Raw genomic sequence first — 65,824 nt, forward strand, 5'->3', positions numbered from 1 at the left:
TTTACATATTTTTTACACCATTTTGGTGCTGTTTTACACTGGTTATGCACTGGTTTACACCTGCTTTTCCCAATACCATTTTACACTGTTTTACATGTTTTTTACACCATTTTTGTGCTGTTTTACACTGCTTGTTTGCAGTGCTTTACACTGTTTTACAGCTGTTTTCCCCATTATAATTTTGCACACTTTTACATGTTTTTTACACCATTTTGGTGCTGTTTTGCACTGCTTTTGCATTCTTACACTGGTTTTGCATGAGTTTAAAACCACTTTTGCACTGTTTTACACACTTGTATGCCAGTTTTGCACTCTTGCATGTTTTTTACACCATTTTGCTGTTTTACACTGGTTATTTACAGTGTTTTGCACCTGTTTTTCCCATTATAGTTTTCACTGCTTTAGGTATTTTTACACCGTTTTTGTGCTGTTTTACACTGGTTATTTACACTGGTTATTTACAGTGTTTTACACTGTTTTACACCTGTTTTTCACATTATAGTTTTGCACTGTTTTACATGTTTCTTACACCATTTTGGTGCTGTTTTACACTGGTTATGCACTGTTTTACACCTGCTTTTCACCTTAGTTTTACACTGTTTTACATGTTTCTTACACCGTTTTTGTGCTGTTTTACACTAGTTATTTACAGTGTTTTACACCTATTTTCCCAGTGCAGTTTTGCACTGCTCTACACATTATTTGCACCATTTTTTGTCGTATTTCACCCTCCTTTTGCATGTCTTTGCCCCCTTTTCCCTCTGTTTTCCATCCATTCTGCCCGCTCCAACACCCAACTCCCCCCTGTTCCACACCGAGCTGTCCCTCCCCGTCCCCTGGTGACACACGGCGCTTAGTACCGCCCGCAGCGGGCACATTTTGGGGTGTTTTGAGGTATTTTTGGGGTGTTTTGAGGTATTTTTGGGGTGCCGGGAGCGCGCACGGCGCTGAGGGCGGGCGGTGCGTGAGCGCGCCCAGGCAGCGCTGCGAGCTCCGAGCGCATCCACCGGCAGCGGGAGGAGGAGGAGGAGAAGGAGGAGGAGGAGGAGGAGGAAGGGGAAGGGTGGCCGGGGGGGTGGGGGGGGTGGCCGAGGGAGGGAGCAATTGAATTTCAAACACAAACAACCGCATGGGGCTCGGGCCCTCCGCCGCTGCGCCGCGCCGCCGCTGACCCCGGCCCGGGGGGGCAGAGCAGCCGCTGCCTCTCCCCCTTCGCATTTGGGAGGGTTTTTTTGCTGTTGTTGATTTTTTTAATTTTTTTTTTTATATTTATTTGGCTAATCCCCTGCCTGGCCGGGTTTTGCCTCCCAAAGTTCATCCGTAACCCCCCCTCCTCCCCTCCCCCACCCCCCCTTCCCCCCGCCCGCTCCCCCAGTCCCGGGAGGAGCCGCCAGCCCAGCCAAGATGTCCCGGTCCAACCGGCAGAAGGAATACAAATGCGGGGACCTGGTTTTCGCCAAGATGAAGGGTTACCCGCACTGGCCTGCCCGGGTAAGGAGCTGGGCTAAGGGGTGGGAGGGCGGTGGGACCCCTCGGTGCTCTCCCGGTTCTCTCCCGGTGTTCCCCGTTGCATAACGCGGGGGGATGGGGCGCACCGGGGTCAGGCTGCCCCGGTGGAGCGGAGCGGCGGGGGGGGGTGTGTCCGTACCGGGGGTCAGGCTTTGATCCCCCCTCCCCGGATCTTCCACCGGGGCCGGGGTCCAACTTTGCCGGCTCCTTATGTAAGGCCGGGCCCGGCGGACTCGGGGGTTATTCGGTACCGAGGCTTGCGGAGGCGCTTTGGGACATTTCTTTGGCTTTAAGGGGGGGCTTCATGTGTTGGAAACAACATCCCGGGCTCCCCCAGGGCCCTTTTTGTGCTGTTTATTCATTTCTCTCCCGGTGGAACGGACGGGAGGGGGGGATCACGGGTGGAGACCGCGTGGCTTCTGGCACCGCGTGGGAGCGGGGACCCCCCGGTACCGGCAGCGGAGCACGAGGCTGGGCCAGCCCGGGGTGACCCCTCCATCCCCCGGTGCCGGTACCGGGGGGTCCTTGCTCCACGTGGGGCCGCTCCATGAGCCCTTCCCGCTCATGGGAAGGGCCAGCTCGCCCCCTTTGCGCTTCACTGATGATTTTGGGGGGGTTTCAACCAAACCGGCAGAGCCCCGAGCGTGTCCCCCCGGCTCTCGGTGGCCTCAGGGGTGCCACAGAGGTGGCAGCGCTTACGCCGGGAGTTTGGCTTTAGAAAATCGATAGAATTATTGAGGACTTAGGACGGGGGGAAGGGACCGGGGGTGTACAGGCCCCACCATGTGCCAGCCCCGCCGGTGTCCCCTGAGGGTCCTGGGTGTCTCTAAAGGGGGCCATGAGCCCGGGACCCCCGCGATAAACCCCGAACCATGGGGCCCGTGGGCAGCTCTGGCTGCACAACACGGCGCTGGTTATTTTTAAGCGGTTGATGATGCAGTTTAAAATTTCCTTGGAGTGTTTTTCACCCCCCCCCCACACACACTCTCTCTCCCCTCACGGCCTTGCTGCAAAGGGCACCGGGGGCTGCCTGCAAACCCCAAACTGAGCGGAGAAAAGGACGGAATGGGGGCGATAGGGCTTTAAAGGCCGAGGATCCCTCCCCAGTGCCCCCCTTCCCCTGGCGGATTTGAATAACTTTTGTTTGGTTTGTCGGGTTCTGGCGGGGAGGCCGGGAGGGGGTTGGGAGCCGCTCGGATTTGGCACCGGCCCTCCCAACGCGCATTTGAAAGCGGCTTTGGGCGAGGAGGAGCCACAGAGAGGATCCCTGGGAGCTTCCACACCGCCTGCTCTTCCTTCCCTCCCTCGGGGGGAAAAGCGATGCTGCCCCCCGGCTGATCCATCCTCCTGCAGCCCCCATCCTCCTGCAGCCCTCATCCATCCCAATGGGGTCCGGGGTGGTGCCAGGTCGGGGCTCCAAAGCCTCGTGGGCTCAGCTCACACTCGTCTCATTTCACACCCCACTCATCTTCATCATTTGACCCCCACCATCATTTTTAGGGCAGGCAGGGAATGGTTTTTTGGTTTTTTCCCTCTCTGTCTCTCTGGTTGGGCTCCCCAAAGCCGAGGGGGTTTAGGAGCTCAGCCCTCCCCACCGTGACTAATCAGGCAGGGCTTGCCCGTGACTAATCAGGTGCTGTGATGAAACCTTAGCCGGCCACGCGTGGCGTTCCATGGGGTGTTTGTTTCCAACCAGGTGTGGCTGGAGCTCAGAGATAGGGCAAGAAATGGACGGGGGAGGGGTTGTTCCCTCCCTTTCTTCCCCTGGGGATGGCACCTGGTGCCGTTCTCCAGCACCAGCAACTTGGTGGAAACCTCTCCCTGAGAGGGGCAGTGTTAAACAGAGGGGAAACTGAGGCACCAGAGTGGGAGATGAGTTGCTGGCACTGGAGGATGATGCTTGCCTTGCTCTTCCCCTCACCCTTTCTCTGCAGGGTCCCTTATGCCAGACTCATTTTTGGTGCTTCCCTGCCAGATCTGCAGCCCCTTTTCGTACAGAGCTCTGGGACAGCAGGGGAGCAGGGCAGGGGATGAGGCAGGAGCAGCACACGGGATCCTGGCACCTCTGGTATCCGCCCTGACACCCCCCCTGGCACCCCTGACATCTCCCCTGGCCCCTCTGCCATCTCCCCTGGCACCCTTGACACCGCCCTGGCACCCCTTACATCCCCCTGGCACCCCTGACATCTCTCCTGGCCCCTCTGACATCCCCCTGGCACCTCTGGCACCCCCCTGGTACCCCTGATATCCTCCCTGGTACCTCTGACATCCCCCCTGGCCCCTCTGCCACCCCCCCTGGCACCCCTGACATCACCTCTGACAACCCCCTGGCACCCCTGACACCTCCCCTGGCCCCTCCTGGCACCCCCTGACACCTCTGAGACCCCCCTGGCACCCCTGGCATCCCTTTCCTGAGCATCTCCCGTTCCCCTGGCTGTGCCATGGGGTCAGGATCCTTCTGGGCCATTCCCTCTGGAATTCAGTGCCCGTTGCCAGCCTGGTGCTGCTGGGATGGGGCCCAGTGGTGCCCCCAGGGCTGAGGAGAGCACCTGGGTGGCACCCATGGGACTCAGGGGTGCCACCCAGTACATGTGCCCCTCCATCCCCCATGTGCTTCATGGACCGTGTGTGACCCGCATGAGTTAATTCCATTAATGAATTAATTAATTCCTGTGCCAGCCTTGTCCTGCAGGGGGGAAACTGAGGCAGGGAGGGCAGGGCAGGCTGATCCAGTGGAGCAGTGGCAAAGGTGAAGAAGAGCAGAGGTTGGGGGCAGAGTCCAGCTCAGGGGTTTGTGCCCGTCCCTCCTCTGCCACGCTCCAGAGCTTGGGGACATTCCCAGCCCCTTTCGGACCCCTGGGTGCTGCCCCTGGGCTGTGACACCGGTGCCATTGGCAGGGGGACAGCAATGGGCACCTGGACTTTACCCTGGCACTGCAGCCGTGTGTCTGTCTGCTGCCACTGTCCGGACAGACAGACACAGGCTGTGACAAAGCCTATCATGGAGCAGTTTGGGCAGGGAGGGTTTTTTGGGTGGCTTTGCACTGTCTGCATTATCAGTGTCCCCAAAGGGGTGCCACCCTCCTGCCCTGTGTCTCCGCACCCCAAAATCCCCGCCTGGCCCTGCAGATAGAGCCAGCACATGCCCTGAGGGTGCAGGAGGGGCTGATAAAGGGATGGGAGGGGTGGGCAGGGCTGGAATCCCACTGCCAGGGGGGTCTCAGGTGTCCCATGGGGGGCTGGCAGGGATGGGCTGGGCAGGGATCCCCACTGCCAGGGGGTCCCACTGCCAGGGGGGTCCCGTCTGTCCCTTTGGGGGGCTGTGCAGGGATGGGCTGGGCAGGGATCCCCACTGCCAGGGGGTCCCATTTGTCTCTTGGGGGGCTGGGAGGGCTGGGTTGTGCAGGAAATCCCACTGCCAGGGGGTCCCAGCTGTCCCTTGGGGGGCTGTGCAGGAAATCCCACTGCCAGGGGGTCCCAGTTGTCCCATGGGGGGCTGGGCTGGGAATCCCAGTGCCAGGGGGGTCCCAGGTGTCCCATTGGGAGCTGGCAGGGAATCCCACTGGGGAGGGAATCCCAGTGCCAGGGGGTCCCAGCAGTCCCATGGGGGGCTGGCAGGGATGGGCTGGGCAGGGGATCCCATTACCAGGGGGTCCCATTTGTCCCTTGGGGGGCTGGCAGGGCAGGGTTGTGCAGGAAATCCCACTGCCAGGGGGTCCCAGCTGTCCCTTGGGGGGCTGTGCAGGAAATCCCACTGCCAGGGGGTCCCAGTTGTCCCTTGGGCTGGGCAGGGGATCCCACTGGGCAGGGATTCCCATTGCCAGGGTGTCCCAGCTCCATGGAGCCCCTCAGTTCCTGAGCTGGGGACACGGTGACACAGCCCAGCCATCCTGGAGTTTCCATGGGGAAGGAGATTTGGGAACTTGCTGGGGGATCTCCAGCAGGGTGCTGGCACTGCCAGGGGCTGTGGGGTCCCTGTGGGTTCCTGTCCAGGCCTGGCATGGGGAGGGTCTGTGTGCCAAGGCTGATGGGGCCTTTGGCACACTGTGACCTGCAGGAACGTGGCCTGGGGGAAGCTCCCCTGGCAGCTGGGCTGGGCTGGGCTGGGCTGGGCTGGGCTGGTGCCGCCCCTCTGAGTCACAGCATCCCCTCCTCCACCTTCGGTGCCACGCAGGGATGGAGCTGCTGCTCCCAGCTGCCGCCATGGGCCAGGGACCCTCTGGGGACTGTCCCTGCTCCTAAGTGTCCCCTGGTGGCACTGGGGCATGGCAGTGCCAGGAGCCCCAGGGCTGTGGGTGGGAGCACTTCAGTAATCCTCAAACACCCCCTGGGTCCTGGTGCAGGACCTGTGTGCCCCAAACCATGCTTGGGCAGTGGGGATGGCACAGAGGCACATGCCACCCAGGAGTGGGCATCACACCGACCCATCTGGTGCCTCTCCCAGTGCCCCCTGCCCTCCATGTGCCCCAGGGCTGTGCCAGCATTGCCCCTCAGCACAAGGACCAGCGTCAGTGCCATTCCCAGCTCTGTGTAGGAAATCAGGACAAACCCTTGGCCATTTCCACCCTGGCCAGGAGTGGGACATCACAGTGACCCTCCACCACATCCTGGTGCCCCTCCCAGTGCCCCATGCCCTCCATGTGCCCCAGGGCTGTGCCAGCTGTGCCCCTCAGCACAGCGTTAGTGCCATTCCCAGCTCTGTGGAGGAAACCAGGACACACTCTTGGCCATGTCCACCCTGTCACAGCTCCCTGGCCAGGAATGGGACATCACACTGACCCTCCACCACATCCCCAGTGCCCCGTGCCCTCCATGTGCCCTGGGGCTGTGCCAGCACTGCCCCTCAGCACAGGGACCAGCGTTGGTGCCATTCTGCTCTGTGAAGGAAACCAGGACAAACTCTTGGCCAGGTCCACCCTGTCACAGCACCCAGGCCCTGCTGGCTGGGGAAACTGAGGCAGGGCGAGCTGTGGGGGTCACGGGGACAGAGGGAAGGTTGTGCCATGAGTCAGCAGAGCACTGGGACAGGAGCTGGCACCCCGGCTGCCCGGTGACAGTGACGTGCTGGCGCCTGCCCCGAGACCCCCACCCGCATCCTCCTTCAGCTCCTTGCACCTCCCTTTGAGGTTTTCTCGGGGAATTTATGGCTGCTGGCTGCAGGGGGGGTTATTTTTAGCTGCTATAAAAAGCAGCCGGAGTTGCTTTCGCTCCCTTCCCGCTCGGCGCCTCGGGATTATTCACGCTCGGTGGAGCAGCACCTGCCTGGGGCTGGCACCGCCTGCTGCCTGACCCCAGAGCCCTGCCAGGCTGTCCCCTTGTCTGCTGACCCCCTTCTGGCCAGGGTGTCCCCCCTGGCACCCCAATCCCCATTGCTGGCCCAGGCTGGGGGCGATGCCCGTGGCACTGCCTGAATTTGCTGAGTGTGTCTGAGCTGGTCTAGATAAGAGATTAGGGGGGAAAAAAGGGCGGGAAATGGGGAGCCCTGCTGTCCCCCACACCTGTGGGCCCCCCCTTGTTCTGCTGAGCACCTCCTGCCAGCTCTGTCTCCGGATTGTGGGGGAATTCCCAAGGAATTTTCCTTTCCTGAGCCGTGCCCATCAACAGGACACTGGAGGGGATGTCCTGGGGACATCTGAGGAGCCCCAGGGGATGTCCTGGGGACAGCTGAGGAGCTGTGGCGCCACTGGCAGCACCTGAATTTGCTGAGTGTGTCTGAGCTGGTCTAGAGTAGAGTTTGTTTGCCGTGGGCACCCCCTTGTTCTGCTGAGCACTTCCTGCCAACACTGTCTCCGGACTATGGGGAATTCCCAATTAACTTTCCTTTCCTGAGCTGTGCCCATCCATAGGACACTGGAGGAGATGTCCTGGGGTCTGAGCCTGAATTTGCTGAGTGTGTCTGAGCTGGTCTAGATAAGAGATTAGGGGGAGAAAGGGTGAGAGAAGGGGAGCCCTGCTGGCCCCACCCCTGTGGGCACCCCCTTGTTCTGCTGAGCACCTCTTGCCAGCTCTGTCTGCAAACTGTGGGGGGATTCCCAAGGAATTTTCTTTTCCTGAGCTGTGCCCATCAACAGGACACTGGAGGGGATGTCCTGGGGACATCTGAGGAGCTGTGGTGCCACTGGCAGCACCTGAATTTGCTGTGTGTGTCTGAACTGGTCTAGATAAGAGATTAGGGGGGGAAAAGGGTGGGAGAAGGGGAGCCCTGCTGGCCCTACACCTGTGGGCACCCCCTTGTTCTGTTGAGCACCTCCTGCCAGCTCTGTGTCCAGACAGAGCCACTACATCCCCTGGGAGTGCAGGAGGGGCTGATGAAGGGCTGGGGCTGGGAAGGGAATCCCACTACCAGGGGGAGATTCCCAAGGAATTTTCCTTTCCTGAGCTGTGCCCATCCACAGGACACTGGAGGGGATGTCCTGGGGACATCTGAGGAGCCCCAGGGGATGTCCTGGGGACATCTGAGGAACCCCAGGGGTCTCTGCCCTCTCCTCTCACCCCGTCCTTGGTGTCCCACAGATTGATGAGATGCCAGAAGCTGCAGTCAAATCCTCCTCCAATAAGTACCAAGTCTTCTTCTTCGGGACCCACGAAACGTGAGTGGGAGCTGGGGCTCACAGTGAGTTTGGGAGGGGTGAGACCCCCTCTGCTCCCACCCCTCACTGGTTTCCCCTGGCACAGGGCATTCCTGGGGCCCAAAGACCTCTTCCCCTACGAGGAGTGCAAGGAGAAGTTTGGCAAACCCAACAAGCGGAAAGGCTTCAGCGAAGGTTTGTGGGAGATCGAGAACAACCCCACGGTCAAAGCCTCCGGTTACCAGGTGGGTCACGAGTTTGGGGGGCTCCATCCCAGCTCCCCCCACCTTTCCTCCCTCCTGGGAGCCCCCTGTGAAGCCCTCCATGCCCACAGCCCACCCAGAAGAAGAGCTGCCCCGAGGCGGCCGAGCGGGAGCCCGAGGGGGACGGGGACAAGAAGGGCAACGCCGAGGGCAGCAGCGACGAGGAGGGGAAGCTGGTGATCGACGAGCAGAGCAAGGAGAAGAACGAGAAAGGAGGCAGCAAGAGGAAAGCTGAGGATGCTTTGGAGGTACTGGGGGCGCTGGGCAGGGCTGGGGATGTTTGGGGACAAGGGTGGGGATGTTTGGGACAGGGGATGGGGATGGGGATGTTGGGGACAGGGGACAGGGGATGGGAATGTTTGGGATTGGGGCTGGGGGTGTTTGGGACAGGGGATGTTTGGGACAGGGGATAGGGATGTTGGGGACCAAGGCTGGAGATGTTGGGGACAGGGGCTGGGGATGCTGGGGACTGGGGCTAGAGATGTTGGGGATTGGGATGTTTGGGACCGGGGATGTTGGGGACAAGGACTGGGGATGTTTGGAATAAGGGCAGGGCATGTTGGGGACGGGGCTGGGGATGTTGGGGATGGGGGATGGGAATGTTGGGGACAGATATGTTTGGAACAGGGGATGGGGATATTGGGATAGGGGATGTTTGGGAGAGGGTGGGATGTTTTTGACAGGGGATGGGGATGTTGGGGACAGGGGCTGGGGATGTTTGGGACAGGGGATGTTTGGGACAGGGGATGGGGATCTTAGGGATGGGAATGTTTGGGACAGGGCTGGGGATGTTGGGGAAAGGGGATGGGGAGGTTGGGGACAGGGATGGAGATTTTTGGGACAGGGGACAGGGGATGGAGATGTTGGGGACAGGGGACAGGAGATGGGGATGTTTGGGACGGGGGATGTTGGAGACGGGGCTGGGGAGGTTGGGGAGAGGGGATGGGGATGTTGGGAATGGGGGATGGAAATTTTTGGGATAGGGGACAGGGGTTGGGGATTTTTGGGGCAGGGCACGGGGATGTTGGGCACAGGGGATGCTGGGGACAGAATGTTTGGGACAGGGCATGGGGATTTTGGGGACGGGTATGTTTGGGACAGGGGATGGGATGGGGATGTTGCGGACAAGGGCTGGGGATGTTGGGGACAGGGATATTTGGGATGGGATGGGGATGTTTGGGACAGAGGCTGGGGATTTTTAGGACAGGAGATGTTGGGGACAGAGGCTTGGGGATATTTGGGAAAAGGGTCTGGGGATGCTGGGGACAGGAGATGTTTGGAACAGGGGATGGGGATGTTGGGGACAGGAGATGGGGATGTTTGGGATGGGGGATGTTTGGGACAGGGGCTGGTGATGATGGGGATGTTTGGGATGGGGCTGGGGATGTTGGGGAGAGGGAATGGGGATGTTGAGGATAGGAGGGGGGATGTTGGGGACAGGGGATGTTTGGGGACAGGGATTGGGATGGGATGGCTGGGAGAGGGGATGTTTGGGATGGGGGATGTTGGGCACGGAGGATGAGGATGTTTGGGACAGGGGACAGGAGATGGGATGGGGGATGTTGGGGACAGGGCTGGGGGTGTTGGGGACAGGGCTGGGGATGTTTGGGATGGGGTATGTTTGGGACAGGGATTGGGATGGGATGTTTGGGAGAGGGGATGGGGGTGTTGGGGACTTGGAATGTTTGGGACAGGGGATGGAGAATTTTTGGGACGGGGGATGGGGATGTTTGGGACAGAGGATGGAGATTTTTTGGGACAGTGGCTGGGGATGTTTGGGACAGCGGCTGGGCTGACCCAAGTTCCCCCCCACAGGACTCCCCCAAACGCCCCAAGGATGCAGAGGGGCAGGAAGGGGACAAGAAGGTGGCCAACGAAGAGGCTCCCAAGGAGGAGCCCAAAGCCAACCCAGGAGAGGGGGACAAGAACAGCGACGCTGCTGACACACCGGCCACCAACGAGGCCAAGCAGGAGGGCAAGGAGGAGGTCAGAGACCACAAGGAGAGGTGAGGGGGGTGCTCTGAGCCCTGTCCCCACAGCCTCCAGGTTTTGGGGGCTTCTGACAAGAGCCTGGCTCTGTTCTTGGCCCCTCACAGCCTGTAGTGGCTTCCCTGGCGAGCTGATCCTTCCCCCTGGCTCCTGGTGCTGCCCCACGCCGGCTCGTCGTGTCCGGAGCTCCAGACAAGGAAATTTCCAAAAGAAAACAAAAAAAAAAATACAAAAAAAAAAAGAAAAGAGAGGAATGCAGAGCAGCTGGGTCCTGCCCCCGAGCGCTCTGTGCCTGCCCTGCTGTGGGCACACGCTTTGTGTTGGCGATTCCTCGGGGCTGAGCTGTTGATTTGAAATAAAAGCGAATCTTGCCTTTTTAAAAGTGCTTGTGGGACCTGGGTGAGCCCCTGGAACCCCTGAATTGAGGGGGTTTGGGACCCTTTGGGGCTGCCAGAGCCTCTCTGGCAACACACGGATCACGGGGAGAGATGGGGAAGGGTTTGGAGGGAGCTGAAATAGGAACTGCAGGATCACAGAATGTCCTGAGCTGGGTGAGATACAAAAGGATCAACTCTTACTGCTGTCCTCAAAATCCCAGCATTGTCTAAACACTCCTTGACCTTCAGGATCATGGAATATCCTGAGCTGGGAGGGACCCAGAGGGCTCAATGAGCTCTGGCCTTGCACAGGACACCCCAAAATGTTCCCAATCCCAACCTCCTAGAATGTTGTCTAAGCACTCATATTTTATGCTGGAATAGTAAAATACCTTGAGCAGGAAGGCATCTGTCAGGATAATTAGGTCTTGCTGTGGGCCCTGCACAGGATACCCCAAAATGCTCCCAATCCCAACCTGCTAGAGACTTGTCCAAGCACTCAGTTTCTGCTGGAATAGTGGAATATCCTGAGCAGGAATAATCAGGATAATTGAGTCCTTTGTGCTCTGGGCCCTGCACAGGACACCCCAAAATGTTCCCAATCCCATGTCCTAGAGCCTTGTCCAAGCACTCAGATTTTATGCTGGGATAGTGGAATAGACACTGAGCAGGAAGGGACTCATCAGGATAATCAAGTCCTGCTCTGGCCCTGCACAGGACACCCCAAAATTCTCCCAATCCCAGTGTCTTAGAGCATTGTCCAAGCACTCAGCTTTTATGCTGGAATAGTGGAATATCCTGAGCAGGAATAATCAGGATAATTGAGTCCTTCGTGCTCTGGGCCCTGCACAGGACACCCCAAAATGCTCCCAATACGAACCTCCACGAATGTTGTCCGAGCACTCAGCTTCTCTGCTGGAATAGTGGAATATCCTGAGTGGGAAGGGACCCGCAGGGTTCATTGAGCTCTGGCCCTGCTCAGGACACCCCAAAATGCTCCCAATCCCAATGTCCTAGAGCCTTGTCCAAACACTCATATTTTATGCTGGAATAGTGGAATATCCTGAGCAGGCATAATCAGGATAATCGAGTCTGGCTCTGGACACCCCAGAATCCCATCCTGTGCCTGAGGGCCTTGCCAAACGCTCCGTGAGCTGTGTCAGGCTCGGGGCCGTGACCGTCCTTGGCCGCTCTGTCCCACACGCACAGCCCGGCCTGGAGAGGCCGAACCGGGCCAACTAGGCCATGCCTGGCTCCCTGCACAAAGGACAGCACTGACCGTCCCCTGCCCCTGAACCAGCCCCGAGGGCAGCGGCAGAAGATGGAGCCGTGACCGGACTACAGCTCCCGGCAGCCGCTCACCGTGGGCCGGGGCTGAGGGCCGGAGGGGCGGCGGGACTACCGCTCCCGGCGTGCCCCGCGCTGGGACCACAACTCCCGGCGTGCCCCGCGCTAGGACTACAACTCCCGGCCTGCCCCTCGCCTCCGCCGCTGTGCGTCTTGGCCACGCCCCCGGAGCGCGGGAGCGGCGCGGCCCCTCAGGTGAGGGGGGTCGGGACCGGGACCCCAGAGGGGGCTCTGCGGATCTGTGCTGGGGTGCTGGGGGGGTTTGATGGGGTTCGGGGCCCTGCGGGGGTGGTCGAGGATCTGCGGGTGTCGTTCCCGGCGGGGGGGGAGGTGTGTGCTCTACGGGTCCCCTTTGGGTGGTGGGGGGTCATTGGGAGTCAGAGGGGTTATTGGGAGTCAGGGGGGGCTCTGGGAGTCAGGGGGGGCTTTGGAATATCCATGGGGGTCTTTGGGGTATCCATGGGGCCCTTCGGGTGTGGGGGAGACTCTGCCCGTGTCCCCCTCTGGGGAATGAGCTCTGTGGGACCCCCTTGGAGAGGTCTCTCCCCGTGTGTGGGGTGCCCTGCGCCCCCCTGTGGAAGGGGAAGGTGTTTGTGTGACGCCTCGGTTCTCTATGGGGAGTGGGGGGCTCTGCAGGTCCCCTTTGGGAGGAGAGGGTGCTTTGTAGGACACCGGAGTCCCCTTCGGGTGTGGGGGTGCCCTGTGGGATCCCTGGGTCCCTCCATAGTTAAGGGATGGCTGTCCAGTACCTGGATCCCCTTTAGGGGAGTGAGGAGGGTGACAGTCTGTGGGATCCCTGGGTCCCCCCATGGTTAAGGGATGGCTCTGCCAGTACCTGGATCCCGTTTGGGCTGTGGGGAGTGAGAGTCTGTGGAATCCCTGGGTCCCCCCATGGTTAAGGGATGGCTCTGCCAGTACCTTGATCCCCTTTGGGGTGTGGGGATCTGTTGGGGACCGGGTCCCCTTTAGGGGAGTGGGGAGGGTGACAGTCTGTGGGATCCCTGGGTCCCTCCATGGGTGAGGGATGGCTCTGCCAGTACCTGTGTCCCCTTTAGGGTGTGGGAATCTGTTGGGGGGGGTGACAGTCTGTGGGATCCCATTTGTGGGGGGCTGCTCTGCCAGACGCTTCCCTCCCTTCAGAGGGGGCTCTGGGTGGGTTGGGGTGACTCTGCCGGACACACAGTGACCCTGGTGAGGATGAGGGGTGTCCCCAGAGCTCCCTGCCCTCCCAGCCCGCAGCACCATGCGTCTGTCGGTCCTGCTGAGCGCGGCACGGCCGCGGCTGCCCCCGGGCTACCGGCACGGCACATGGCCCCCGGACTCCACCACCGCCCGGCTCCGCAACCCCCCGGGGCAGCGCCGCCGCAAGGTCTTCGTGGAACCCATCGCCAAGGACGACTGGAAGGTGTTCAAGGGTGACACGGTGAGGCCCCCCCTGTGAAAAATGCATGTGTTTTTGATTGGCTTTTCGCAAATATTCAAATGGATATTAGATGTGTTGTGTTAGAAAGTAATGCTGTATTCATTCTTTTAAGTACTGTGTTAAATATAGTTTTAGGTTATAAAAAATGTTAAAATAGAAACGATGCTATGTAGGATACTTTTTTTAAAGAAGGAACTTGCAGTGAGATAGCAGCCACAGGACACCTGAATCTTTCAGAGAAAGAGAATTTATTGCTCCATTATCAGAAGAAATGAACTTCTTCCCGCCTCAAAGGCGCTGTTAGGATTCAGAGGAAGAAGTTGATGATGACCAGACAGAATCCTGTGTTTGAATGGAATTTATGCATCATGCATGAAGTGTATGAATATGCAACAGGCTGTTGCTTTTAAGGGTTAATCCTTTGTTAACGTGGGTCTTTTTTCGGGCTGGTGCTGCCCAGAAAAAGGTACCTGGTCATCCATAACTCTTTGTATTTATTGTCTCATATTGCCCTAATTCACTTTGTCCAAATTATTATTACTCTAATTGCATTACTATTTTTTTATAACCGTTTTATTACTATTAAACTTTTCAAATTTTAAAAACAAGCGATTGGCGTTTTTCACACACCTGTGCCCCTCTCCCCACCCGCAGGTGCAGGTGCTGGCCGGGAAGGACGCGGGGAAGCAGGGCTTGGTCAGCCAGGTGGTGCAAGCCCGCAACTGGGTGGTGGTGGAAGGACTGAACACGGTGAGGCCGCAACAGGGAGGGCTGCAGGAGGCCCTAGGGAGGCTGAGGTGGCCGCAGGGCCATCGGTGACCCCACGGTGTCCCCTCACAGCACTATCGCTACGTCAACCGCACCGCCAAATACTCGAGCACCTACATTGCCAGCGAGGCACCGCTGCTGCTCAGCCAGATCAGCCTGGTGGACCCTGAGGACCGGTAAAACCTGGGTGGGGGGCGCTGAGGGGTCCCCCACTTTGCTCCTGCCTGTCACCAACGCCGTGTGCCCGCAGGAAGCCCACGGAGGTGGAGTGGAGGTTCACGGAGGAGGGCGAGCGCGTCCGCGTGTCGCTGCGCAGCGGCCGCATCCTGCCCGTGCCCCCGCAGCCACGCAAGGATGGCGTCGTGCCTGAGCAGTGGATCGGTGAGAGGGGTGCCACAGGGGGCTGGAGGCACGGGGAAGGGCACACAGAGGGGACAGGGGGGGTCAGTGTTGTCCCCCTGCCCGCACAGATGGCCCCAAGGACACGTCAAAGGAGGACGCGCTGGCCAAGACGTACCGGCCGTCGTTGAAGACCTTTGAGGAGGAGATCATGGATGCCATGGGCATTGTGGAGACACGAAGGGCCAAGAAATCCTACTGGTATTAACTGGGGGAGCTAGGAGCCTAGAAATCCTCCTGGTATTAACTGGGGGAGCTGGGATTCTAGAAATCCTCCTGGTATTAACTGGGAGAGCTGGGAGCCTGGAAATTCTTCTGGTATTAACTGGGAGAGCCCCCTGAGGAAGGCCTAGAAATCCTCCTGGTACTAACTGGAGGAGCTGGGAACCTAGAAATCCTTCAGGTATAAACTGGGGGAGCCGGGAGCCTCCCAAGGTGGGCTCTGCAATAAACACCCCCTCCATTTGTTGTGTTTGCAGTGTGCAGTGCTTTCAGTGTGGCACCAACTCACAGCCAGGCCTGGAGTGTACAAATCCTGGGTTTATTGGTGGTTCTGCCCCTCCCTGGGGGTCTCTGCTTCCTCCACATCCTCATCCTCGCTGCTGTGCCCATCCTCAGTGTCCCTGCCCAGCGCTGTAGCCAGCGGGGTCCGTGCGGCCACCAGCACCAGGTTCCGTGGGGAGAACCTGGGGTTGAACAGGGGCACGAGGGCACAGTGGAAACCTGGGAAAAAAGGAAAAAGGAGAGTTGGGAGAACACAGAGAGAGAGGAAACAGCAGGGGGAGGATCTGTGCCCATGCCCACCTTGCTCCCGCAGGTAGAGCAGCCGGTCCAGGAGGATCAGGGTCTCCACAAGGGGTGCCAGGAGCTGCCCCAGGGTGCAGAATGCCACCACCTTGTGCTGCTGCTCCAGCATGGCCCCCACAGCCACCGAGTCCAGTGGGACTCCCTCTGGGTCCAGTCCTGCCAGGGGCAGCCCCAGCTGGGCGTATCTGTCATGGAAAGGGGGCAGGGGAGTGCCAGGCAGGGCTCCCCCAGCCCCAAACTCATGAGGAGGGGCCCAAAAGGGGGTTCCCCCCCTCCCCAAACTCACTGCAGGGCCAGGAGGGGACACAGGAGGCTGATTCCACTCATGAAGAGGGTCCTTAAAGGGGGTTCCCCCTCCCCAGTCTCACTGCAGGGCCATGCTCAAACTCACTGGTGCCCACCAGGGGATGGATGCACAAGGGGATCTCCGTGCCCAAATTCAGTGGTGCCCACCAGGGGATGCACAAGGAGCATTCCTCATGCCCAGACTCACTGGTGCCCACCAGGAGATGCACAAGGAGCATTCCTCATGCCCAGACTCACTGGTGCCCACCAGGGGATGCAGAAGGAGCATTCCCCATGCCCAGACTCACTGGTGCCCACCAGGGGATGGATGCAGAAGGGGGTCCCCATGCCCAGACTCACTGGTGCCCACCAGGGGATGCAGAAGGAGATCCCCATGCCCAGACTCACTGTGTGAAGCTCAGCCTGTGTGCCTTCCTGCCAGGCTGCAGCCCCAGGTGCCTCTTGCCGGGCTCAGCAGCGCGGATCAGGCTCTCCAGCACGGCGCGGTAGCAGTGGGCACGCAGGTGGGCACTGCCCCCTCTCAGCCGTGCCTGGTACTCCTCCAGAGCGTGGCACGCCGCCTCCCGTGCCCGGTAGGACAGCTGGTGGCCCGGCAGTGCCGCCACCGAGGCGCTCAGCGGGTACCCAGGGTGCTGCTGCTGCTGCTCTGGGGCGCTGGACAGCTTCATGTAGCAGCAGCCCACCAATGCCACGGCAGCCACGGCAGGGCTGCGGGCAAAGTGGCACAGCAGGGCAGGCCCGAGGTCCCCGCAGGCGTGCAGCCCTGTCACCAGCACCCTGTGCCCGTCCTCGGAGCCCCCCGGGCCCCCCAAAGGGTTGCGGGCAGCGGGGCCGGCTCCCGGCGGGTCGGGGGGTAGCAGGAGCTCCCCCCAGGGGGCTGAGGGGTCCAGGCGGCCGGGGATGTGCTGGGGGGCACGGGGGGGGCACGGGGGGGCTCCCCTGTGTGCCAGGGCTCTGGGTTTGGCCAGCTCCTGCAGCAGCTCCTGGTCAAAGCGCTCGGCCAGGGCCGACAGGCGGGCGTCGCTCTCCACAGCGGTGACCCTGAGCCCCAGGGCGAAGGACAGGAACCGGGACAGGTGGCCCTGGGGGGACAGGGGTCAGATGGGCTGGGGGGATCCCCTGAGGGGGGACAGGGGCTCAGATGGGCTGGGGGGGGACATGGGGGGCACAGGGACTCAGATGGGCTGGAGGAAGGACACGGGGGGACACAGGTCAGCTGGGCTGGGGGGGATCCCCTGGGGGATAACATGGCCTCAGCTGGAGTGGGCTGGGGGGGACACGGGCTCAGATGGGCTGGGAGGGACATGGGGGGGGACACAGGCTCAGTTGGGTTGGAGACATCACCTAGGGGGCAAAGGAGCTCAGCTGGGCTGGGGGATCCCCAGGAACCCCCTCCCTGTCCCCCTGCTCTCACCTGCCCCGCTCCAACATCCACCACATGCTCGCAGCCGGTGGCGCGGCTCAGCCTCCGCAGCAGCTGTGAGGAGAGCGACTCTTAGGGGGCTCGTGGGGGGCTCTTGGGGAGCTGGGGGCTCAGGGCGGCTCGGGGCACCCACCTTGCCCAGGCGCTGGATCTCGTGCTGCTTTTTGGGTTTGACGTGGCGGCGCAGCAGCGGGGGCAGGCGGCAGCTCTGGCACGGCGGCCGCGGGGCCGGTCCCGGGCAGCCCCGGGGGAAGGCCAGGGCACGGGCAGCGGCCCCGAATGCCAGCAGGGACAGCGGCCAGGGGGCCCCCGGCCCCCCCCGGCCCCCCAGGAACCCGGCCAGCTGCTCCGGGGTGGCACCGGCCAGGGCGGGCTGCCAGGATGGGGGCAGCTGGGACCACAGATCCTCGGTGAAGAAATCCTGCGGGGACAGGGGGCAGCGTGGGGGGGACAGATTGGGGGTCACAGGCTGCGGGGACACAGCTTGGAGAGGGCGCAGCCTAAGGGGACAGTTCAGGGGTCAGAGCTCAGGGGTCACAGCCTGAGGGACACAGCCCAGGGGGTCAGAATGGGGGTCACAGCTCACTGGGCACAGCTCAGCAGGCACAGCTCAGTGGGCACAGCTCAGGGGCTCACAGCTCAGTGGGCACAGCCTGGGGGACAGAATGGGGGTCACAGCTCAGTGGGCACACCTCAGGGGTCACAGCCCAGCGGGCACAGCCCGGGCACAGCTCCGGGACACTCACAATGACAAAGGCGTCGAGCAGGGGCCGGTAGAGGCTCAGCAGGCGGATGATGTCGGCGGCTCTGCGCTGCTCCGGGCTCTGCCATGGCGGCTCTGGGGGCGCGGCTGCCATGGCGGCTCCTGAGGGACATCAGCAATGGCATCCTGAGGGCACCCTGGCACTCTCACCCTCAGCCCTGACACTATGAGCCCACTCTGGCACTCTCACCCCTCCCCGGCTCTGCCCATGCCATTCAGCACCCATATGAAGTCACCATGCAATGACGTCACGCACGAGTGCGCCCCGCCGTGACGTCACGCAGCATCGACACCACCCCCCCCCACACACACACCGAGTCGCCATGACATCACTCACCCCCGGGCACCCGTGACGTCACCGGCCCGGCCGCCACACCGGGCATGTCGTCGCCGATGCTCTGTGACGTCGATCTGACGTCATCACATACGTCACGCGGACGCCGCGCGGCCGCGCGCGTGTCCCTCAGCGCCCGGCGCCGCCGAGTTCCCGCCGCGGCGCGCGCGGATGACGTCACTGCCGGGACCGGGCCGGCCGCGTGTTTCCCTGGAATTTCCGGTTCCGGGGGGCGGAGGTGAGCGGGGGTACGGGTGAAACCGGGAGGCTCCGGTACCGGGGGTCGGAGTTTCCCGGTACCGGCAGTCCCGGGGGTCGGGGTTTCCCGGTACCGGCGGTCCGGGAGTTCCCAGTGCCAGGAGTCCCGGGGGTGGGGAGTTCCCTGTCCCGGGGTTTCCCGGTGCCCAGGGCCCCGCCGCTGACCCCCCTCTCCGCCCCACAGCGTCCCCGCCATGGACGATCTGATCCTCAACGTTGACTTCTCCGCCCCGGAGCGCCGCTCCAAGAAAGAACCGGGGAACCGAAAGCACCAGAGCTTCGTGCGGCGGCGCCGGGAGCTCGAGCGCCGCGGGGTCCTGCGGCAGAAACAGCTCCCGGCAGCGGCACCGGGAGCGCCCCGGCCGGGCCGGGCACGGCGTGGGGGGGCCAAACGCTGCCCCAAGGAGAACGGTGCTGCCACCACCTCCCGGTGCCCTCCGGTATCACAGAACGGCCCCAAGGACAAGGCTCGGGGGGCGGCGCAGAACGGCGGCACCGGAGCCAAGGGGAAAGATCGGGGGGTGGCACAGAACGGTGTCACCGGTACCGGAGCCAAGGGGAAAGATCGGGAGGAGGCCCAGAACGGCCCCACCGGTACCGGAGCCCCCACTCAGAGCAAAGCCAAGGCTCGGGGGGCGGCCCAGAACGGCCCCACCGGTACTGGGGCCAAGGCCAAGGCTCGGGGCGCTGGCAGTGCCCCCCCGGCGCCCTCCAAGCTGGTGGCCCTGGACTGTGAGATGGTGGGCACGGGCCCCGGTGGGCGCACCAGCGCCCTGGCGCGCTGCAGCATCGTCACCTACGAGGGGGACGTGGTGTACGACCGGTACGTGCGGCCCGAGGCGGCCATCGTGGATTACCGGACCCGCTGGAGCGGCATCCGCCCGCGGCACATGGCACAGGCCGTGCCCTTCCGCCGGGCACAGCAGCAGGTCAGCCTGCATGGCGCACAGAGAGGGATGGGCACGGGGATGGGGGGACGTGTGGGGCTGGGCTTGGGGGACACGGGGATGTGGAGTATGGGATGTGGGGGACAATCCCTGTGCCCCTGGGGACAATCCCTGTGCCCCACAGGGCAGGGAGGCACATTCCCTGTGCCCCAGGGACAATCCCTGTGCCCCACAGGGCAGAAGGGGACAATCCCTGTGCCCTGGAGACGATCCCCACAGAGCAGGGGGGACAGTCCCTGTGCCCCTGGGACAATCCCTGTGCCCCACATGGAAGCTGGGGACAGTGCCTGTGCCCTACAGGGCAGGTCAGGGACAATGCCTGTGCCCAGGGGATAATCTCATGGCAGGGCAGGAGACAATCCCTGTGCCCCACAGTTCAGGAGGGGACAATCTTTGTGCCCCACAGGGCAGGGACAAATCCCCAGAGGGCAGATGGGGACAATCCCTGTGCCCCACAGGACAATCCCTGTGCCCCACAGGGCAGGAGGGGACAATCCCCAGAGGGCAGGACAGGGACAATCCCTGTACCCCTGGGGACAATCCCTGTGCCCTATAGGGCAGGGGGACAATCCCTGTGCCCCAGGGACAATGGGGAGAACTCATGGGCTGGGGCAGGGAGTGAGAGGTTGCAGTGCCACGGGTGGAGGGCACAGGGTTGAGATCTGCAGCCCAGGGGGCACAGGGATTGTCCCCATCTTGCCCTATGGGGCACAGGGATTGTCTCAGGGGTACAGGGATTGTCCCTCCATTGCCCTATGGGGCACAGGGATTGTCCCAGGGGTACAGGGATTGTCCCCATCTTGCCCTATGGGGCACAGGGATTGTCTCAGGGGTACAGGGATTGTCCCTCCATTGCCCTATGGGGCACAGGGATTGTCCTAGGGGTACAGGGATTGTCCCCACACTGCCCTATGGGGCACAGGGATTGTCCCAGGGGTACAGGGATTGTCCCTCCATTGCCCTATGGGGCACAGGGATTGTCCTAGGGGCACAGGGATTGTCCCTCCATTGCCCTATGGGGCACAGGGATTGTCCCAGGGGTACAGGGATTGTCCCCACACTGCCCTATGGGGCACAGGGATTGTCCCAGGGGTACAGGGATTGTCCCCACACTGCCCTGTGGGGCACAGGGATTGTCCCCACACTGCCCTATGGGGCATGGGGACTGTCCCCACACTGCACCACCCCCACTCAGCCCCACACTCTGCCCCGTGGGGCTGCCCCTGGCCCTGAGAGGGGACAGGGACGTCCCCCAGAGCGGGGCTGGCCCTGCTGGGGTCTCACCCCCCTCTCTCCTGCAGGTGCTGCAGATCCTTGCTGGCAAGGTGGTGGTGGGCCACGCCATCCACAACGACTTCAAGGCACTTCACTACTGCCACCCCAAAGCCCTGACCAGGGACACGTCGCAGATCCCGCTGCTGAACCGCAGGGCTGGCTTCCCTGAGAACGTCAACATCTCCCTGAAACGCCTCACCAAGGCCCTGCTCAACCAGGACATCCAGGTACCCGGGGCAGCCCCTCACCACCCCAGGGGACGGTGGGGAGGGAGGGAGGGAGATCTGAGGCACCCTGAGTTCAGCCATGGCTGCCAGTCCTGGAGTGAGGCTGCCCCGTGCCTCAGTTTCCCTTTCCCTGTCAGCTCAACCCCTGCAGCCTTGGGAGGTTTTTTTCCCTTTATGCACATCCCACAGCTTTGTCTGCACCTCCCCAATTTTCTCTGTATCCCCAAATCTGCCTGCATCCTCCCTCAATCTCCCTGCACCCCCCTAAACTCCCTGCATCCCCCTAAATCTCTCTATACCCCCCTAAGCTCCCTGCATCCCCCAGAGCTTCCTGTACCCCCAAATCTGCCTGCATCCCTTTAAGTTTCTCTATACTTCCCTAAGCTCCCTGCATCCCCCCCAAATCTCTCTATATCCCCCTAAGCTCTCTGCATCCCCCTAAATCTCCTTGCATCCCCCCAGAGCTTCCTGTACCCCCAAATCTTCCTGCATCCCCCCCACCTCACAGCTGCCTGCACTCCCTAATCTCTGTACATCCCCCCCAGTCTCTCCCAGTTGTGGCTGCCCCCCCAAACTGGGAGCTGGGGTCACTTTGTGTCTGTGCCCACAGGTGGGGAAAAGCGGCCACTCCTCGGTGGAAGATGCCCGAGCCACCATGGAGCTCTACAAGGTGGTGGAGGAAGAGTGGGAGCAGCACCTGCAGCAGAACCCCGAGCAGAAGTGACACCCTGGGGGTATCAGAGTGACACCCTGGGGGGCTCAGAGTGACACCCCTAGTCTGGTCTTGCCTCTGGGGGGGCTCAGTGACACCCTGGGGGATCAGAATGACAACTGGGGGGCTCAGAGTGACACCCTGGGGGATCAGAGTGACACCCTGGGGGGATCAGTGACACCCTGGGGGATCAGAGTGACACCCCCGGCCTCTGGCGGGGCTCAGAGTGACACCCTGGGGGATCAGAGTGACACCCCCAACCTGGTCTTGCCTCTGGGGGGGCTCGGAGTGACACCCTGGGGGGCTCAGAGTGACACCCTGGGGGGCTCAGTGACACCCTGGGGGATCAGAGTGACACCCCCAACCTGGTCCTGCCTCTGGAGGGGATCAGAGTGACACCCTGGGGGATAGAGTGATACCCTGGGGGGCTCAGAGTGACACCCCCGGCCTCTGAGGGGGACCCACAGCGACACCCCCAGCCTGGTGCAGCTTTTGGGGGGGCTTAGAGTGACACCCCCAGTCTGGTCCTGCCTCTGGAGGAGGCTCAAAGTGATATCCCAGCCCAGTCCTGCCTGTGGGGGGGATCAGAGTCAGAGACACCCCCAGCCCGGTGCTGCCTTTTTGGGGGGGCCCACAGTGATGGTCTAGGCCTGATCCTGCCTCTGGGGGGGCTCAGAGTGACACCCCCGGCCCAGTCCTGCCTGTGGGGGGGCTCAGAATGACACCCTCAGCCCGGTCCTGCCTTTTGGGGGGGCCCACAGTGATGGTCTAGGCCTGGTCCTGCCTCTGGGGGGGCTCAGAGTGACACCCCCAGCCCGGTGCTGCCTTTTTGGGGGGACCCACAGTGATGCCAACAGGGCTGGCCCTGCCTCTGAGGGGTCCCACAGTGACACCCCCAGCCCGGTCCTGCCTCTGAGGGGTCCCACAGTGACACCCCCAGCCTGGTGCAGCCTTTGGGGCGTCCCACAGTGACACCCCCAGCCCGGTCCTGCCTCTGGGGGGTCCCACAGTGACACCTCCAGCCTAGTCCTTCCTTTAGGAGGTCCCTGGGTGATGCCAACAGGGCTGGTCCTGCCCCTGGGGGGACTCAGAGTGACACCCCCGGCCCAGTCCTGCCTCTGGGGGGGGCTCAGAGTGGCGCCCCCAGCCTGGTGCAGCCTTTGGGGCGCCCCACAGTGACACCCCCGGCCCGGTCCTGCTTTTGGGAGGACCCACAGTGATGGCCTAGGCCTGGTCCTGCCTCTGGGGTGGGGGCTCAGAGTGACACCCTGGGGGTCCCACAGTGACACCCCCAGCCCGGCCCTGCCCCTCGAGGCTCCCGTGAGGCGCTGCCGTGTCCGTGGCTGAGGAGGAGCCCGGTGCGATGTCCCTGTCCCCAGGCCTGCCGTGCCTTGTGCCACTGTCCCCATGGCGAGGGCAGGGCCTGGGCCGGTGCCTTCCCCCCAAGGGGGGTCTCTGGGATTCTGCACCCCCAAAACGCTTCAGGGGCTGCTGGAGAGACTTTGGGGCACCCTGAGCACACCGCCCCCATCCTTGGGGCGTGGGGAGTGGAGCAGGCTCCTTCCTCCTCCCCAAACTACCTCTGTGAGCGCCGGGAACTGCCTGGGGGCTGCGGCTGGGATCGCATCCCTCTGCAAAATCCCTGCTGCGGGAGCTGGGATCGCATCCCTGTGCAAATATCCCGTTCTGTTCCGGGAGCTGGGATCGCATCCCTCTGCAAAATCCCTGCTCTGGGAGCTGGGATCGCATCCCTCTGCAAAGTCCTGGCTCCACTCCAGGAGCTGGGATCGCATCCCTCTGCAAAGTCCCTGCTCTGCTCCGGGAGTTGGGATCACATCCCTCTGCAAAAAGTCCCGCTCCGGAGTTGGGGTCACATCTCTCTGCAAAGTCTCTGCTCCTGGAGCCGCTTTAATTGGTGAAATTCCACTTTCCTCATCATCATGCAAGGCGCGGGATGAAGCCGGGCAGGGCGAGCAGCGTCGCCCCATCCTGCCCGAGCCCCCCGCGCTGCCCCGGGGGTGACCTTGGGGGGGTCCCGGGGTGAATTCCCCCAGCGCTGCCCTGGGAACACCCCCGGAGGGCAGCCCGATCCTTGTCGGGAACCGCTTTGAACTGAAAGCTTTATGTGCAAAATCCTAATTAAAAAGAAATGATTGAAGAGCTCTTCCCTTGGCTGGCGGCGGGAGGAGCCCCCGGCCCCGGTGGGCGGGAGCGGGGGGGGTCCCTTACCGGGCCATCACCCGGCACCCTCCGCCATCTGCTCTTCCTCCACCTCCTCTTCCTGCCGGAGCCGAGCTGGCCCCTTCCCGACCCCCCTGCACCCCGTTTTCTCCCCGGTGCCGCCGTTACCGGGAGCGGTGCCGGTGCCGAGACCGCAGCCGCCCCCGCCGGGCTGGCCGCGGCCCCGAGCCCCCGCCGTGCGTCATTTTTTCCAGCTTTTCCTCCTGTTTACGTGCCTGAGCTTGGCTCGGGGCGCTGGAACCCGAGGGAGGCTTTTGGGGTACAGCAGGAGAGGCCATTCCTCATTTTTATTTTGGGATTTTGGTCCTCCCGCAATGCTGGGGGCCGAGCATCCCACGGAGCTTGCGGGGTTTTGGGGGTTCATCTCAGCCGGGTGGGGGTGGGAAAAGCTGTGCGAGCCCCAAAACGCGGCGGAAGGTGGGAGGGCGGAGGAGCAGGCGGGAGCCTTTGTGTCTGCGCTGGCTCTGGCGGTGATTAGGGGCTTTACTGCGGTTATAAATGGCCGGTCGTCAAAGGCCTTCATGGCCCTGGAAATGAGAAGCAGCCGGGCGGGCCCCAGCCCCCGGAGGGTGCGGGATGCGGGGCAGGGTCCGGGGGATGGCTGTGATCTCACCCTGGGGTCCCTCCGGATGGGGCTGGAACGGGGTGGGGGCTGCCGGGGCTGAGGAAGGGTCCCGGGGCTGAGGAAGGGTCCCGGGGATGGGCTGGGTCAGGGTCTGGGGCCAGGGCAGGGTCCTGGAGCTGAGTGAGGGTCCCAGGGTTGGGCTGGATCAGGGTCTGGGCCTGGGCAGGGTCCTGGAGCTGAGGAAGGGTCCAGAACCAGGGCAGGGTCCTGGAACTGAGGGTCCCAGACCAGGGCAGTCCTGGAGCTGAATAAGGGTCCTGGAGTTAAGGTTTTGGAACTGGGGCAGGGTCCTGGAGCTGAGGAAGGGTCCTGGAGCTGAATAAAGGTCCTGGAGTTAAGGGTTTAGAACCAGGGCAGGGTTCTGTAGCTGAGTAGGGGTCCTGGAGCTGAATAAGGGTCCACAACCAGGGCAGGGTTCTGTAGCTGAGAAAGGGTCTGGGGCCAGAGAAGTCCTGGAGCTGAGTAAAGGTCCTGGAGCTGAGTGAGGGTCCTGGAGTTAAGGGTTTGGAACCAAGGCAGGGTCTTGGAGCTGGGTAGGGGTCCCAGGGCAGGGCAGGATCTTGGAGCTGAGTGAGGGTCCTGGAGCTGAACAAGGGTTCTGGAGTTAAGGTTTTGGAACCAGGGCAGGGTCCTGGAGCTGAGTAGGGGTCCTGGAGTTAAGGGTCTGGAAACAGAGCAGGGTCCTGGATCTGAGGAGGGGTCCTGGAGCTGAGCACGGCTCCCAGCCCAGGGCAGGGTTCTGGCCCAGGGCGGTGTCCTGTAGCTGAGTGAGGGTCCCAGCCCAGGGCAGGGTCTGGAACCAGGAACCAGCCGTGCTCTGGAGCTGAGCACGGCTCCCAGCCCAGGGCAGGGTTCTGGCCCAGGGCGGTGTCCTGTAGCTGAGTGAGGGTCCCAGCCCAGGGCAGGGTCTGGAACCAGGAACCAGCCGTGCTCTGGAGCTGAGCACGGCTTCCAGCCCAGGTCAGGGTCCTGGAGCTGAGCACGGCTCCCAGCCCAGGTCAGGGTTTGGAACCAGGGCAGGGTTCTGGAGCTGAGTGAGGGTCCAGAGGCAGGGCAGGGTCCTGGATCTGAGGAGGGGTCCTGGAGCTGAGCACAGCTCCCAGCCCAGGGCAGAGTTTGGAACCAGGGCAGGGTCCTGGAGCTGAGGAGGGGTCCTGGAGCTGAGATAGGGTTCAGGGTTGGGCTGGATGAGGGTCTTGGGCCCGGGTGGGGTCCTGCAGCTAAGTAAGGGTCCAGAACCAGGGCAGGGTCCTGGAACTGAGTGAGGGTCCCGGGCTGGGGCAGGGTCCTGGAGCTGAGTAAGGGTTTGGGGCCAGGGAAGTCCTGGAGCTGAGTAAGGGTCCAGAAGCAGGGCAGGGTCCTGGAGCTGAATAAGGGTCCTGGAGTTAAGGGTCTGGAAGCAGAGCAGGGTCCTGGAGGTGAGGAGGGGTCCTGGAGCTGAGCACGGCTCCCAGCCCGGGTCAGGGTCCTGGAGCTGAGCACGGCTCCCGGCCCGGGTCAGCTCCCAGCCCGGATCAGGCTCCCGGCCCGGGTCAGCCCCCGCTGGGGCCTCCCCCCAGAGCTCCGGGGCACGCGTGCTCCGTCCCGCCGCACAGCCGGGGGTCGCAGCGGCCGCGGGGCCGGGCCGGGCTCGCTCTCGCCGTCCAGCTGTGTTTCCAGCTGTGTCTCATTTCCGCAGCGGCCGTGGCCGTGGCCAGAGGCGGGGGGTGGGGGCCGCGTCCCGCCAGCTGCGGAACATTTGTGGGGACGTGGGGAGGGGGACAGCGGTGACCTGCCCTTGCTCAGGCTTCACCCCGCACACAGAGGAGCCCCCCGTGTTCTCTCCCAAACTGGGGTGGCCCCAAACACATTCAGCTCCTGTGTGGGGTGGGGGTACCCAACAGCCCCTCCCAGCACTGAGGAGGGGGGAACATCCCCAAGCACCCCCCAATCCTTCCAGGAGGGGCTGTGGGGCACCGACAGCATGTTGGGGGGTCCCGGAGCAGCGATGTGGGGGGGTTGCACTCGGGATTTCTGCGGTTTGCGAGGATTTCTGCCGGGAAAAGGGGGGGTGGATGGTGCCGGATGTTTCCGCATCCAGCAGGCTGAGCCAGCCGCGGCTGCTGCTGCTGCCCTGGCACCGGCACAGGGAATCCGTGCCCTTCCCGGGGGGGTTGTTTGGGGCCAGGCCTTCACCGGCATGGGAGGGAGGGAGAGGAGGGTGCGGTGCGAAGGCTTCATCCGCCCTTCCCGGCGCAATCCCTTCCAGATGTGGGGCTGGCGCTCCCACCCCACTGGGTGATGGTGCCCAGCACGGGGGGCCCTGGGGGTTTGCAGGCAGATCCCACCCCAAACCCGCCACCCACTTGCCCCGGAATGGAGATGATTTTATTTTCCCTCCTAGAATAGAGATGATTTTTTTCCCCCCGCTGGAATGGAGATGATTTTTTTCCTCCCCCTAGAATGGACATGATTTTTCTCCCCTAGAATGCAGATGGTTTTTCCCCCCTCCAGAATAGAGATGATTTTTTTTTTTCCCCCTAGAATGGAGATGATTTTCCCCCCTCCCCCGGAATGGAGATGATTTTTCCTCCTGGACCAAAGATGATTTTTTTCCCCCCTTGGAATGGAGATTATTTCCCCTGTCCAGAATGGAGATGATATTTCCCCCCCTGGAATAGAGATTATTTTTTTCCCCCTGGAATGGAGATGATTTTTTCCCCCCTGGAATGGAGATTATTTCCCCCACCCCTGGAATGGAGATGATTTTTTCCCCCCTAGAATGGAAATTATTTTTTTCCCCCCTGAAATGGAGATGATTTCCCCCCACCCCTAGAATGGAGATTAATTTTCCCCCCCTGAATGGAAATTATTTTTTCCCCCTCCCTGAATGGAGATGATTTTTTTCCCCTAGAATGGAGATTATTTTTTTTCCCCCCCGGAATAGAGATTATTTCCCCCACCAAGAATGGAAATTATTTTTTTTCCCCTGGAATGGAGATGATTTTTGTTTCCCCCATGGAATGGAGATTATATATTTTTTCCCCCCTAAAATGGAGATGATTTTCCCCCCTCCCTCGGAGTGGAAATTATTTTTCCTCCTGGAATAAAGACGATTTTTTCCCCCCTTGGAATGGAGATGATTTTTGCCCCCTTGGAATGGAAATTATTTCCTCCCCCCCCTAGAATGGAGATGATTTTTTTCCCCCTAGAATGGAGATTCTTTTTTCCCCTTCTAGAATGGAGATGCTTTTTCCCTCCCCCCTTGAATGGAGATTATTTTTTCCCCCTTGAAATGGAGATGATTTTTTCCCCCTCCCTGAATGGAGATGATTTTTCCCCCCTTGAAATGGAGATGATTTTTCCCCCCTTGGAATAAAGATGATTTCCCCCCCACCCCTAGAATGGCGCTTATTTTCCCCCCCTCCCGAATGGAAATTATTTTTTCCCCCTGAAATGGAGATGATTTTTGTTCCCCCCCTAGAATAGAGATTATTTCCCCCTCCTTGAAATGGAGATTATTATTATTATTCACCCCCCATTTCCCCCAGATTTTGAGCAAACCCCAGCCACTCCACACGGGGGGAGGCCTCTCCTGCACCTCCGGAGGGACAGATTTGGGGTGACCCCTGCCCAGCCCGTCCCTCTGTCTGTCCGTGCCCCGCTGTAGGTGAGGCTGTGTCAGAGCAATCCTGTTCTTCAGGGGATTAGGGATGAGCAAGCCGGGACTTGGCCCCAACCGGAGCTTCTGGGGGGATGCGACCACGAGCAGGGAGGGCTCTGTGAAACCTTTTCACCCTAAATCAGAGAACATTCCTCTCTCCTTCCACCCCGGAGCTCCTGCTCAACCAGAAACGCCATTTCTGGCTTTTCTTGCCCAGAACCGGCCCCGAGGCACAGCCTGCCCTTCCCAGGGCTGAGAAAGTTCGGGAAATCCCTCGGAGCTGCTTTTACCCGGCTGGGAGAGGGGGATCCACCTGCCCCTGGCAGCTCCAGTGAGCACAGACCCGGCTGGGACTTTGGAGTGAGTTTTGGTGTGAGTTTTGAATTTTTGTGCGAGTTTTTGTGTGAGTTTTTAATTTTTTGTGTGAGTTTTTGTGTGAGTTTGTGAGTTTATATGTGAATTTTTGTGTGAGTCTTTGAGTTCTTGTGAGAATTTTTGTGTGAGTTTCTGTGTCAGCTTTTGATTTTATGTGTGAATTTTTGTGTGAGTTTATATGTGAATTTTTGTGTGAGTTTGGGAGTTTTTGTGTGAGTTTTTTGTGAGTTGGTGTGTGAATTTTTGTATGAGTTTGGTGTGAGTTTGTGACTTTATATGTGAATTTTTGTGTGTGTTTTTGTGTGAGTTTATGTGTGATTTTTTCCGTGAGTTTGGGAGTTTTTGTGTAAATTTTTGTGTGAGTTTTTGTGTGAGTTTTTTGAGTTTATGTCTGAATTTTTCTGTGAGTTTGGGAGTTTGTGTGTGAATTTTTGTGTGAGTTTTGTGTGGTGGTGAGTTGTGACTTCATATGTGAATTTTGTGTGAGTTTGTGTGTGAGTTCTGAGTTTCTGTGAATTTTTGTGGTGAGTGTTGTGTGAGTTTTTGTGTGAGTTTTTGGTGTGAGTTTGTGTCTGAATTTTCTGTGAGAGTTTGGGAGTGTTTGTGTGAGTTTGTGTTGTGAATTTTGTGTGAGTTTTGTGAGTTTATATGTGAATTTTTGTGCAAGTTGTTATGTGAGGTTTATGTGTGAATTTTCTGTGCGTTTGGGAGTGTTTGTGTGAGTTTATATTGTGAATTTTTGTGTGAGTTTTTGTGTGAGTTTGTGAGTTTGTGTGTGCGTTTGTGTGTGAGTTTTTGTGTGAGAGTTTTGTGTGAGTTTGGTGTGTGAGTTTGTGTGTGAGTTTTTGTGTGAGTTTTGTGTGTCAGTTTTTGTGGTGAGTTGTGACTTTATATGTGAATTTTGGTGTGAGTTTTTGAGTTTGTGTGTGTGAATTTTGTGTGAATTTTTTGTGAGTTTTTGAGTTTGTGTCTGAGTTTTTCTGTGAGTTTGTGTGTGAATTTTTGTGTGAGTTTTGTGTGAGTTTATATGTGAATTTTCTGTGAGTTTGAGAGTTTTTGTGTGAGTTTGTGCGTGATGGTGACGCTGGCAAGTCGAGGATCAAACCCACGTGTGCACAAGTGTGCACAGGCACCCACACGTGCCCGTGCCAGCGTCACACAGCTGTGCAAACACGCGTGCCCTGGGCACACTCGGGGGGTGTGGCGAGATTTGGGGGGGCAGACAGATTTGGGGGGGTACAGACAGATTGGGGGGGTACAGACAGATTTGGGGGGGCAGACAGATTTGGGGGGTACAGACAGATTTGGGGTGGATACAAGCAGATTTGGGGGGGTACAGACAGATTTGGGGGGGTACAGACAGATTTTGGGGGGGTAGAGGCAGATTTGGGGGGGTACAGACAGATTTGGGGGGGGTACAGACAGATTTGGGGTGGATACAAGCAGATTTAGAGGGGTACAGACAGATTTGAGGGGTAGAGGTAGATTTGGGGGAGGTGCAGTCAGATTTGGGGGCACTGACAGGTTTGGAGGGTGAAGGCAGCTTGGGAGGGGTTCCAAACAGATTTGGGGGGGTGCAGACAGATTTGGGGGGGTAGAGGCAGATTTGGGGGGGATACAGCAGATTTGGGGGGGTGGAGGCAAATTTGGGGGGTAGAGGCAGATTTGGGGGGGTGCAGGACGTTGGGGGGTCCAGACAGATTTGAGGGGTACAGACAGATTTTGGGGGGTACAGGCAGATTTGCAGGGGTAGAGGCAGCTTGGGGGGTACAGACAGATTTGAGGGCTGCAGGCAGATTTAGGGGGGATACAAGCAGATTTGGGGGGGTCCAGGCAGATTTGGGGGGTGCAGCGCATGTGGGGTACAGACAGATTTGGGGGGCGATGCTGACGATCAGGGGGACCCAGGGAGATGCCCCAGCCTGATCAGGATCATGGGGGGATTTGGGGGGCACGGGCAGAGCTCCAACCGGCACCTACACCCCCAACCGGGCGGGGGCTCGGCCTGGGCTCTCGGCCCGGGGCGGGGGCTCGGCCGGTGAGCGCGGAGCCCCCAAACCGGGGCCGGGGCCGAGGGGGGTGGACCAGCCCGGCCATAAAACGGCGCGGGCGGGACGGCACGGACGGACAGACAGACGGAGCGAGCGAGCGAGCGGCGGCGCCGCCGGTACCGAGGGAGCCCTCGGAGCGCTCATTCCCCACCCTGTGCCCACCCTGTGCCCACCCTGTGCCCACCAGCTTGGCAGCCGCGATGCCCAACTTCTCCGGCAACTGGAAGATGAAGAGCTCGGAGAACTTCGAGGAGCTGCTGAAGGCTCTGGGTGAGTGGATCCCCCAATTCTCGGGGCTCATTGGGGCTGGGGGCCAGGGGGTTCCCCCCATTTTCCCCCATTTTCCCCCCATTTTCCCCCATTTTCCCCCCAATTTCCCCCCATTTCCCCCCATTTTCCCCATCTCCAAACCCTTTTCCAGCCCGGCGGTGCCCGGAGCCGCCGGTGTGCCGCGGGGATCCCTTTTGCTCCCCCTTTTCCCCAAGCTCTGACGCTCGGTGCCCGCTGAGGAGTCACAGGCACCACCCCGAGGGATCCCCCCACCCCTTTCCTGCCTCAGTTTCCCCACCCTGGTGCTCCCCTCCTCCCCCCACCCCAAAATCTCCCGCGGGTTCACCTGTGCCCCCCGACTTTGGGGACAACCGGTGCCCCCAAACCAGCCCAAGCAGACCGATTTTGTGAGGATTTTGTGGGGATTTTTGTGGGGATTTTGTGGGGATTTTGGGGTCCCACTCTCCCCTTTCTCATCTCAGCCCCATGGCAGAGCCGAGTGCGGGTGGGGAGAGCCAAAAGTCTGGAATTTTGGGGGGGTCCCCGGGGTTTTGCGCACGATCAAATCCATCTCCCCCCTCCCTCCTCCTCCTCCTGACCCTCTCCTCGCCAGCCCCGGAGCAGAAATATTTCCAGGTTAGGGGATACGGACCGAATATTTCAGGATAATTATCGCTTTCCTTGGGTTTCACTCCCGATCCCCGGCTCTGCCCTGGCCCCGCTCATGGAACCGGCTCGGGGAAACCTCGGCAGGAAAATAAATCTGCCAAAAACAACAAAAAACAACCCCCCCGGAGCCCTCCTGCTTTCCCACGGCGCAAAGGGGGCTCCCCTCGGGGTGCAGGCAGATTTAGGGGGATACAGGCAGATTTAGGAGGGGGTTCAGGCAGATTTGGGGAGGTACAGACAGATTTGGGTGGATTTGGGGGAGGTAGAGGCAGATTTGGGGGGGTAGAGAGCTTTTGGGGGGATGCAGGCAGATTTTGGGGGGGATACAGACAGATTTGGGGGGGTAAAGGCAGATTTGAGGGGGTACAGGCAGATTTAGGGGGGATAAAGGCAGATTTGGAGGAGTAGAGGCAGATTTTGGGGGGGTACAAACAGATTGGGGAGGTAGAGACAGATTTAGGGGGGTAGAGGCAGATTTGGAGAGGTAGAGACAGATTTTGGGGGGGGTGCAGGCAGATTTGGGGGGGTACAGGCAGATTTGGGGGGGGTACAGGGAGATTTTGGGGGCATACAGGCAGATTTGGGGGGGACGGACAGATTTTGGGGGATAGAGGCAGATTTGGGGGGATACAGAGAGATTTGGGGGGGGTACAGGCAGATTTGGGGGGGTAATGGCGAATTTGGTGGGGATACAGACAGACTTGGTGGCTACAGACAGATTTAGGGAGGATAAAGGCAGATTTGGGGTGAATAAAGGCAGATTTGGGGGGTACAGACCCCACCCGCCCCCCCAGCCGTGGCTTTGCTCCCTTTGGGGGCTGCTTGTGCCCCCCCACCCCCATTCCCATCATTTGGGGGGCCCTGTTTGGGGTCTCCGGTGTGAACCCGCCCTGGGGGTGTTGTGGGGGGCTTGCAGGGGATTTGTCCCGTCCCATTGGGGGGGGCCCGGCTCCCGCAGCCCCTCCTTTGTGCGGGGACCCTCTCAGGGAGGTGACACGGGAACAATGTCCCCAAAGAGCCCCCCGGTGACAGCCGGGCCGTGATGGATGAGCGGGGACAAAGCCGCAGCTGCCGAGGGGGGAGCGCGGGACCCCCGGGGGGGTCACACGGGTCACACCGAGCACAGGGGCCCTTGTCCCCGCTGTCACCCCCGCGCCTTCCCCGGGGCGCATCCGGCGGCGGCGCCGCCCCCTCCGCAGGTAACGAGAGCCAGATGTGGCCAGATGTGGCCAGATGTGGGCCGGGGGGGGCTCGGGCTGTCCCTCCCCTCCCTCCTTGGGCTGCCTGGAGCCACCTGCGGCCCTCGCTGTGCCCTGGGAGGTGGCACCGCAGAGAGCGGGGCCGACCCGAGGGCACCGGGTGCCACCGTGCCCACCCGGGTCACTGGGCACGATCGGTGCCACCCCCCAGGTAACTGGGCACTCTCGGTGCCACCGTGCCCCTCCCCAGGTCACCGGGCACTCTCGATGCCACCGTGTCCCACCCCGGGTCACTGGGCACCACCGGGCTCCCCCTGGGTCACCAGGCACTCTCGGTGCCACCGTGTCCCACCCCGGGTCACTGGGCACGATCAGTGCCACCCCCCAGGTAACTGGGCACTCTCAGTGCCCCCGTGCCCCTCCCCCTGGGTCACCGGGTACCACCGTGTCCCCCTGGTCACCGGGCACACTCGGTGCCAACACGTCCTCCCCCTGGGTCACTGGGCACTCTCGGTGCCACCGTGCCCACCCAGGTCACCAGGCACGATCAGTGCCACCCCCCGGGTAACTGGGCACTCTCGGTGCCACCGTGTCCCCCCTCCTGGTCACCGTGCCCGCTCGGTGGCACCATGTCCCCAACCCTGGGTCACGGGGCACCACCTCTCACCTCCCAGGTCACTGGGCACCACTGTGCTCCTCAGGTCACCGGGCACTCTCAGTGCCACCGTGTTCCCCCAGTCACCGGGCACCACTGCTCCCTTTGGGCCACTGGGCAGTGCTCGGTGCCACCGCTCTCCCCGGGTCACCGGGCACCCTCAGTGCCACCTCACTCTTGGTCACCGGGCACCACCTTGCCCTCCAGGTCACTGTGCCCACTCGATGCCACCCCCCATGCTGCCCCCGGGTGACTGTGCCCTCTTGGTGTCACCATGCCCCCTTGGTCACAATGCCCTCTCGGTGGCACCGTGCCCCCTCAGTCACTGTGCCCTCTCAGTGGCACCGTGCCCCCGTGTCACCGTGCCCCCTGGTCACTGTGCCCCCTCAGTGTCACCGTGCCCTGGGTGACTGTGCCCCCTCAGTGTCACCGTGCCCTGGGTGACCGTGCCCTCTCGGTGGCACCGTGCCCTGGTCACCGTGCCCTCTTGGTGCCACTGTTCCCCCTTGGTCACCGTTCCCTCTCATTGTCACCGTGCCCCTGTCACCGTTCCCTCTTGGTGTCACCGTGCCCCCAGGTGTGAACGTGATGCTGAGGAAGATCGCGGTGGCGGCGGCGGCCAAGCCGGCGGTGGAGATCCGGCAGGACGGGGACGGCGACGGCTTCTACATCCGCACGTCCACCCCCGTGCGCACCACCGAGATCCGCTTCAGGCTCGGGGAGGAGTTCGAGGAGCAGACGGTGGATGGGCGGCCCTGCAAGGTGGGGCTGGCACGGGGGCACCGCGGGGAGAGGGGGAGCAGGTGTGAGAGTGAGTGTGAGCATGGGTGTGAGAGTGTGAGTGAGAGTGTGAGAGTGGGTGTGGGTGTGAGAGTGAGTGTGAGCATGGGTGTGAGAGTGTGAGTGTGAGTGAGAGTGGGTGTGAGAGTGAGAGTGTGAAAGTGTGTGCGAGAGTGTGAGAGTGAGTGTGAGCATGGGTGTGAGTGTGTGAGAGTGTGAGTGAGAGAGTGTGTGTGAGTGTGAGAGTGAGCATGGGTGTGAGTGTGTGAGAGTGAGTGTGAGAGAGTGTGTGGGTGTGAGTGTGAGAGTGAGTGTGAGCATGGGTGTGAGTGTGTGAAAGTGTGAGTGAGAGAGTGTGAAAGTGTGTGTGAGTGTGAGAGTGTGTGTGAGTGTGTGTGAGTGGGTGTGAGTGGGTGTGTGAGTGTGTGAGAGTGTGAGAGTGAGTGCAGGTGTGTGAGAATGTGTGAGAGTGAGAGTGGGAGACAGTGTGTGAGTGTGAGATTGTGTGATGTGTCACTGTATGAGTGAGAGTGAGTGTGAGACTGTGAGTGTGTGCATGAGAGTGTGAGAGTGAGTGAGCGTGAGACTGTGTGAGTAAGGGTGTGAGTGGGTTAAAGTGTGGGAGTGAGAGTGGGTGTGAGATTGTGAGAGTGAGTGCAGGTGTGTGAGAGTGTGTGAGTGAGAGTGGGAGACAGTGTGTGAGTGTGAGATTGTGTCACTGTGTGAGTGAAAGTGAGTGTGAGACTGTGAGTGAGGGTGTGTGAGTGTGAGTAAGGGTGTGAGTGGGTGAAAGTCTGTGGGAGTGAGAGTGGGGGTGTGAGTGTGAGAGTGAGTCTGAGTGTGAGAGTGTGTGTGCGAGAGTGTGATGTGTCAGTGTAAGAGTGTGTGTGTGAAAGAGAGTGTGAGAGTTTGAGAGTGTGTGTGTCTGTGTGAGCATGGAAGTGTGGGTATGTGTCACTGTGTGTTGGTGTGTAAGTGTGAATAAGGGTGTAAGTGTATGAGTGTGAGACAGTGTGAGTGTGTCTGTGTGTAAGTATGACTGTGTGTGTGAGAGTGTGAGTGTGACTGTGTGTGCATGTGTGAGTGTGGGTGTGACTGTGTGTGACTGTGAGTGTGTGTGTGTCTTCATGTGTGAGTGTGGGTGCGTCTGTGTGAGTGTGTGTGACTGTGTGTGTGAATGTGAGTGTGTGTGACTGTGTGTATCTGTGTGTGTGAATGTGAGTGTGAGAGAGAGTTTGTGGGTGTGACTGTGTGTGTGAATGTGACTGTGTGTGACTGTGTGCATGTGTGACACTGAGTGTGTGAGTGTGACAGTGAGTGTGTGTCAGTGTGGGTGTGTCTGTGAGTGTGAGAGTGTCACTGTGTCTGTGTGCAAGTGTGTGTAAGTATGACTGTGTGTGAGTGTGAGACTGTGAGTGTGACTGTGTGTGCATGTGTGAGTGTGGGTGTAACTGTGTGTGACTGTGATTGTGATTGTGTGTTTGCATGTGTGAGTGTGGGTGCGTCTGTGTGAGTGTGACTGTGTGAGTGTGTATGACTGGGTGTGTCAGTGTGTGTGTGACTGTGAATGTAGGTGTGACTGTGTGTATCTGTGTGTGTGTGACTGTGAGTGTGTGTGTGACTGTGTATCTCTGTGTGTGTGTGTGTGAATGAGTGTGAGAGAGAGTTTGTGGGTGTGACTGTGTGTGTTTGTGTGCATGTGAGTGTGTCAGTCTGAGTGTCAGTGTGACTCTGTGTGTGTGTGTGTGTGTGTGTCTGTCTGTGCACACACTCCCTTCTCCCTGCAGCTGCTTCCCCTCCTCCTGCACCCCAACCTCTCCTTGTGCCCCCCAGGCCTTTCCTGGGTCCCCCAATCCCCTCCTGCACCCCCATCCCTGCCCTGGGTCCCCCAACCCCTCATTGTACCCCCCAACCCCTCATTGTACCCCCCAACCCCTTCCCCGTGCCCCCAACCCCTTCCCTGTGCCATCCATCTGTTCCCTGTGCCACCATCTCCTTGTTGTGCCCCTCAACCCTTCTCTGTGCCCCCAACCCCTCATTGTACCCCTCAACCTCTCCGTGTGCCCCCAGTCCCTTCCCTGTGCCCCTCAACCTCTCCCCATGCCCCTCAACCCCCTCCCTGTGCCATCATCCCCTCGTTGTGCCCCTCAACCCCTTCCCCGTGCCCCCTAACCCCTGTTGTGCCCCATCCCCTTTCCTGTTCCCCCAAACTTTCCCCGTACCCCAAACCCCTCATTGTGCCCCTCATCCCCTTGTTGTGCCCCCATCCCCTTCCCTGTGCCCCCAATCCCCTCATTGTGCCCCCAACCCCCCGTTGTGCCCCTCATCCCCTTCCCTGTTCCCCCCTCCATGCCATCAACCCCTTTCCTGTGCCATCATCCTCTCGTTGTGCCCCCCATCCCCTCTCTGTGCCCCCAAACCCCTTCCCTGTGCCATCAACCTCTCCCTGTGCCCCCAATCCCTCATTGTGCCCCTCAATCTCGCCCTGTGCCCCTCATCCCCTCCCCGTGCCCCTTAACCTCTCCCCATGCCCCTCAACCCCTTACCTGTGCCCCCCATCCTCTTCTCTGTACCATCAACCCCTCATGGTGCCCCTCATCCCCTCACTGTGCCACTCAACCCTTCCCTGTGCCCCCAACCCCTGTTTTGCCCCCATCTCCTTCCCTGTGCCCCCCAACCCCTTCCCTGCCAACCTCTCACTGTGCCCACCAACCCCTGTTGTGCCCCCCATCCCCTTCCTGGTAGCCCAATCCCCTCCCTGTGCCCCCAGTCCCTCATTGTGCCCCCAACCCCCCATTGTGCCCCTCATCCCCTTCCCTGTTCCCCCCTCCATGCCCTCAACCCCTTTCCTGTGCCATCATCCTCTCGTTGTGCCCCTCTCTGTGCCCCTCAACCCCTTACCTGTGCCCCCGACCCCTGTTGTGCCCCCATCCCCTCCCTGTGCCCGCAACCCCTCATTGTGCCCCCCTCAACCTCTCCCTGTGCCCCCAACCCCCTTTCCTGTGCCATCATCTCCTCCCTGTGCCCCCAACCTCCTCGTGCCCTCCAGCCCCGGTTGTGCCCCCATCCCCTCCTCGTGCCCCCATCCCCTCTTTGTGCCCCCAGCCCCTTCCCTGCCAACCTCTTCCCTGTGCCATCAACCTCTCCCTGTGCCCCTCAGCCCCCCGTTGTGCCCCTCATTCTCTCCCTGTGGCCCCAACCCCTCATTGTACCTCCCAACCCCTTCCTGTGCCCCCCAACCCCTTCCTGTGCCATCATCCCCTCACTGTACCCCCCATTGTGCCCCCATCCCCTCCCTGTACCCCCGTGATGCCCAGTGCCCCCGCACCCCCCTGGCACAGGGACAAATGCCCCATTCTGCCCCCGGGGTGGGCAGGAGGTGCCCGGGGGAGGGCAGGAGGTGCCCGGGGGTGCCCACACAGCCCCCAATCTCTGCCCCCCGTGCCCGCAGAGCCTGGCCCGGTGGGAGGATGAGAACAAGAACAAGATGGTGTGCGAGCAGCGCCTGCTCAAGGGAGACGGGCCCAGGACGGGCTGGTCCCGGGAGATGAGCAACGACGGGGAGCTCATCCTGGTGAGGGGAACAACGGGGAACCGGGGCCAAACGGGGCCAAACGGGGCCAACCAGGGCTTGGGGTCAGCGCTGCCCGCTGGGAATTCCCTCGGAGCTGGGATGGGGACAGGAGGGGACAGGAAGGGCAGGGGATGGGGACAGGAGGGGTGAATGGGGACAGGAAAGAGCAGATGGGGATGGGAGGAATGGAGCAGGAGCAGGGGCAAGGGGACAGGAGGGGCTGGGATGGGGACAGGAGAGGGGGAAAGGGGACAGGAGGGGGGAAGGGGACAGCAGCGCACTGGGATGGTACAGGAGGGGGCTGGAATGGGACAGGACGGGGGGAAAGGGGACAGGAGGGGCAGATGGGGACAAGAGAGGGTGGATGGGACAGGAGGAGCTGGGATGGGGACGGGAGGGGGCAAATGGGGCAGGAGGGCGTGGATGGGGACAGGAGGGGACAGATAGGGACTGGAGAGGGGGAATGGGGACAGGAGGGGGTGGATGGGGATAAGAGGTGGGGAAGGGGACAGGAGCACACTGGGATTGGGCAGTAGGGGCTGGGATGGGACAGGAAGGGGTGGAAAGGGGACAGGAGGAGGGGAATGGGGACAGGAGAGGGTGGATGGGGGCAGGAGGGGGGGGAATGGGGCAGGAGAGCACTGGGATGGGGGCAGGAGGGGACAGGAGGGGTGGATGGGACAGGAGGAGCTGGGATGGGGACAGAGGGGGGCAGATGGGAACAGGAGTAGGTGGATAGGGACAGGAGTGGGGAAAAGGGGACAGGAGGGGATGGATGGGACAGGAGGGGATAGATGGGGACAGGAATGTGTTGGGATGGGGACAAGAGGGGGCTGGAATGGGACAGGACGGGGGGGGAAAGGGAACAGGAGGGGCAGATGGGGACAAGAGGGGGTGGATGGGACAGGAGGAGCTGGGATGGGGACAGGAGGGGGCAAATGGGATAGGAGGAAGGGAATGGGGACAGGAGGGGCTGGGATGGGGACAGGAGAGGGGAAAAGGGGACAGGAGTGCACTGGGATGGGACAGGAGGTGGCGGATGGGGACAAGAGCGGGGGGAAAGGGGACAGGACGGGGGGAAAGGGGACAGGAGGAGCTGGGATGGGGACAGGAGGGGTGGAATGGGGACAGGAGGGCTGGATGGGGACAGGAGGGGACAGGAGAGGGTGGATGGGGACAGGAGGGGACAAGAGGGGGCAGATGGGACAGGAGGAGCTGGGATGGGGACAGGAGGGGGGGAAAGGGGACAGGAAGAGGAGAATGGGGGCAGGAGGGGGTGGATGGGGACAGGATGGGGACACGGGGGGCCACATCCACACCTGTGACCGCCCCCTTCTCCCCGCAGACCATGACGGCCGATGACGTTGTGTGCACCCGGGTGTACATTCGGGAGTGACCCCCCCGCTCAGCGACCCCTCCCCAATATCCCCCCCTCCCCTCCCCGTGTCCCCACAGCCCCCTGCACTGCTCCCCTGTCACAGGGGGGTGTTGCATCCCCCAACCCCCTTTTTTGGGGGGTCACACACACCCGGATTCCCCTCCCCGTGCAGGGCGGGGCTCTCGGGGCCAGCAGAAGCTCCGGGCCCGTCCTGGCCCCGCTCTGCTCTCGGGGCTGGCTCGGTGCCGGCTGCGGCGGGGGGTAACGCGGCCCCTCCCCGCCTTTGGGGCTGCTTCCAGCTGCTTTGGCTTCTGCTGGGCTGCTCTTGGTTCCGCAGCCCCCAGCCCTGCCCCGCCACCCCTCCCCAGTATTTATTTGTGAATATGGTACAGATGGGGACAGCAAACCCCCCAGCCTGGGGCAGCGCCGGGGCCCAGCCCCCTCCCCTTCCCTCTGTTGTCTCCTTCATTTTTCAATAAATGTCCTGTGACCCCCCCCCCCAGGGGTATCCCTGACTCTCCTCCTGCCCCATTGGCACACAGATCCCACGCCCTGGGGGCTCTGGATCCCACATCCCAAATTCTGCACCCCAGATCCCACAGTCTGGATCTGACACCTTGGATTCTGCACTCCAAATCCCACACCCCAAATCTCACACTCCAAATCCCACATTCCAGATCCCACACCCTGGATTCTGCACCCCAAATCCCACAGTCTGAATCCCACACCTCGGATTTTGCACCCCAAATCCTGCAGTCTGAATCCCACAGCCTGCATCGTGCACCCCAAATCCCACATTCCAGATTCCACCCCCTGCATCCTGCACCCCAAGTCCTGCAGTCTGAATCCCACACCTCGGATTTTGCACCCCAAATCCCACAGTCTGAATCTGACACCCTGCATCCTGCACCCCAGATCCTGCAGTCTGAGTCCCACACCCTGCAGCCTGCACCCCAAATCACCCTCCAGATTCCACACCCTGCATTCTGCACCCCAAATCCTGCAGTCTGAGTCTCACACCCCAGATTTCCACACCCCAGATTTCCACACCCCAGATACCACACCCCAGATCTTTCACCTCGGATTCTGCACCCCAAATCCCACATCCCACATTCTGTGCTCTAGATCTGCACCCCGCATCCAACATCCTAGATTCTGCACCCCAAATCCTGCAGTCTGAGTCCCACACCCCAGATTCTGCACCCCAGATTCCACAGTCTGAATCTCACACCATGGATTCTGCATCCCAAATCCTACACCCCAAATCTCACACTCCAAATCCCACATTCCAGATCCCACACCCTGCATCCTGCACCCCAAATCCCACATTCCAGATTCCACATCCCGGACTGTGCACCCCAAATCCCACAGTCTGAATCTGACACCCCAGATTCTGCACCCCAGATCCCACAGTCTGGATCCCACACCCTGCATCCTGCACCCCAAATCCCACAGTCTGAATCCGACACCTCAGATTTTGCACCCCAAATCCCACACCCCAAATCTCACACTCCAAATCCCACATTCCAGATCCCACACCCTGGATTCTGCACCCCAAATCCCACAGTCTGAATCCCACACCTCGGATTTTGCACCCCAAATCCTGCAGTCTGAATCCCACAGCCTGCATCCTGCACCCCAAATCCCACATTCCAGATTCTACCCCCTGCATCCTGCACCCCAAGTCCTGCAGTCTGAATCCCACACCTCGGATTTTGCACCCCAAATCCCACAGTCTGAATCTGACACCCTGCATCCTGCACCCCAGATCCTGCAGTCTGAGTCCCACACCCTGCAGCCTGCACCCCAAATCACCCTCCAGATTCCACACCCTGCATTCTGCACCCCAAATCCTGCAGTCTGAGTCCCACACCCCAGATTTCCACACCCCAGATTTCCACACCCCAGATACCACACCCCAGATCTTTCACCTCGGATTCTGCACCCCAAATCCCACATCCCACATTCTGTGCTCTAGATCTGCACCCCGCATCCAACATCCTAGATTCTGCACCCCAAATCCTGCAGTCTGAGTCCCACACCCCGGATTCTGCACCCCAGATTCCACAGTCTGAATCTCACACCATGGATTCTGCATCCCAAATCCTACACCCCAAATCTCACACTCCAAATCCCACATTCCAGATCCCACACCCTGCATCCTGCACCCCAAATCCCACATTCCAGATTCCACATCCCGGACTGTGCACCCCAAATCCCACAGTCTGAATCTGACACCTCAGATTTTGCACCCCAAATCCCACACCCCAAATCTCACACTCCAAATCCCACATTCCAGATCCCACACCCTGGATTCTGCACCCCAAATCCCACAGTTTGAATCTGACACCTCGGATTTTGCACCCCAAATCCTGCAGTCTGAATCCACCAGCCTGCATCCTGCACCCCAAATCCCACAGTCTGGATCTGACACCCCAGATTCTGCACCCCAAATCCCACAGTCTGGATCTGACACCTTGGATTCTGCATCCCAAATCACACACCCCAAATCTCACACTCCACATCCCACACCCTGCATCCTGCACCCCAAATCCCACATTCCAGATTCCACATCCCGGACTGTGCACCCCAGATCCTGCAGTCTGAATCTGACACCTCGGATTTTGCACCCCAAATCCTGCAGTCTGAGTCCCACACGCTGGATTCCACACCCCAGATTTCCACACCCCAGATTTCTACACACCGGATACCACACCCCAGATCCTTCGCCTCGGATTCTGCACCCCAAATCCCACACCCAGGATTCTGCACCCCAGATTTCCACACCCCAGATCTTTCACCCTGGATTCTGCACCCAGATCCCACACCCCAAATCCCACACCCTGGATTCTGCACCCAGATCCCACACCCCAAATCCCACACCCTGGATTCTGCAGCCCTGATTTCTACCCCCCAAATCCCACACTCCTGATCCCACACACCAGATCCCACAGCCCGGATCCTTCCCCCTGGATTCCACACCCCAAATCCCCACACCTCAAATCCCACACCCCAGATCCCACACCTCAGATTCTACACCCCAGATTTCCTCACTCCAGATCCCACACACTGGATCTTTCACCCCGGATTCTGCACCCCAAATCCCACACTCCCGATCCCACACCCCAAATCCCACACTTCAGATCTCACACCCCAGACTTTGCACCCCAAATCTCACACCCCAGATCCCACCCCCCAAATCCCACAGCTCAGATCCCACACTCCAGATCCTACACCCCAGATTCTGCACCCCAGATCCCACGCCCCAAATCTCACCCCCCAGATACCACACTCCACATCTCACATCCCAAATCCCACACCCCATATCCCACACCCCAGATCCTTCCCCCTGGATCCCATCCCCCAAATCCCACACCCCACATCTCACATCCCAAATCCCACACCCCAGATCCTTCCCCCTGGATCCCATCCCTCAAATCCCACACCCCACATCTCGCACCCCAAATCCCACACCCAGATCCTGCCCCCCACAGCCTCTGTGGGGCCATTGCGCAAGGGGCCGGGGGCGAGGGCGGCAGCGGGGTTGGCACATCCCGCGTGGGAAGCGGGTGGTGGCACGGGGTGACTGTGGGGTGACCGTGGGGTGACCGTGGGGTGACTGTGGGGCCGGGGCTTTGTGTTCTACCCCAGCTCTCAGCATGAGACCCCAGTCCGGGCTGGGGTGGGGGAGCCGGGGGCACCCCTGGGTTTGTTCTGTGGCTTTGTTAATTACCGGGCTGGCCGCTAATTGCTCTGCGTGGGATTGGCGTTAATTAGCCCGGGACAACGGGGCTGAGCTGGGGGGTTCAGGGAGGTTCGGGGTGCCGGGAGTTGCAGGAAGGGTCGGGGTGCGGGGAGGTGCAAGGAGGATCGGGGTGCAGGGAAGGTCGGGGAGCAGGATTGGGGTGCAGAGAAGATCGGGGTGCAGCACCGCCCCGCCTCGAGCTTTGGGGTGCTGCTCCCGCCCCCCGTTCCCTGCCCAGCTCGGCTCCCCCAGACCGGGCCGGGACTCCTCTGGGGCACTGCCCCCCTCCCGAGGGGCAGTTGGGGGGCACCGCCCCACCGAGCACTGATGGGGGGAAGGAGAAAGGAGCCAGGCCTCGGTGTTGTCATGGGGGGATGAAGAAAGGAGCCGGGGCTTGGTGTTGTCATGGGGGGATGGAGAAGGGAGCCGGGCCTCGGTGTTGCGATGGGGGCATGGAGAAAGGAGCCAGGGCTCGGTGTTGGCCTCACCCCCACGGCCGGGCTGTGCTCCCGCACCCCGGGAGCCCGTCCAGGAGCAGCGAGGGTGGAATTACACCTTCCCTGGGGAGGAGGAGGAGGGGGAGGAAGGCTCCGGTATCTCCAGGTGGACGCTTGGCAGGCGCCCATCACCCCTGGCGCCGTTCCCAGGGCCGTGTCCCGCCTCTGCCGGGGGTCCCGGCCCCCTCCCCACCTCACTCCCGGAGACCCCGGGAGCCGCCGGTAATGGAATCCAGCCGTGCCCCCCCGCCCCCGCCGGAGGAATCTCCGCTTTCCCCGGAGCCCTGGGGACGGCTCCGCTTCGCCTCGGCCTGGGGGAGCTCTGGGGGGGCTCCGGGACCCCCAGAAATGGGGGGAGAGGGGGGCAGGGGCTGCCACAGCGGCCCGGGGGGCTCCGGAGGGAGGCGCCCCCTCCCCGGAGCTCGGCTGCTCTCGGAACAAAAGCGAATTGCGGAGCTGGGGCGGAGGGGCCGTGGGTGAGTGACCCCAAAACTGCTCCGGGGGGCTGAGCCCCCCTCCCGCAGCTCCGCCTGGGTGGTGTCGCGGTCCCGGCGCCGCTAATCCGGCACTAATCCCGGCCGGTGACCCCGCTGCCCCCCCGGGCTGGGCAGGGGGCCGGGCTGGCCCCTCGCCTTTCATGTGCGGAGACAAAGCGGGCAATGAATGCGCGACCCTGGGGGGCCCCGGCCCCTCACCCCGGAATTTTTCCCGTGCATTTTTCTGGAAGCTGAGCTTGGGATGGGTGTGGGGGAACCGCGTTTGTCTCATCCGTGCGGGGAGGGGGCTTCGGTCTGCCTGAATCCGGGGGGGTTCGCTGGGATGTCCCTGTAGTGGACAGAGGGACAGGGATGTCCCTGAAGGGGACAGGACAGGGGTGTCCCTATAGGGGACAGAGAGACAGGACAGGGGTGTCCCTAAAGGGGACAGGACAGGGGTGTCCCTAAAGGGGACAGAGGGACAGGACAGGGGTGTCCCTATAGGGGACAGGACAGTGGTGTCCCTGAAGGGGACAGGGGGACAGGACAGGGGTGTCCCTACAGGGGACAGGACAGGCTTGGGGGCTCCCCCAGCCCTGGTGACGCTGGGGATGGGATAAAGGAGGGAGGCTGAGCTGGAGGAACAATCCCCCCGCCCCACACACACATCCAGCATGACCCCAGCCAAGCTGTGTCCCCCAAGGGCTGGGGTCACCTCCTTGTCACCCCCACAGCCCCCGGGCCGGCTCTGCCCAGCTCAGAGCCCACCCTGGCTGGTCCAGGCTGGCACCTTGGCATCCCCCACACCCCAAAAAACGTCCTGACAGAGGAGCTGGGGACAGAGAGGTGCCAGCCCCAGGAGGGTCTCTCGGCTGCCCTGCTCTCCAGAGGGGTCTCTGGCTGTGTGACAACTTGGGGACCCTGCTCGGTGCCTGGCACGGCTGGGGCACTACACAGCCACCATGCCACGTGCCCAGGTGGGCTCTGGCACATGGCACAGGGTCCCTGTGCCCAGCGTGGCAGGAGGGCACCACGGCTCGCGGCAGCAGGGACAACGCTGCCTGGGTGGCTCAGGGAGGAGCCCCGCGGGACAGGGGCTGTCACCAGGGACTGTCACCGTCACCGCCCGCGCTCAGCCCTCCCTGTGCCCGCCGGGCCGGGGGCTGGGCAGGAGCTCCCCCCTTCTCCCCTCGGCTGGCGGCCGGCCAGCATTGTTCTCCTCGCCGCTGCCGCCTCCTCCTCCTCCTCCTCCTCCTCCTCCTCCTCTCCCCCTGCAGCTGCAGCTGGCGCCGGAGCTTTCCTGGGTTCCAGGGGAGGGAGGGAGGGAGCTCCAAGCGCACAGAGCCCCCCCAGCCTGGGCTCTCCTGGGCAGGGCTGGGGGGGTTTCACCCCCATCCCACTGTGGAGGGGAGCCTGGTCCAGCACGTGGAGGGGCAGGGGGTGTCTGGGATGCAGCTGCCCCCCATAGCAGGGTTATTTTTGGCGGGGGGGGTCCTCCTTATCAGCTCAGTAACCCAGCTCTGTGCTGTGGCTGGAATCACTCATGGGGTGAGTGCAGGGTTGAAGTTATTTGGGGTGAATCTGCCTCTATTTGGGGTTCTCCAGGGACACTGAGATGATGCAGAGGGTCCTGGAAGTGACAAGGACAGGGAGAAGGACTGGGGGAACCCATGGGGTTGGGACTGTGTGCAGACAGGGGAGCAGAGCAGAGGAACAAGGTTCTGGGATGCAGTTGCCCCCCTGTAGGGTAATTTTTGGGGAGTCCCCCTTATCAGCTCAGTAACCCAGCTCTGTGCCGTGGCTGGAATCATCCATGCGGTGAGTGCAAGGTTGAAGCTATTTGGGGGGAATCTGCCTCTGTTTGGGGGGGTCTGCTTCTATTTGGGGTTCTCCAGGGATGCTGATATGATGCAGAGGGTCCAGGAAGTGACAAAGACAGGGAGAGGGACTGGGGGTACCCACAGGGTCAAGATTGTGTCCAGACAGGGGAGCAGAGCAGAGGAACAAGGTTCTGGGATGCAGCTGCCCCCCATAGGAGGGTAATTTTTGGGGGGATCTCCCTTAGCAGCTCAGCAGCCCAGCTCTGTGCCGTGGCTGGAATCACCCATGTGGTGAGTGCAGGGTTGAAGCTATTTGGGGTGAATCTGCCTCTGTTTGGGGTCTCCGGGGATGCTGGGATGATGCAGAGTGCCCAGGGGGGCTCTGGAAGGGACAAGGACACAGAGAGGGACTGGGGTGTGCACACAGGGGACAAGGGGGGCTGCAGGGCTGGCACAGGGGGAGGGAATGGGGCAGACCCCTCCCCAGCCAGGCCGGGGGTCTGCAGCAGGAGGAGCAGCCGGGGCAGGGGGAGGCGGGAGCCGGAGCCGGCACCGCCCGCTTGGGTAAGGATGGGGAAACTGAGGCACGCCCGAGATCAAAGCGGGGCAGAGTCACTGCCCTGGGGCTGCTGCTGCCCCACGCTCAACCCCACACCCTGCCCCATACACAGCCCCATGTTCAACCCCACACACAGTTCCAGGCTCAACCCCACACCCTGCCCCATACACAGCCCCACACCCTGCCCCGCAGCCTGCCTCATGTTCAACCCCACACCCTGCCCCACACACAGCCCCATGTTCAATCCCACACACAGTTCCAAGCTCAACCCCACACCCTGCCCCACAGTATGCCCCAGGCTAAACCCCACACCCTGCCCCATGTTCAACCCCTAACCTGCCCCAGGCACAACCCCATAACCTGCCCCACACCCTGCCCCATGTTCAACCCCACAGCCTGTCCCACACCCTGCCCCACACTCAACCCCACATCCTTCCCCAGGCTCACCCCATAACCTATCCCACATCCTGCCCCATGCTCAGCCCCACACATTGTCCCATGCTCACCCCCATAACCTGCCCCACACACTGTCCCATGTTCAACCCCACACCTTGCCCCACACTCTGTCTCACACTCAACCCCACACCCTGTCCCACACCCTGCCCCAGGCTCAACCCCACACACCGAGTTGGGATTCGCATTTAATGCCAAGTACAAAGTCACCGCCCCCCCATCTCCGCCCCCCCCCCCCAAAAAAAAAAAAAAAGAAAAACTTCTAAAATTCTTCCAAAAATAAATTAAAGGGAAGGGACGGGTCCCCCCCAACCCCTCCTGTCCTGTGCAAAGAGAAAAGAGCCACCCCCTCTGCATCCCAGGCCTGAGCCAGGCTCCAGTAAGGAAAGAAACGGGCAAAGCAAGGAGCTGGGGGCCCGGGCAGCAGGTCCCCAGGGTGGGGGTGGGACTGGGGCACTTCCCCTGCTCCCCACACTGCAGATGGGGAAACTGAGGCAGGGGCAGCGGGTACCCCCTGTGTTACTGCTCCATTCCAGCAGCGGCAGCTGGAGCCCACCCCCGTGCCCCCCATGGCAGGGCAGGGGGCTCAGCCGGCAGGGCAGGGGGGCTCTGCCGGCTCTGCGGGGCCGGGGAAGGTGAAGTGCTGTCGGAAAGGCGCCCTATGTACATCCCTGAAGGTGCAGCCCCTCCCCTGCCCCGCCTGCTCGCGGGCCCCACCCCGCTATGAGGTCTGGCACTGCACATGCTGCCTCATGCCATCCTCGAAATCATCCTCGTGATAAGCTTCCCCCGTGTAGGGCCGCCGGCCCGGCCCGCTGTGGGCCGTGTAATCGCTGAGCTCCACCTCCTCCGTGTCCTCCGTGGCCATCACCTCCTCCTGCGGCGGGAAGAAGCCCTGCAGCTGCCGCAGGCGGTCGGTGGGGAGCCAGCCCGGCTCGGGGAACTTCACCTGAGGGCACACAGAGGAAGAACATCCCCTATGAGGCAGCTCGGGAAGGCCGCAGGTGGGAGATGTGGAATCCCAGCATCCTGCTCTAGCTCACCTCGAACTGCAGGATGAGTTTTCCTTTCTGGAAGGGGCTCCTGTAGACGGGCATGCCCTCGTTGGGGATGCACTTCAGGTCCCCAGGTCGGATCACATCACCTGAGAGACAGAGATGAGGGTGACCCTGCTGTGCTGGCAGCTCCTGGTGTGATGTATTGGTCTCTTTGGGCCAGATCTTATAAGTTTTTGGAGATTTATACCACACACAGAATAGCTCAGCTACTTGAGAAGGCATAAAATCAGCCAAGATGGCTTCTGTGGTAGTGTTGGAAAAGCAAATTAACAAAACTCTTTACAGAGAGAAAACAAGTGCAAGAGGTTCTAAAACGCCTCCCAAAAGTGATTAGTTTCTTTGTGCTCTTCTTTTTCTAGTAAATTGCTTAGGTGGGACTTTTTAGCTCCTATCCAACTGGCCATCCTTAAATTTGAGGTGAAATCCCCCTGGGAGGTGGAGACGCCTCTTATGGGATGAGCTCTTTCTACCTAATTGAGGAGATAATTCTCCTTTTCAAGGAGACAAAGGACAGTTTTGTCACTCCATCAACAGGGGGCACATCCCCGTGGTGCTGTGCCACTCCCAGGTGCCGAGTGCCCCTCACCTGGCGGGGAGGACACGAGCAGGGTGCGGTTGTCCAGGGTGTGGATCACCTGCCTGCACCCACACAGGGCGTCTGCCAGGCTGATCTCCCTCCTGACAATGAGGTCGTCACCGCTGCGCCGGAAAACAGGATGTTCCTTCTGATCCAGCACGATGATGATGTCCCCGGGCTCCAGGCCGGGCACCTGGTCCCCTTCCTCGTGGAAGGTGATTTTCTGCCCGTCCTTCATGCCTGCGAGGGGGGTGAAGGAGGCTCAGAGCCCGCGTGGCGCTTTGGGGTGACCCCCCGCGCACGCAGCCGTGCCTCACCTTTATCCAGGTGCACGCTGAGGATTTTCTTCTCCCGCACCACCTTGCGGCCGTTGCAGGTGAGGCAGCAGTCGCGGGGCCGGATCCACTCGCCCTGGCCCTGGCACTGCGAGCACACGGTCTGGATCTGCTGGATCATGCTGGGCCCCAGCTGGTGGATGCGAACCTCCATGCCCGAGCCGTGGCACTTGGGGCACCTCCTCTGGGCGCCCTCCCGCACCCCGCAGCCTGTGCCAGGGAGGGGCAGGGGGTCAGATATTGGGTTAAGGGGTGCTGGGGCGGCCCCTCAGCCCCTCACTCACCTCCACACTTGCGGCAGATGATGTTTTTCTGCAGGGACAGCTTCCGTGTGGAGCCGTTGTACAGATCCTCGAGTGATACAGAGAGCTGGTGCACCACTGTCTTCCCTGGGCACGGGGAGAGCCTGGCTCAGCACCAGCCTTGTGCCAGCCCCAGACAGGCACTGGGCACTGCTCAGGCTCACCAGGCGAGCCAGCCCTGCTCCTTCCTCAAGGACACAGCAGGGACAGCTTCACTCCAAGCCTGGATGCCACCCTGGGGCAGTGGCGGGTCCCCAGCGTGGGCAGGGCACGGCTCCCACCCCGGGGCTCTCAGCCACCCCCAGCTGCTCCAGATGACTCCCTCGGCCTCCTAATTGCCCTGCAATTAACTCCTGCCATCTCAGCAAGAAGCCGGCAGAGTCACCGTGTCCCTGTGACCCAGGCCCGAGTCACCGGGCTGGCCCCGCGTCCTTGCTGCCACCCCGGGGCTGCTGCGGTGACTCAGCCCAGCCCCGGGGCCGGGGACGGTGGGGGAAAGCCGGGACAGGGACAGGGAAGGGCCCTTTGAAGAGAAAGTAATGAGGGTGGTGAGGAGCTGCAGCGGGCTGTGCCGCGGGGGCAGAGACGGCCTGGGGAGCCTGGCTGGATCCCTGAGCCAGTGCCACGCTGGGGACCAGCCTCTGTCACCCTGAGCCAGTGCCATGCTGGGGACCAGCCTCTGTCACCCCTGAGCCAGTGCCATGCTGGGCACCAGCCTCTGTCACCCCTGAGCCAGTGCCATGCTGGGCACCAGCCTCCTGTCACCCTGAGCCAGTGCCACGCTGGGGACCAACCTCTGTGACCTCCTGAGCCAATGTCACACTGCATTTGGGTGCCAGCCCACTCCCAGTCATGCTTCCCAGTGGTCCCTTGTCCTCCAAACCAGTGCTGTGCTGGGCACCAGCCCTTTCCCACCGAGAGGTCCCAGCAGGTTTGTCACCTCCTCACCACGCTGGGCACCAGCCCCATCCCACCAAAAGGTACCAGCAGGTTTGTCACCTCCTGTCACCTCACAGTGCTGGGCACCAGCCCTCTCCCACCAAGAGGTGCCAGCAGGTTTGTCACCTCCTTATGGTGCTGATCACACACCCCCTCCCACCAAAATGTTCCAGCAAGTTTGTCACCTCCTCATGGTGCTGAGCACCAGCCCCTTCCCACCAAAAGATCCCAACAGCTTTGTCACCTCCTGAGTGACCACCATGCTCCAGACCCAAAAGGTCCCAGCAAGTTTGTCACCTCCTGTCATCTCCTCCCCGTGCTTGGCACCAGCCCCCTCCCATCAAGAGGTGCCAGCAGAATTGTCACCTCCTCATGGTGCTGGGCACCCTCCCGGGCACCCTCCCACCCACCCCAGGGTCACAGCAAGTCCCTCCACCCCTCACCCCTCACCTCTCCTGTCTGCCCGGCCTCGCATCCTCACTCCCCCTCCAAAGAAGAGGTCGAAGATGTCCATGGGGGAGCCGAAGCCGCCGCCGCCCCCGCGGCCCCCCAGGCCTCCCTCCTTCATGGCTCGCTCTCCTCCGCGGTCATACAGCGCCCGTTTGTGGGCGTCCGACAGCACCTCGTAGGCCTGCGAGATCTGCTTGAACTGGGGAGGGCACAGAGGGGTCAGCCGGGCACGGGGGGCTCGGGGAGGGGCCGGGGGGGCCGCACGTACCCGCTCGCCCTCGCTGGGGTTCTTGTCGGGGTGGTAGCGCAGTGCCAGGCGCCGGTACGCCCGCTTGATCTCGTCCAGGCTGGCGCCCGGCCGCACGCCCAGCAGGTCGTAGTAACCCGTCTCCTTCACCATCTTCCCGGCTGCTGTGACGTGCTGGGACAGGACGGGGCTGTGAGCGTGGCACTGCCAGCCAGCCGGAGCTCTGAGTGACCCCAAAACCCCGCTGGGTGAGCCCTGCTGGCCCCCTGCCTCAGTTTCCCCGCAGTGGCACAGGGGGTGGTGACAACAACGCGACAGACAGACCCCACACGGGGCTCCTGCAAACGGACCCCAAATTCCATCTCCCCAGAAGGCTTTGATCCCTGCTCTCCCTCTGCACAGCCCTGCCTCAGTTTCCCCGCAGTGGGACAAGAAGTAGTGACACCAACCCCACACAGAACTGCTGCAAGTGGACCCCAAATCCCGTCCCCCCAAAATGCTTTGATCCCTGCTCTCCCTCATGCACAGCCCTGCCTCAGTTTCCCCGCAGTGTGACAGAGTCGTGACAACAACCACCCCCAGAACTCCTGCAAATGGACCCCAAGTCCCGTCCCCCCAAAAGGCTTTGATCCTTGGTGTCCCTCATGCACTTGGGTGACACGGGATGTCCGAACCGGTGCCACCGGGGGGTCCGGCAGCGAGGGGCAGGCTCGGGGGTGCCCTGTCCCCCCCCCGGGCCGTGTGTCACAGCCGATAAGCCCCGCGTGGGGTGGGGACACGTTTATCTGGCGACGCGGGGAGCGCTCGGGTAAATAACCCCGGCTTCCCACTGCGGAGCGGGTCCGGGGACCGCAGCGGGGTTTGTCCCCCCGGGGTTGGTCCGTCCCAAAGCGGGATCCCCTTGGCTGGAGCGGGGTCTGTCCCTCGGAACCCCCGGGGCCGGGCCCCTCAGGCCGGGTCGCTCCAGCCCAGCAGCCCCGTGAGGGCGGTTCAGCCCCTCAGGTCGCGCACCGGGGGTACCGGGCGGAGGTGACACGGTGACAGCCCGTTCACAGCCGCGGAGGCCCCCACACCTCACACCGCAGCGGCGGAGCGGACCCGAACCCGGTGCTCCCGGAGGAGGGGTCCCCTCAGAGCCCCCCCCGAGCCCTGCAGGCCCTCAGGGCACCCCGAGGAGCCGCCTCAGGGCTGTGCGGGCCGGGCTCGCCGCTGACATGGGCGGGGCGGGGGTCGCGGGGAGGTTGGGAACGTCCCGGGGGGCTCCGGGGGTCGCGGCGGGGTCCCGGGGCCGCCCCCCTCACTCACCACCGCCGCCGCTCCGCCGCCGTCTCCGAACTCTCTGGAAGGCGCCGCGCTGACCCCGCCCCCTCCGCGCCGCACGCCGCGCCCATTGGTGGAAACGCCCTCCTGCGCCCGCCCATCACCCTGCGGGCGCGGCGCTGATTGGCTGTAGGGGCGGTGCTTGCTCGCTCGGGAGGCGGGGCGCCGCTTCGCATTGCGATTGGCTGAGACAGCGGCTGGGTGTTGACTCCTTGTCTCTCATTGGCTGGGAGCGGGTGGCCAATCAGAGGGGAGAGTGGGGACTGCATGTGCGGCGCGCATCCGGCAGGGGGCGCGCGGGGCTTGCGGAGGGCGTGGCAGTGGGCGGAGTCAAGGAAGTGGGCGGAGCTAAGGGGGCGTGGCGTCATGCGGGGCGTGGCAGGGGGCGTGGCCTGTGTGGGGGGACATGGAGGTCACACTTGCCGAGTTTTGGGGCGCTGGGGTGGGGGCACCGGGAGTTCTGGGGGGGCTCAGGGGTCTCAGGGGAGGCTCAAGGGGCTCGCAGGGGTTCCAGAGGCTGTTCCGGGGATCCTGAGGAAGATCCTGGGGGTCCCGGCTGGTCTAAGGGGGGTCCTGAGGAGGATCCTGGGGGTCCCAGGGAGGAAGAAATGACAGGAACTCCTTGGGGGGTCCCAGGGGGTCCCTGGCAGTCCCAGGTTCTTTCCTGGGTGGTCCCAGGGGGGGTCCCCGCATCTCTGGGGGTTCCTAAAAGGGTGATGGGGGAGTCTGGGGATCTCCCAGTGAGGGTGGGGGGCCCTGGGGGTCTCTGCTCTCCCTCCCCCGTGCCCTGGGGGTGCCCAGCAGAGCCTTTCTGGGGGTTCCTGGTTGTGCTCCCCCTCCCCAAATGGGGTTTGTTGGCAGGAGGAGGGGGGGCAAGAATGAGGAGGGGTGTGGGGGATGAACTGGAGGGGGTCTGAACTGGGGGAGCAGGGGGCAAAACTGGGGGCTGGGGACTCTTAAGGGGTCAGAACTGGGGGTCTGGGGTCTGAACTGGGGGCTGGGGTCTGGCCAGGGATCAGAACTGGGGGTCTGGGGTCTGAACTGGGGGCTGGGGTCTGGCCAGGGATCAGAACTGGGGGTCTGGGGTCTGAACTGGGGGGCTGGGGTCTGAACTGAATTGGGGGGCTCGGGTATGTCCAGGGGGTCTGGGGTCTCTCCAGGGCTCAGAACTGGTGGGGCTGAGGTCTGAACTAGGGGGGGTGGGGTCTGAACCAGGGGTCAGTAATGGGGTCTGGGGTCTCTCCAGGAGTCACAATTGGAGGTCTGGGGTCTTTCCAGGGGGCAGAACTGGGGTTGGGGTCTGGCCACGGGGGCTGGGGTATGAATCAGGGGGCAGAAATGGGGGGCTGGGGTCTGGGGTCTGGCCAGGGGGTCTGGGTCTCTCCAGGGGTCAGAACTGGGGTCTGGGGTCTGGCCAGGGGGGCTGGGGTCTCTCCAGGGGTCAGAACTGGAGGGCTGGGGTCTGTCCATGGGCCTGAATTAGGGGGCTGGGGTCTGTACAGAGGGCAGGACTGGGGTCAGGGTCTCTCCAAGGGGCAGAACTGAGGAGCTGGCGTCTAACCAGGGGGTAGAATTGGGGGCTGGGTTCTCTCCAGGGGTCAGAACTGGGGGTCTGGGGTCTCTCCAGGGTTTGGGACCCCCTGTTCCCTTTGTTCCCACCCAGGGGAGACAGTGTGGGGGGGTCAGGGTCTCTCCTCCAGCCCCGTCCCCCCCCCCCCCCCCATAGGCTGCTCAGGCATTTCTGGTGCCCCCTGAGCCCCCACTGTGGCCTCAGGCTCAGCTGGGGTCTGACCAGGGACCCTGGGGAGGAGGAGGAGGAGGAGGAGGAAGGTTCCAGAGGTTCTGGTGGGCTTTGCGGGGTGCTGGGACCCCCTCCCCGCGCTCCAGCCCAGCCCTGCTGCCCCCCCTCAGACACATTTGGCCTCTCTGGCTCCCGGGGGGGTTCAGGGTGGGCTGGGGAGTCCTGCAGGGATCAATCCCCCCTCGGTGTAACCCAAGCCCTGCAGCAGCTGCTGCCCCACAGGAGCTCCGGGGCAGCTGGGCCCGGAATCCCGGAGAATTCCAGCCTGAGGAGGTGCCCCGGGGCACTGGGAGGGGCCCCGAACTGGGAGTGGGGGCTCTGAACTGGGAATGGGGCTCTGAACTGGGAATGGGGGCTCTGGACTGGGAATGGGGGTTCTGAACTGGGAGTGAGGGCTCTGAACTGGGAATGGGGCTCTGAACTGGGAATGGGGGCTCTGGACTGGGAATGGGGGTTCTGAACTGGGAGTGAGGGCTCTGAACTGGGAATGGGGCTCTGAACTGGGAATGGGGCTCTGAACTGGGAATGGGGGTTCTGAACTGGGAATGGGGGCTCTGGACTGGGAATGGGGGTTCTGAACTGGGAGTGAGGGCTCTGAACTGGGAATGGGGGTTCTGAACTGGGAGTGAGGGCTCTGAACTGGGAATGGGGCTCTGAACTGGGAATGGGGATTCTAAACTGGGAATGGGGCCCTGAACTGGGAGTGGGGAGTCTGAACTGGGAATGGGGGCTCTGAACTGGGAGTGAGGGCTCTGAACTGGGAATGGAATTTCTAAATTGGGAATGGGGTTTCTAAACTGGGAATGGGGTCCCTAAACTGGGAATGGAGTTTCTAAACTGGAAATGGAGTTTCTAAACTGGAAATGGGGTTTTGAAAGTGGGAATGGGGTTCCTAAACTGGGCACATGGTTCCCAAATGGGGAGTGGGCTCTCTGAACTGGGAATGGGTTTTCTAAACTGGGAATGGAATTTCTAAACCGGGAATGGGGTTCCTAAACTGGGAATGGAGTTTCTAAACTTGGAATGGGGATTCTAAACCAGGCAACCAACTGGGAACAGAGTCCCCAAGCTGGGCACAGGGTTCCCAAACTGGGAATGGGGTCCTTAAACTGGGAATGGAGTCCCCAAACTGGGAACGGGGTCCTTAAACTGGGCACATGGTTCCCAAACTGGGAGTGGGCTGTGTGAAATGGGAATGGGGATTCTAAACTGGGCATGGGATTTCTAAATTGGGAGTGGGGTCCTTAAACTGGGAATGGGGTCTCTGAACTGGGAATTGAGTCCTCAAACTGGGAATGGAGCCTCCAAACTGGGAATGGGGTCCTTAAACTGGGAATGGGGTCCCCAAACTGGGAATGAGCCCCAAAGTGCGAATGGAGCCCCCAAACTGGGAATGAGCCCCCAGCCCTGCTGTTGGGGACAAGGGGCTGGAGCCAAGGGCCCTTCCTGTCCCCTCTTGTCCCTTCCTGTCCCCTCTTGTCCCTTCCTGTCCCTCCCAGCTGGATCCTGTGGCCAGCGGTGACTCAGGGCTGGCTGCTGTCACATCCTGTCCCCAGCACGTGCCCCTGGCCTGGCACCGTGCCCCCCAAACCTCCCCTGGGCACCGGGAGCGGGTTTGGCACAGGGCTCAGGGCCAGCCCTGGGTGGGGACACAGCCCCACTGTCCCAGTGCCACCTGTGCTTGTCCAGCTGTGCTGAGTCACCCCCACGCTCGCTGTGCCCACCCCTGATGTGCCCCAAAATCAGGGGGGACTCTGGGGGGGCTCCTCCTCCCCCCACCCTCGGCTCATCCCCACCCTGGCTGTGGCTGGGGCTGGGTGAGAAGGGAAACTGAGGCACGGGGCTGGTATGTGGGAGCTGGATGGGGTTTCTCCCTAGCCCGTGTGCCACACCCATGTGCCACCCCCGTGTCCCTGTGCCACACCTAGTGTCCATGTGCCACACCCATGTCCCTGTGTCACACCCAGTGTCCCTGTGCCACACCCATGTGCCACCCCCATGTCCCTGTGCCACACCCAGTGCCCATGTGCCACACTCCGTGTCCTGTGCCCGTGTGCCATACCCCTGTGTGTCCCTGTGCCACACCCTGTGTATCCTTGTGACACACTCGTGTCGCTGTGCCACACCCCATGCTTGTGTGCCACACCCATTTCCCTGTGCCACACCCATGTGTCACACCCATGTGCCACACCCCGCGCTCATGTGCCACACCCATTTCCCTGTGTCACACCCTGTGTGCTTCTGTGCCACCCCCAGTGTCCCTGTGCCATGCCCCTGTGCCACAACCTGTGCCCATGTGCCACACCTGTGTCCCTGTGCCGCACCCATTTCCATGTGCCACACCCGTGTGCCACACCCCATGTTTGTGTGCCACACTCATTTCCCTGTGCCACACCCATTTCCGTGCGCCACACCCATTTCCGTGTGTCACACCCGTGTCCCTGTGCCACACCCATTTCTCTGTGCCACACTCTGTGCTTTGCGCTACCCCCAGTGTCCTTGTGCCACCCCCACGTCCCTGTGCCACACTCCTTGTCCGCGTGCCCTGTGTGCTCCTGTGCCACCCCGTGTGCAACCCCCCATGTCCCTGTGCTACACCCGTGTCCACACCCGTGTGTCACACTCTGTGTCCTTGTGCCACACCTGTGTCCTTGTGCCGCACCCATGTCCCTGTGCCACATCCCATGTCCCTGTGTGCCACACCCCGTGCCTGTGCGCCACACCCTGTGTGCTCCTGTGCCACACCCATGTGCCACACTCCATGCTCGTGTGCCACACCCATTTCCCTGTTCCACACCCATTTCCCTGTGCCACACCCATGTCCCTGTGCCACACCACGTGTGCTCCTGTGCCACACTCCATGCTCATGTGCCACACCTATTTCCATGTGCCACACCCGTTTCCCTGTGCCACACTCATTGCCGTGTGCCACACCCATGTCCCTGTGCCACACCCATGTCCCTGTGCCACACCCATGTGCCACACCTCATGTCCCTGTGCCAATCCCACGTCCCTGTGCCACACCGGGGGCAATCATCAGCCCAGGATCGGGGGAACGTTGCCCCAGGGGGAATTTGTGCCCCCAGGAATGGAAACACCAACCCATCAATTGGGTTGGGGGGGTGAATCAGATTTTTGGGGGAACGGGAAGGCACCCCCAGAAATCGGGGTGCAGTGTCCTAGAAATCGGGGTGCAATGTCCCGGGGCTGTATCACCCAGCAATCGGGGTGTACTGGCCCGGGTTCAGCACCCCAGAAATCGGATCACATCACCCCAGCAATCGGGGTGCACTGTCCCAGAAATCGGGGTGCATGGTCCCAGGGATAAGGGTGCGTCAGTCCGGGAATTGGGGTGCATCATTCCGGGGGTGCATCGCCCAGAAACTGGGGTGCACTGTCCCAGGGGTCGGGGTGCATCACCCTGGGGGTGCATCCTCCATCAATCGGGGTCCATCCCCCATCAATCGGGGTGCCCTGTCCCAGAAATCGAGGTGTATTGTCCTCAGGGATCGGGGTGCATCACCCCAGGAATTTGGGTACATCACCCCAAGGGATTGGGGTGCATTGTCCCAGAAATTGGGGTGCATCACTCTGGGGGTGCATCACTCCAGGAATCGGGGTGCATCACCCAGAAATCGAGGTGCATCACTCTGGGGCTGCATCACTCCAGGAATCGGGGTGCATCACCCAGAAATCGGGGTGCTTTGTCCCAGCAATCGGGGTACATCCCCCATCAATCGGGGTGCCCTGTCCCAGCAATCGGGGTACATCATCCAGAAATCGAGGTGCACTGTCCCAGAAATCGGGGTGCACTGTCCCGTAGGGGTGCATCACCCAGCAATCGGGGTGCATTGTCCCATCAATCGGGGTCCATCCCCCATCAGTCGGGGTGCATCCCCATCAATTTGGGCACATCCCCCATCAATCGGGGTGCCCTGTCCCAGCAATCGGGGTGCACTGTCCCGGTCATTGGAGAGCATCACTCCGGGGATGCATCCCTCATCAATCGGGGTGCCCTGTCCCATCAGTCGGGGTACATCCCCCATCAATCGGGGTGCATCCCCATCAATCGGGGTCCATCCCCCATCAATCGGGGTGCCCTGTCCCAAGGATCGGGGTCCATCCCCCATCCATCCCGGTGCCCTGTCCCGTCTCCATCCCCCTCCCGCCGCTGACGGACGGCTCCAGACGCGCATTCCCGGCGCGGTTGCCCCGGGCTCGGCCCCGGGCAGCACCGGCCCCACCCGGGGCTGGCAGCAGCTGCCGCCGATCGGGGGCACGGCCGGGGCTGCGGGGTCACGGCCCGGCAGCTGGGCCGGCCCCCCGAGCCCCCCGAGCCGATCGCAGCCGCCCGGAGCTATTCCCGGCTCTGACCCGGTGAAGGGTGGCTGGGAGGGGACCCAGCCGGCTCTCGGTGTGTCACGGGAGGGGACAATGCTGTGGGGAGTGGGGATGTCACCCTGGGGTCACACACAGAGCCCTGCTCTGCTCTCCAATTGGGATTTTGGGGTGCTGTCACTATCAGACATGAAACAACATGAGCACACACGTTGCTGTTTTCAAGGCAAAAAAGAGAGAAGTTTAATTCTGACTCCAGCATTTATAGATTTCTAAAAGTGACAGTGGATTGGAGGGTGACAGTGGGTTGGAGGGTGTCAGTGCCACCTCTCCAATGACACTGGACAATCCAGCTCATTAAATTTCTCTTCTATGAAAGAATACAAAACAATGAGTTATTTACATAAAGTGTGTGAGAAAGTTCCTTACAAGAATGTAAACATCAGAAAGCTTAGAAAATGTTAAAAAATCAGAGCAACAGGAGGTGGCACGGGAGGTGACAGTGCTGTGGGAGTGGGGATGTCACCCTGGGGGTGACACACAGCCCTACTCCGCTCTCCAATTGGGATTTTGGGATCCTGTCACTATAGGATGTGAAACGAGCGCACACATTGCTGTTTTCAAGGCAAAAAAGAGAGAAGTTTAATGCTAACTCCAGCATTTATAGAATTCTAAAAGTGACAGTGGGTTGGAGGGTGACAGTGCCACCTCTCCAATGACACCAGACATTCCAGGGGTCCATCAAGTTTCTCTTCTTCTATAAAAGAATGCAAAACAATAATTTATTTACAGAAAGTGTGTGAGAAAGTTCCTTACAAGAATGTAAACATCAAAAAGCTTAGAAAATGTTAAAAAATCAGAGCAACAGGAGGTGGCACGGGAGGCGACAATGCTGTGGAGAGTGGGGATGTCACCCTGGGGTCACACACACAGCCCTGCTCTGCTCTCTAATTGAGATTTTGGGGTCCTGTCGCTAACACGAGCGCACACATTGCTGTTTTCAAGGCAAAAAAGAGAGAAATTTAATTCTGATTCCAGCATTTATAGATTTCTGAAAGTGACAGTGGATTGGAGGGTGACAGTGCCACCTCTCCCATGACACTGGACAAACCAACAGTTCATCAAATTTCTCTTCTTCTATAAAAGAATACAAAACAGTTATTTACAGAAAGTGTGTGAGAAAGTTCCTTACAAGAATGTAAACATCAAAAAGCTCAGAAAATCTTAAAAAATCAGAGCAACACGGCCCCTATGAAAAGATTGTGTTTATTAACATTGCCCCTATTAACAGGATTGTCCCTGCTGTAGCAGCTTCTTCAAGCCAGGTCTAATGAGCTCTTGGAGGTCCATAACACACCCAAGATATCTCAGCTACCCTTGGAGGCATAAAAATTGCTGTTTTCAAGGCAAAAAATGAGAGAAATTTAATGCTAACTCCAGCATTTGTAGATTTCTAAAAGTGACAGTGGATTGGAGGGTGACAGTGTCACACAATCCAACAGTCCATCAAGTTTCTCTCCTTCTATAAAAGAATGCAAAACAATGAGTTATTTACAGAAAGTGTGTGAGAAAGTTCGTTACAAGAATGTATTGTAAATTTAATGTACATTGATGAATGTAAATATCAAAAAGCTCAGAAAATCTTAAAATAATCAGAGCAACAGGGTCCCTATTAACAGGATTGTGGTTGTTAACAGTGTTCCTATTAACAGGATTGTCCCTGTTACAGCAGCTTCTTCAAGCCAGGTCTAATGAACTCTTGGAGGTCCATAAAACACCCAAGATATCTCAGCTACCCTTGGAGGCATAAAAATCAGCAGGATGGCTTCAGTTTTAGTGCTGGAAACAAAAAGGTTTAATAAAAAGCAAAATAATAAACAGAAAAACCCAGCTAAGCGCCAGAGGTTCTTGCTCTTAGTGAAACACCTTACAAAAATAATTAATTTCTTTGTTCACATCCTTTTCTGGTTAATTGGGATTTATTTAATCCAGGTGAGATTTTTTTGGCTTTAAATTTGAAGAAAAAATTACATCAATTTTAATTTATAAAAAAAATTTATAAATTTGAAGAAAATTTGAAGCCCCCTAAGTCCTGCGAGGTGTCTTTTCACTTAAATGGAAGAGAGAAACTTCGGAGCTTCTTTCAAATATTCAAATCTCAGCCCTGATTGGTTTGACCACAAAAAAACCCCTCACTTCCTTTTCAAACCAGGACATTTTTTTTGAAGGAACAAAGGATAATTTCATCCCTCCATCCACAAGGAGCTCACTCCCACCGCGCATCCCCCTCGGCTCTGGCAGCCCCAATTTTGGGGAGGGGGCAGCCAAGCCCCTCCCGCTGTATTTTTAGCCCTTTCCTTATAAGGTTCCCACGAATTTTGGGAGCTGAGAGAGGGATGAAGTCATGGCTGAGGTCATCCCGTCTCTCCCCCCCCTCTCGCTCACCCCACAGGGAGCTTTTTGTGCGGGCTCCATTGAAATCCCCCGGCCCAGGCGGGCAGGAAACAAAGCCCTGCCCTGGCTGGCGGGGGGCCAGGCTGCGGGGGGGGGGTGCTCCAGGGGCTCTCAAAGCAACAATTGGCAGCTCCCCCCACTCCAGGACCCCCCCTTTGCACGCTGCTGTTCGCTGGGTGTGAGCGGGGTTTGAGCGCAGGGCGCTTGTATTGCTCTTTTCAGCCCCCCCCAAAATCAGCGTGGTCCCCAAAATCTGCCTGTGTGCACCCAGTGTGTGCTGCCCTGATAGGGTCTGATGGGGTTTGAGGGCAGGGGATTGAGTCATGGGGTGACCCAGGCACCCGTGTCCCCCCCAGAGTCATGTTTGGTCCCCCAGGGTCGTATTTGGTCCCCCCAGGGTCGTATTTGATCCCCCCAGGGTTGTGTTTGGTACTCCCAGGGTTGAGTTTGGTCCCCCCAGAGTTGTGTTTGGTGCCCCCAGGGCTGTGTTTGGTCCCCCAGGGTCGTATTTGGTCCCCCCAGGGTTGTGCTTGGTACCCCCATGGTTGTGTTTGGTGCCCCCAGGGTCATGTTTGGTCCCCCCAGGGTTGTGTTTGGTACCTCCAGGGTTGAGTTTGGTACCCCCAGGGTCACATTTGGTCCCCCCAGGGTCGTGTTTGGTCCCCCCGGGGTTGTGTTTGGTTCCCCAGGGCTGTGTTTGGTGCCCCCAGGGTCACGTTTTGTCCCCCCAAGGTTGTGTCTTGTCCCTCCAGGGTCATGTTTGGTACTCCCCGGGTCACGTTTTGTCCCCCCAGGGCTGTGTTTGGTACCCCCAGGGTCATTTTGGTCCCCCCAGAGTTGTGTTTTGTCCCCCCAGGGTTGTGTTTGGTCCCCCCAGGGTTGAGTTTGGTCCCCCTAGGTTCGTGTTTGGTCCCCCCAAGGTCATGTTTGGTCTCCTAGGGTTGTGTTTGGTACCTCCAGGGCTGTGTTTGGTCCCCCCAGGGTTGTGCTTGGTCCCCCCAGGGTTGTGTTTGGTCTCCCCAGGGTTGTGTCTTGTCCCCCTAGGGTCATTTTGGTCCCCCCTGGGTCACATTTGGTCCCCCCAGGGTCACATTTGGTTCCCCCAGGGTTGTGTTTGTTTCCCCAGGGTTGTGCTTGGTCCCCCCAGGGTCATGTTTGGTCCCCCCAGGGTTGTGTTTGGTCCCCCCAGAGTCACATTTGGTCCCCCTAGGGTTGTGTTTTGTCCCCTCAGGGTCACGTTTGGTCCCCCCAGGGTCACCTTTGGTCCTGCTGTGGTCACACAGTGCTGGGGGACAGCCCAGGTCCCACTGGGAGCACTCCTGATCCCACTGAGGACACGCTTGATCCCATGAGGGACATCCTTCATCTCACTGGGAACAGGCTGGGTCACATCAGGGACACACTCAGTCCTGTTGGGGACACACTCTGTCCTGTTGGGGACACATTTGGTCCCACCAGTGACACCCTTGCTCCTGCTGGGACACGTTCAGTCCCTTTGGGGACACCCTCTGTCCTGCTGGGGACACTCTGTCCTCGGTGCTGTTGGGGACATTTTCGCTCCTGTTGGGGACACTCTGTCCTATCGGGGACACCCTCAGTCCTGTTGGGGTCACCCTCAGTCCTGTTGGGGACATTCTCAGTCCCTTTGGGGACATTCTCGGTTCTGTTGGGGACACCCTCTGTCCTGTTGGGGACATTTTCGCTCCTGTTGGGGACACTCTTGGTGCTTTTGGGGACACCTCTGTCCGGTTGGGGACACTCTCAGCCTGTTGGGGCCACCCTCAATCGCTTTGGGGACACTCTCAGTCCTGATGGGGACATTTTTGCTCTTGTTGGGGACACTCTCAGTCCTGTTGGGGACACTCTCAGTCTCGTTGGGGCCACTCTCAATCCTTTTGGGGACACTCTCAGTCCTGCTGGGGACACTCTCTGTCCTGTTGGGGACACTCTTGGTGCTTTGGGGGACACCTCTGTCCTGTTGGGGACGCTCTCAGCCCCTTTGGGGACATTCTTGGTCCTGTTGGGGACACTTTCACTCCTATTGGGGATATTTTTGGTCCTGTTGGGGACATTTTCAATCCCTTTGGGGACACTCTCAGGGCTGTTGGGGACATTTTTGTTCCTGTTGGGGACACTCTCAGTCGTGTTGGGGACATTCTCTGTCCTGTTTGGGACACTCTTGGTGCTTTTGGGGACACCTCTGTCCGGTTGGGGACACTCTCAATCCCTTTGGGGACACTCTCTGTCCTGTTGGGGACACTCTTGGTGCTTTGGGGGACACCTCTGTCCTGTTGGGGACACTCTCAGCCCCTTTGGGGACATTCTCGGTCCTGTTGGGGACACTTTCACTCCCATTGGGGACATTTTTGGTCCTGTTGGGGACATTTTCGCTCCCGTTGGGGACACCTCTGTCCTGTTGGGGACACTCTTAGTCCTGTTGGGGACCCTCTCTGTCCTGTTGGGGACACTCTCAGTCCTGTTGGGGACATTTTCGGTCCCGTTGGGGACACCTCTGTCCTGTTGGGGACACTCTCAGTCCTGTTGGGGATCCTCTCTGTCCTGTTGGGGACACTCTCCGTGCCGTTCCCTCAAAGACCCGGGCAATGTCCCCCATCCCCCCGGCTGCCTCCGAGCTTTCAGCGCTTCCTCCCCTCCTCCTCCTCCTCCTCCTCCTCCTCCTCCTCCTCCTGCCGCGGGAGGAAGGCGCTCCCCTCCCCCGCCATCTGCGCCCCCCGCTCGCTGTCAGCGCCGCAGGAATGCGGATTCATTTCGCCAGGAATGTCACCCCCCGCACGGCCCGAGCCGTCTCCTCCTCCTCCTCCTCATCCTCCACCCCCTCCCCGGGACCCCCCCAGCTTTGGGGACCCCTCGGGGGGGGGGCTCGGGGGGCGCCGCTGCCGGGCTGTGTGATGGAACGCAGGCTCGGCGCCTGATTAAACTCATCAGAAGGGGATTTTTAAAATTATTTATTTATTTTTTTATCTTAGGGTGTTTGGATCCGTTGGAGTTTCACCTTAAAAGGAATCTGTCGCCTTCAGCAGAGGAGGGGGCCGGGGGTTTTTCGGGGGTTTCTCGGGGGGAGGAAGGCAGCTCCATGTCGGCTTCTTATCGCTCCTGGCTCTGAGCATCCCTGGGCACGGGAAGCCCCGAGCTAAATCGGGCACGGCGTGATGCTGAGCACCCCCGTGGGTGCCAACCGTGCCAGGGCCAGCCGAGTCACCGCGTGCCCTGTCCGGCGGTGACTCAGCCCTTTGCCAGGCATAAAGGAGCTCGTTCTTCCAGCCGAGCGCTGATTTATGCGCCTCTCCCCACGCCCGGCTGCACAACGGGGCGATTGAGCCCCTCGCAGCCCCCCTGTGCCCACTGCCCTCCGGTTCGGGGGGTGCCCATGGGGTTCTGGTGGCTCCCAGAGTTGGGATGTGGGGCTGGTTCAGTGGGCACGGTGCCCACATCGAGCTCGGGGCACTGCCAGGCTGGGCAGGGTTGTTCTGGGTTGGCATCCCGGCCACTGCTGTTGGCAGGCCAGGAGGAAACCGGGGGAACTCATGGGCAGCAGCGAGCCTTGAGTGGTGTCTGTGGAGCTCCAGGGTGGGGGAGGAGCGCCTCGGGGGGTGACAGGGGTCTGGGGGTCGGGGAGCATCGCAGAGGGATGGGGTCTGTAAGCCCAGGGGGCTGCATCGCCATGAGAATGGGGGAAAATCCTTCTGGGGGCTGCATCAGCCTGGGAATGGGGGAGAATCCTCCTGGGGGCTGCATTGCCCTGGTAATGGGGGAAAATCCTCGTGGGGGCATCACCCTGGGAATGGGGGAGAATCCTTCTGGGGGTATTGTCCTGGGGGCTGCAGCACTCTGGGAATGGGGGAACATCCCTCTGGGAGCATCGCCCTAGGAATGGGGGAACATCATCCTGCGGGAATCACCCTGGGAATGGAGAAGAATCCTTCTTTGGGGCATTGCCCTGGGGGCTGCATCATCCTGGGGATGAGGGAGAATCTCCCTGGGGCATTGCCCTGGGAATGGGGGGACATCATCCTGCGGGAATCACCCTGGGAATGGAGGAGCATCCCCCTAGGGGCATTGCCTTGGGGGGCTTCATCACGCTGGGAATGGGGGAACATCCCTCTGGGGGATGCATCAGCCTGGGAATGGGGGAAAACCTTCCTGGGGCATTGCCCTGGGGGCTGCAGCACTCTGGGAATGGGGGAACATCCCTCTGGGAGCATTGCCCTGGGAATGGGGGAACATCCCCCTGGGGGCATTGCCCTGGGAATGGGGGAGAATCCTCCTGAGGGCATTGCCCTGGGGGGCTTCATCACGCTGGGAATGGGGGAACATCCCCCTGGGGGCTGCATTGCCCTGGGGATAGGGGAACATCATCCTGGGGGTGTCACCCTGGAAATGGAGGAGAATCCTCCTTTGGGGCATTGCCCTGGGGGGCTTTATTGTCCTGGGAATGGGGGAACTTCCTCTTGGGGACATTGCCCTGGGGGCTGCGTCACCCTAGGAATGGGGGAATCTCCTCCTGGAGGCATTGCCTTGGTGGGCTGCATTGCCCTGAGAATGTGGGAACATCATTGCCCTGGGATCTGCACCACCCTGGGAATGGGGGAACATCCCCCTTGGGGTATCACCCTGAGAATGGGGGAACATGCCCCTGGGGATTGCATCAGCCTGGGAATGGGGGAAAATCCTGGTGGGGGCATCACCCTGGGAATGGGGGAACATCCCCTGGGGGCATTGTCCCGGGGGGCTGCATTGTCCTAGGGGCTGCATCACCCTGGGAATGGAGGAGCATCCCCCTGATGGCATTGCCCTGGGATCTGCACCACCCTGGGAATGGGGAAAAATCCTCCTGAGGGCATTGCCTTGGTGGGCTGCATCATCCTGGGCGCTCCATCACCCTGGAAATGGAGGAACACCCCCCTGATGGCATTGCCCTGGGGGCTGCAGCACTCTGGGAATGGAGGAGAAACATCTTGGGGGTTGCAGCACTCTGGGAATGGGGGAAGACCCTCCTGGGGCCATTGTCCTGGGGGGCTGCACCACCCTGGCACTGGAGGAGCACCCTGGGGTGGCAAACAGGTTACAAACCCTGCCCACCCTCTGCCACCCTCCCTCCATCAGCTCCTGGTTGAGCTCCAGGCCCTGCTCAACCAATTCCATGGCCCTGGGGGGCTGCACCACCCCAGGGATTGTGGCCATGAAGCTCCAGGGCTGTGCATTGTCCCAGAGATGGGGCAGCACCATCCCACCCACCCTGCACCCACATCCTGCCCCCAGGATGCCCACCAGGGCAC

The 65,824-nt window shown here is 60.8% G+C and overlaps 6 protein-coding genes across 8 annotated transcripts; 4 read left to right on the forward strand and 2 right to left on the reverse strand.

The window, feature by feature from the left end:
* Positions 1–1,349: 1,349 nt before the first annotated feature.
* On the forward strand, positions 1,350–10,576 carry HDGF (heparin binding growth factor). Of its 2 annotated transcripts, none has more exons than XM_054292824.1 (6): positions 1,350–1,491; positions 8,023–8,099; positions 8,185–8,323; positions 8,413–8,589; positions 10,157–10,347; positions 10,438–10,576. In XM_054292824.1, the coding sequence occupies exons 1-6, from the start codon at positions 1,405–1,407 to the stop codon at positions 10,442–10,444; spliced, it is 678 nt and encodes a 225-aa protein (XP_054148799.1). In that variant the 5' UTR covers positions 1,350–1,404; the 3' UTR covers positions 10,445–10,576. The 2 variants fall into 2 exon arrangements, with proteins under 2 accessions (XP_054148799.1, XP_054148800.1); XM_054292825.1 differs by having other exon boundaries at positions 10,157–10,327.
* Positions 10,577–12,193: 1,617 nt separating this feature from the next.
* On the forward strand, positions 12,194–14,974 carry MRPL24 (mitochondrial ribosomal protein L24). The gene is made up of 6 exons (XM_054292826.1): positions 12,194–12,249; positions 13,287–13,477; positions 14,132–14,227; positions 14,318–14,421; positions 14,496–14,626; positions 14,716–14,974. Exons 2-6 carry the CDS (start codon positions 13,298–13,300, stop codon positions 14,850–14,852), a joined length of 648 nt encoding a protein of 215 aa, XP_054148801.1. The 5' UTR covers positions 12,194–12,249; positions 13,287–13,297; the 3' UTR covers positions 14,853–14,974.
* Positions 14,975–15,185: 211 nt separating this feature from the next.
* Positions 15,186–18,412, reverse strand: METTL25B (methyltransferase like 25B). The gene is made up of 7 exons (XM_054292686.1): positions 18,281–18,412; positions 17,927–18,045; positions 17,314–17,601; positions 17,172–17,234; positions 16,145–16,839; positions 15,449–15,636; positions 15,186–15,367 (listed from the first exon to the last, which is right to left on the reverse strand). The coding sequence occupies exons 1-7, from the start codon at positions 18,324–18,326 to the stop codon at positions 15,186–15,188; spliced, it is 1,581 nt and encodes a 526-aa protein (XP_054148661.1). The 5' UTR covers positions 18,327–18,412.
* Positions 18,413–18,435: 23 nt separating this feature from the next.
* ISG20L2 (interferon stimulated exonuclease gene 20 like 2) lies at positions 18,436–21,719 on the forward strand. Its single transcript, XM_054292821.1, has 4 exons — positions 18,436–18,515; positions 18,720–19,464; positions 20,784–20,984; positions 21,595–21,719. The coding sequence occupies exons 2-4, from the start codon at positions 18,730–18,732 to the stop codon at positions 21,706–21,708; spliced, it is 1,050 nt and encodes a 349-aa protein (XP_054148796.1). The 5' UTR covers positions 18,436–18,515; positions 18,720–18,729; the 3' UTR covers positions 21,709–21,719.
* Positions 21,720–30,831: 9,112 nt separating this feature from the next.
* On the forward strand, positions 30,832–39,174 carry CRABP2 (cellular retinoic acid binding protein 2). The gene is made up of 4 exons (XM_054292827.1): positions 30,832–30,901; positions 34,002–34,186; positions 37,656–37,778; positions 39,124–39,174. Exons 1-4 carry the CDS (start codon positions 30,832–30,834, stop codon positions 39,172–39,174), a joined length of 429 nt encoding a protein of 142 aa, XP_054148802.1.
* An 8,230-nt stretch (positions 39,175–47,404) lies between these two features.
* Positions 47,405–51,973, reverse strand: LOC128948203 (dnaJ homolog subfamily A member 1-like). 2 transcript variants are annotated; one of them, XM_054292820.1, is made up of 8 exons: positions 51,920–51,973; positions 50,636–50,788; positions 50,368–50,566; positions 48,961–49,065; positions 48,659–48,886; positions 48,351–48,581; positions 47,750–47,850; positions 47,405–47,655 (listed from the first exon to the last, which is right to left on the reverse strand). In XM_054292820.1, exons 2-8 carry the CDS (start codon positions 50,765–50,767, stop codon positions 47,428–47,430), a joined length of 1,224 nt encoding a protein of 407 aa, XP_054148795.1. In that variant the 5' UTR covers positions 50,768–50,788; positions 51,920–51,973; the 3' UTR covers positions 47,405–47,427. The 2 variants fall into 2 exon arrangements, with proteins under 2 accessions (XP_054148795.1, XP_054148794.1); XM_054292819.1 differs by having other exon boundaries at positions 50,368–50,788.
* Positions 51,974–65,824: the final 13,851 nt, after the last annotated feature.

This window comes from Melozone crissalis, unplaced genomic scaffold (assembly GCF_028551555.1).
Source record: "Melozone crissalis strain CALT ecotype California unplaced genomic scaffold, PUWL_Pcris_2 ptg000114l_1, whole genome shotgun sequence".
Classification (NCBI taxonomy): Eukaryota; Metazoa; Chordata; class Aves; order Passeriformes; family Passerellidae; genus Melozone; species Melozone crissalis.

Coding starts and splice junctions, on each gene's coding strand:
- HDGF (XM_054292824.1), top strand. CDS start 1,405: ATGTCCCGGTCCAACCGGCAGAAGGAATACAAATGCGGGGACCTGGTT. Junction 8,324..8,412: donor TCAAAGCCTCCGGTTACCAG/GTGGGTCACGAG, acceptor CCATGCCCACAG/CCCACCCAGAAGAAGAGCTG. Junction 8,590..10,156: donor AAGCTGAGGATGCTTTGGAG/GTACTGGGGGCG, acceptor TCCCCCCCACAG/GACTCCCCCAAACGCCCCAA.
- MRPL24 (XM_054292826.1), top strand. CDS start 13,298: ATGCGTCTGTCGGTCCTGCTGAGCGCGGCACGGCCGCGGCTGCCCCCG. Junction 14,228..14,317: donor TGGTGGAAGGACTGAACACG/GTGAGGCCGCAA, acceptor GTCCCCTCACAG/CACTATCGCTACGTCAACCG. Junction 14,627..14,715: donor CGTGCCTGAGCAGTGGATCG/GTGAGAGGGGTG, acceptor CTGCCCGCACAG/ATGGCCCCAAGGACACGTCA.
- METTL25B (XM_054292686.1), bottom strand. CDS start 18,326: ATGCCCGGTGTGGCGGCCGGGCCGGTGACGTCACGGGTGCCCGGGG. Junction 18,046..18,280: donor GACGTCACGGGTGCCCGGGG/GTGAGTGATGTC, acceptor GATGTCCCTCAG/GAGCCGCCATGGCAGCCGCG. Junction 16,840..17,171: donor TGGATGTTGGAGCGGGGCAG/GTGAGAGCAGGG, acceptor CTGTCCCCCCAG/GGCCACCTGTCCCGGTTCCT.
- ISG20L2 (XM_054292821.1), top strand. CDS start 18,730: ATGGACGATCTGATCCTCAACGTTGACTTCTCCGCCCCGGAGCGCCGC. Junction 19,465..20,783: donor TCCGCCGGGCACAGCAGCAG/GTCAGCCTGCAT, acceptor TCTCTCCTGCAG/GTGCTGCAGATCCTTGCTGG. Junction 20,985..21,594: donor TGCTCAACCAGGACATCCAG/GTACCCGGGGCA, acceptor CTGTGCCCACAG/GTGGGGAAAAGCGGCCACTC.
- CRABP2 (XM_054292827.1), top strand. CDS start 30,832: ATGCCCAACTTCTCCGGCAACTGGAAGATGAAGAGCTCGGAGAACTTC. Junction 30,902..34,001: donor GGAGCTGCTGAAGGCTCTGG/GTGAGTGGATCC, acceptor CCGTGCCCCCAG/GTGTGAACGTGATGCTGAGG. Junction 34,187..37,655: donor TGGATGGGCGGCCCTGCAAG/GTGGGGCTGGCA, acceptor CCGTGCCCGCAG/AGCCTGGCCCGGTGGGAGGA.
- LOC128948203 (XM_054292819.1), bottom strand. CDS start 50,767: ATGGTGAAGGAGACGGGTTACTACGACCTGCTGGGCGTGCGGCCGGGC. Junction 49,066..50,367: donor AGGCCGGGCAGACAGGAGAG/GTGAGGGGTGAG, acceptor CCCCGTGCCCAG/GGAAGACAGTGGTGCACCAG. Junction 47,656..47,749: donor AACTCATCCTGCAGTTCGAG/GTGAGCTAGAGC, acceptor GTGTGCCCTCAG/GTGAAGTTCCCCGAGCCGGG.